The 72089-nt window shown below is 40.9% G+C and overlaps 1 protein-coding gene across 1 annotated transcript; it reads left to right on the top strand.

Moving 5' to 3' along the window:
* Positions 1-24433: 24433 nt before the first annotated feature.
* On the top strand, positions 24434-58367 carry TBX20 (T-box 20). Its single transcript, XM_027675665.1, has 8 exons — positions 24434-24560; positions 26683-26917; positions 28224-28388; positions 33517-33625; positions 39116-39274; positions 42702-42778; positions 53558-53667; positions 58007-58367. Exons 1-8 carry the CDS (start codon positions 24434-24436, stop codon positions 58345-58347), a joined length of 1323 nt encoding a protein of 440 aa, XP_027531466.1. The 3' UTR covers positions 58348-58367.
* Positions 58368-72089: the final 13722 nt, after the last annotated feature.

Below are 72089 nucleotides of genomic sequence, written 5' to 3'. Positions count from 1 at the left end.
AATGCTAATTTTTAGGAAATTTTCTGTGTAAAGATTCATATCCAAAGTGTCTATTCACTGCTTTTACAATATTTTGAAAGGATCTAAGTATAAGAATCCACTTGAACACCATGACATGTTGGTTTTCTTTGAGCATTAGTTAAGGGGATGGTTATTCGTTTTGGTTTTTTGCAAACTGTTGTTTTGCTGCAACTGGAACAAATTCATTATCTGCGTTGGATTGGTGAATAATGAAACGTTTGCATTTCTTGGATATTGGGAAGAAGCTTTTTTTACAAGACAGAGCACAAGGTGAAAGATACCTAAAACTGCTTAGGAAATTCTGACAGACCTACCCTATGGCCAAGAGAGGTTGGAAAGGCTAGGATACTTCCAGCTTGTTAGAGAGAGTGTGTGTCCTGTTAGTCTAGTGCAAGAAAAAACTAGATTGAGTTCTGTGTGTCCTCAACTCCTAATGAGGGTCTGCTTATCTCTAGCTAAAGATAATCCCATCTTCTCCTGATTTAGCATGAGAGACTGGGTGATGGGAACTCATAATCTTCTACTTCTCAACCCTCCTGTCCTAGAGTTCAAGGACCCCCAGTTCTAAGTTCTCTGACACTTTTCCAGCACATCACTCCCATTCTTCAAGCTCCTTCCCCATTCCCAAACTGTTCCAACCCAGAGTTTTCTGTTCCTTCCCTTACAACCTTCCATCACCATCTATCCCAAAGTCCCCCCAGTCCTCCCAGCTCCCTTTCCTCACCTTATCCATGTCATATTGTGGCAACCTTTGAATAAAACTGTCAGTAGCACTGTGAGCTCTCCCTCTCTCTCCCACAGTGATTATGTTTGATGACTGGGTTTTCAAGTATTCACTCCCAGCTGTCTACAATGAGAGCTGTTATATGTTGAAATATTCCTATAAACCTAGTCCAAATAGGACCCTATTGTAATGAACAAAAGAAAATGGTGTGAATTTCCACTTAATAGACAAGAGATTGTGAGTTCGGGTGTGCATGCTTATGAACATCTGGTAAAATGTGATTTGGTGATGAAAGCTTCCTTCAAATGATCAAGTCCTGACAATATCACATGTTGTTTAGTTTAAACTTTTATTTCACCAAGTGCTACACTTTTGCTTTCAGTGACCTGGTACATCAGTCAGAGGGCATGCCACACACACTGCGGTTTCCACTCTGAACAGGGAGACTGAAGTTCAAAATTGCAGGTTGGAGACTCTACCACCCCGATACTCTGTCCCCATTGTTGCAGCTAAGCTTGTTATTGTGGAATAATTATTGTTATGTCGACAAACCAAGCACTGGGCTGATGACCTCTGCAATATCAAGAGCGCTGTTTTCATGAGACTCATTTCAATAGACATTTGCAAGTGACCTTGCACTGCAGCAAAGATACCCTGCTGTTCTTTTGTGGTTTAGGTGGCCTACATGGCACATGCATGATGCTGAAATAGATTCTTTCCACAACAATTACCAGGCAACCTTGACTATTGGTTGTGTTCCGATGTAAACCTAACGATGGGACTTAAGCTGTTCTTAAAGCTGTGTTATAATTGTACTTTATGTCCCTTTGCCTTATTTTTTGTATATGTGAAACAGAGAGAATGAGGACTGGAGGCAGAAGCGGGAGAGGAGGGAGGGAAATACCTTGTCATCATATGCCATTTTTTTTGTTACAACTGTTATCTGGAACTCTGGTACATGGGGAGTTTTCACTGCAGGTGTAGGAACTCTAGGACAGGAGGATAGCAGCATCTGCCTCTGTCTTTTTCATCTGTGTTTCTGATGCCTTGGTGCAACAGGAGCTTTTACAGCAGTGCAACTGTGGCTGTGCTCAAGTTAGCTGTATTATCAATACATGCTGTTGGAACATTATCCAAACACATGGTAACAGGATGCAAGTAACCAGTTCTTTCACAGATGGGTAGAAGATTACCACTGACTCTTCTGACTGCATCAGAAAGCTCAGAAAAACCATTATTTTGTATTTAAAAAGAAAAATTGAAGGGCCAAGACAGGATTTGGAATAAGCGCTTTGATCTGAATGCAAACTTGATGTAGGACAGTGCCTTCCAGCATTCTCCAAGTCCTCTCTTTTGTTAGAAAGCAATTCATGAGGACTTGCATGGACAGATGTCATGGCTGAACAGGGAAGCCCACTGCTTTGGTTTTGAAAGACTTTATGGTAATGAGTACACCAGGTATGACACTTTGTGACCTCTCTTTTACATGTTTGGTTTTTTGGTGCTTTTTAAAGAGTTTTCTCAAATATATTGTTAATACACCTATTGATAAAATTCTGCAGGAAAGTTTCTTGCAAGTCTGTGCTGATTTGAATGTGGAGGAAGGTGTTGATGAGATAGTCTTCCCCTATTTAGACAAAGTCTAGACTACAGAAGGTTGAAAACCCATCATTTGAATGAAAATAGGGCCTACTGCAGATGCAGGCAGAGACAAGGAAGCGGTTTTGGTGCTAATGTGCTAAAATAGAAAACCTGTGCTTTCAAAATATGAAAGCAAAGATGTTTTGTTATTTCTGGTGTCATGAGTGAAAGATGCCTGAGGTGAATTTTTGCTTGTGCTATTCCTTTTATTCCAGACCAGACAATCATCCACAGTAGAGCTAGAGACGGCAGCAGGAGAAAGATTGCATGGTCTGTTATATGGCAGCTCTTAATATATATGCTTGCAGCAAATTTGAAAGAGTCAGCTTTTACCTTCAATCCCCAAAAGTTGAAAGACTGAGGTGACATTTTTCTCTTGAGGTGTCACAAGAAAGCAGGACTGGAGCAGTCTTATCCACACTAGTGGGCTATTAAAACAGCAATGCAAAATTCCTTAGAACTCTTCTAGAGAATTATTAAGAAAGGTCTGGTGTGGGGGGTTGTTGTTTTCTGGGTTTTTTTAGTATGCATTAGCTTCTACCTCTGTAATAGATTTTAAATCGTATTGGATCTATGACAGTACTTTGCTTCTCTAGGGTCTCCTTTTGCTGATTTCTCCCACAGGTTTGTGGAGTGCTGTCTTTCACATTCTTGGACACTTTCACTGAAAATGGAAGCATATCCTAAGCAGAAAATATTTTAAATGTTAAATCTTGAAAGAAAATTTGAAAGTCATATTACAAGTGCTGTGTAAAGCCCTAAACCCCTTGTAATTTAGTAGTGCCTTTTATGAGAAAGCTGATATTTAGCATGCTGTACTGGTTACTACATGTTCCTAGCATATCTCAAAGACATTTCAAAGGGTGGAATTTCACAGATCTTCAATAATTTCATAGTTCCTGTCCAGCCAGTTGAACTTCTGCAGAATTAATTTATTTGAAGGTTGAAACATTCTATCTGTATCCCTCCCACTTTCTTACGATTCCAAGCACTAAGATGGAAAGGAATATATCTGTGCTGTGTCTAGAAATAAGATTTCTGGTTGTCCAAATTCCACTGAGCAGCAAATTAAGAACTGGAAGATCACAGAATCATAGAATCATAGAATCAGCTGGGTTGGAAGGGACCTCCGAGATCATCAAGTCCAACCCTTGATCCACTACCGCTGCAGTTACTAGACCATGGCACTAAGTGCCACATCCAGTCTCTTTTTAAAAATCTCCAGGGACGGAGAATCCACTACTTCCCTGGGCAGCCCATTCCAGTGTCTGACCACCCTCTCTGTAAAGAGATGTGTGCATATGTACCTATGTAGAATATATTTAATTGAAGGATATTGGACAAAAGGAGCAGAGCAGTTGATAATCACTACTTTTCCCAGTGGAGTTCAAACAGAGATTTCCAGTAGAGATCATTGCTTGGGGTTTCTTTTCTTCTTGCTGTTGACATCACAGTCAGGTCTTGTTCACTCTTTACCTCCAACTCACATTGGATAGTTGAAGTCCTCTTGAGAGCATCGTGTCTGAAATTAGACAAGAGAGTCTTCACTTGGCTGAAACGTCTCCTGTTTCCCTTGGATATCTATACACAGTATGTGGGAAAATCTGTTAAAGTTGCACAATGCCCACTTTTTCAAGTCAGGTTCCAAGGATGATGATATATACGCAAGTGATTTCCAAGCTGTCTTCCCCCGAAATTAGAAAGCTATGTCTTTGTACTCCTGAACTTACCAGAAAGAACGGGGGAAAGCCCAAACCAAAAAAATAGAAATATTTCTTCTCTCTTTTGCAGAGTTGTCATGCTTCGATTGTAAATTAGAATTTTAGGACTTTAGAGGAGAATGGAGCATTTGGCTGCCCCATTTCATGCTAAACTAGAAATAGCATAGCAGAGCATTTATTTTACAAGGAACAAAACAGAGACTACTGCCCAGAAAACTGCTAGTTTTCTCCTCCCTTTACAGCCAAGCCCTTGGGCCCCTTTCATCTCAGACCCTGCTATAATTGTAACACCTGCTCTGGAGTTACACTGAGAACTGAGTCGATAAAGGTAGTGGTTTGCAGACCTGAGCACACTGGAGTGCCCTAACTTTTTGGAAGGCCCTGCTTTACCTGGCCCAAATCCAATACACCACTTAGACATCTGCTTAACTTTAAGCATGTGAGTATCCCCTTTGAAGTCCTATGTATATTGTTTTGCCGGACTGAGGTCAATGAGCTCAGTACCTTGCAGAATTGAGCTCCTGAATGTCAGATTTGATTAAATGCTCCCCTCTCTTCCCCCCTCCTCCTCTTCTACCATGAAAGCCTGATCAGAACTAAAACAGCCTCAGAAAAAAAAAAAAAGAAAAAAAGAAAAAAAAGGCAGCTGTTGGGACGTGAGCCTGGCTCAGCTGTGGTAGTTTGGTTTTAAACTGTTGCAGATCAAACCAGAAGAAAAGCAGAGAAAAAAATCCAATTGGAGATCTCGTTAAAAATTAAACCATCTACATTTTCCTAAGGATGCTGAAGAATCTCAGCTAGAAGTGACCTGTGTATCAATCGTGCTGCCTTTTCCTCCTCAAACTATTTGTGCTCTCGCTTCAGGCGTACGACTGCCTGTTTTATCTAACCGCTCCCTGTTAATTGTACTCTGCTTCTGATTTTTTACTGTGGCTCCAAAACGCGCTCTCCGCAAGCAGAAAGAACCGTGTGCGTGCTCTCTCTCTCTCTTGCTCTTGCTCTCCCAGTCTGTTCCTTGTCAATTCGCATCAGTTTAAGGTCAGGAAAGCTAACGGGGAACAAGGCACTGCAGCATTTGAACTCAACCTTGCCTTTCCAAGGAACAAACTGACAATTAGTACAGGGATCAGCATCAAAAAAGAGCAACACAGCGTGAAGCCTGTCTAATTAGTCATATGAACGGAGGGCTTCCCCTCCACTTCCTCAGGAACACATGCCTGTCAGATCTGATACAAAGAGATTTCTCTCCCTAACATAATACTGAAATAAGGTTGAGAACAGGTAGCCCTGGCTGAATTGCTTGTTTAAGCAACAGGAGGCTTAGCTGCAGCATCGACTTGCACACCCGTATCCACAGTTGCAGTGTGCTTATGACCATGTGTTTTGCAAGAGATTGCAGGATGTTTCCTTCCTTGCAAAATACAGGGAGAAAAGAAAAAAGACAAAGCATTAGTCTTGTGCTAATCTTCTCGATTTAATAGCACTTCTTATTTAGAGGGAAAAATGAGCAAGGGGAAAAATTAGAGATGAAAGCTGAATGACAGTCTCCTAATCTCAGAGAATTGTGCTTGGTTGAGAGACTTCATGTGTCTGACTTCTCTTTTTTTTTTCTTTATGAATCAAACATGCCTTGATCTCCTACAATCTGAAAGTCAAAATAAGTAGCAATATAACTTAAAACTTTGAGTACTGCTAATTTTGCTATAGTAGCTGGATAGCTGCTAACAGCTTGAACTGAAATTAAGATCCTGTTGCATTCACTCTGTGATGAAGACAACCAAAGCTCATGCAGCTTGTCTATACAGAGACATGCAAAAGAAGAACAAGCCAAGTGAACTAAAAGCACATATTTTATAATTAGTTATACACCATTTAAATTCCTGAGTCAAACTCCTAATTCAGAGTTTAAAAGTCCTTCATCTTTTTCTGTGATTCTGTTGAATTTACTTTGTAAGTGAAGCAAATGAGATGAAATAAAAGCTGCTTTTACCATGTCCTGAAATTTTCTGATGTGGGCTGCGGAATATATGTGGCATGCTAGCAGTTCTGAATTTTCATTTTGTTCTTGAACATAAGGTATGTTTTATACTGCCATACCTTATTTCTGGAAGGAAAAAGGCATAAACTACTTGGACATAAAGAACTTTTGCATAGGGGTAAAGAAACATCTGCATAGGGGCTACATGCATACAGCAAGTAAAAAAGAAACACACCCCTACCACTGCCACAGTTTATCAGTGCATCTGCTGGGTTTTTGTGATGGTGACATGTTGCAACAAGTCCCTCAGCACTGGTTTCTGTACAGACCATAACCTAGACTGGGCTTTTTTCTTTTTTTTTTTCTGTAGCCAAAGTGCTTTATGCCTTGGTTTCACTGACACATCTGTCCTGTCAGACAGAAACTCTGTTCCTTCTGTAGGGGTTGCCAAACAGCCATCAGCAAAGCTTTGCTCCTGCAAGGTACCTCAGGCTGCTTGTTTCTGAGAGGATACTGATGCATTTCCAGATGTGGATTCCGGACATGGCAGGAGAACACCAGTACCAGTCCAAGCATCTGCATTCAGGTTGCTTCTTCATTTATATACCAAAAAGGACCATAGATGTTTTCTATTTAATATAGCACTGGGCTGAGTCTTGGAAGACACACATATGCTTCCTACCATGACATTTACCTTCTGGTACTTCAGGTGACAGAACTGAAATAATTTGTGCAGTTCTTCCTTTCCTATCTATCATGATCATACGCTTATTCGTGAAAAACTTGAGCTGTCCCACTGAAAAGTGCAATGGAAGGCTATTTCACTGTTACTTATTATTATTAATGCAGAAGTGTGGTCTTGGCTAAGCATGGGCTTGTGAGGAGCACCACTGTCCCTGAGCAGAAATGACTCAGTTGTTTGTTTCCTCATGGATCAGAGAGAGGTGAGTGGGGGGGAAAGAACGATTCCTCTGATTCATTGAGTGATACAGAAGCAATGCCACATGCCTGCCAGTGACGCTGCACCTCTCTAGTATTCGGATGAGTACTCTCTGCTTTGTTCATGCAGATGCTCCATGCATTGACTAACTGATTTCAGATACTTATTGCTTTTAGCAGCTTATATTTAAATAGACACTTGGTGGCACACTTTCTCTGAAGAGTGCTGTGGAAATACATAGCTGTTTTGTTATCTTCCCTTGCTCTTGGCATGGCATGTTTGTACAAGCTGCCAGCTTTGTCCTCTGGCTTTTGCAGTTTACCTGGAGAGGATGAGCAGATGCTTTTATGAAACAAGCGAACAAAATGCTTTCCCACAGATCTCTCTTCAGTTTCCCAGAAAGAGAAGAATATTGACAGCTACAGTTTTCTGCAAGTTTTGATGACCATCTGCGTGATCCCAGCTCAGCTGAATTTCACTGTGTTCTGCAGGTACTGGATACACAAAGTCCTTCTCTCATAGACTTCCTGGACATTCCTTCCTACTCCTGCATTGCTGCTTTCTACAAGGCACAATACTATTCAGTAATCACATATACTCAACAAAATACCATCAGCTTTTGCATTAGTGAGTCCTGGTGATACATATTTCTGTTATATTCACACAAAAGGAAGACTATCACTGTTTTAAAATAATAAAAAGTATTGTACAAAGAGTAAGAAGATAAGTGCCTTATGATTTTTCCACATACAAATATCCATAGCTCATGAACAGTACTTACACCACAGCCTTTGTTATATGAATACTTGCCTAATACTATTGTTCAACCATAAAGATTACTTTAGCTTCCAGCAGAGTTCAGTGGTGTGAGCTGGCTAATACCAGTATCATCTGTGTGAATATGCATTAATGAGTCATTAAAAGAAGAATTGTGTGTACATTGCCCTGAAATTTTACAATTTTACATTTTACAATTTACTGTTGCCTTCTGGTGCTGGTTCAAAATGTTTGTTGAAATGTGGAAAAAGTATGGGCAGTACCCAGTGTCTGTTGAACTTACATCTCTCATCATCTTTTCTGTGTGCTTCTTCTGGCAGCTGGGACTTCAGCAATGGACTGCACAGGATTGGGCATGGGGCTGGCTAATGAACCAGCAGTAAAGAACACTGCCGAAATCTATTGCCATTAGAGCACAAATGTAGAGAAATGGCCATGGTGTCAAGTCTTTCATATATTTAGCCATGAACAAGAACTGAGGGGGAGGGGGAAAGAACAGCAGGACAGTAGTATGTTACATGTCAAAGGTGCCTGTCATATTGTGATGAACTGGTAACTGGTTCCCTGGTGTTTTATCTGCAGTTCCCCCAGCCCTGAAAGTAGTACGTTAATTAACAGGATAGTTGTCCAAAGCTGCCTTTACTTACTCAGTGTATTATAGCATTTGCTGCTCTGCAAAGCTCTGAGGACTTCTGTGAGGAGGAAAAGAAACAGCAGATTCAGTTCCCAAATGTTCTAAAGCTCCATTTAAAACCAGAGAGTGAGTACAGCCTTCCCATCATTCACAGGGGAATGTTTCAGATGATATAATAGAGTCTTTTTCATCCTTTACAGCTCTGGTTCAGGTCTGTTAGCCATTTCAGCAGTGTCTCTCTGAGGGAACGCTAGCAATATTGCTGCTGCTGACTCACAAAAGGCTCCACTTCCTTGACACATCACAGTGATGGCAAAGAAAGCCTTTCTCCATGTGAGCCATGCTGCAGCTCAGCCTGGTTCTCGTTATGTTCCTCTCCATAACACTATACTTCTGCATAGATGCAGTACCCACCCAGCTGGGGTCACGTCTGCTGCTAACAATCTGCTGACATATTAGATAATTTATATGGGTTTCTTCACTGCTGCCAAGGGCAAAATATTCCCACATACACTGGTTTTTGGGTGGGGTTTTTTGGGGGGTTTTTTGTGGTTTTTTTTTTTTACCAGATGCAGGTCAAGCTGCAAAAGCAGGGAAAGTTCCTGAAGTATTGTGTGTGAAGCTTAATAGTCTGGTCTGCTCTGCTGCCTGGTCTGCTCCCCAGAAGTGTAGGATAGAAAACAATGGGGAAGTAGCACTTGGCCTGTCTGACAGGTCTTTTGCTGTTTGCTTCTTCCTGAACTCACCTGACATGGATGCTGCACAGTTTGCTTTCAGTATCTCTTTTAATAGAGAGAGGTCTAATCTAATGATTCACCTGCAGGATCTTCATCTTCAACACCAAAAACATGGGCAGTTTGCAAGACATAGTAATGTCTCTCATGGAGTTTTTGACCCCGAAGTACTGTCTTTGTTTATATAATACAAAACAGATATGCTTCCTTGTTGTGACATTACCATGAGGGAACTGTGCTTGTTGCCTGTTTCTTAAAACCAGCTTCCTTAAGGGAACAAGGCTGAAAGGCTGAAACAATTCTGTCTGTCTATCCCACTCCTTCTCCAACAAAACTTCTGAACTACTTGGGTAATTTCAATTTAATTTGAGAATAAGGACAGGATGTCCATGATATTTAATGTATACTTGTTTAGTGACTATAGACAGACTAATATAGGAGGCAGGAATTCTATTTATACTTCCATTTATGGAAGAACTATAGCATGGGTTAGTTCTCTTTCTTATTAGATAATTATTGACATAGCAAACTTTATCACAAGATATAAATTCATGGGTGACCAGCCCTCATAGATTCTACTACTTTATCAAAATATTTCTTTATGTTCCCTTCAATATATGCAGGTGAGAAATTGTACCTAAATTGGCACATATTGCCTGCTCCACTGCATCATAGAGGAACAGCCTGGTCCTCTGCAATCCCAGTATGGGGTAGATGTACTAGTAGACTTGTTCCTTGAGCACAGGCAGTGGGTCTGGCTTCCCAATACACAGAGTTTTGTGAGCTTCCTTGCTTTGATTACACAGGTTTCATTTGTTATAAGCTACTGTTAAAAAAAAAATCATAAATTCCAATTATACCAGAGGTGGCAAAATTCACTTTGGTGTGTTGCGTGTGCTACTATCTCATGTAATAGTTTAAACCTCTTCCAGTCTCTGGCATGTGGATGACTAAACAACCTTGTTGGGAGCTTCACTGTAAGCCTTCAAAAAGGACCTCACCTAGACATGTCTAAAGCTATTTGGTATCAGCATGGCACATTAATATGTCTGCTGAACAGATAGTAAATCTGGTTTCTGTCTTTCTTCTTAAGAAGAGAACCCAGCTTTTGTAAAATCTGGGTTCCATATGCAGAGCCAGCTATGAAGTCTTTCCTTTCACAGGAAAAGCCTGCACCAGTGTCCTCAAATTTTCATCAGCTCTGTTATGTCTCTCATGTCCCTTCCTTCCCCCCAGGAGATTCAAAGTACCAGTGCTTTGGTCAGGCCTGCCTCTTCTTTACTAGAGACAGATGATGATAAGTAGGTTTCGTGTCCCCTCTACCTGTTAATAAATAGAGGATAAAATCCATGTGCACATTGAAGATAAAGAGCCTAGCAAGGAACCACACCTTCTGGTGTCAGTTGTATGAGTCAACAAAGAATATGTGACCAGATTATGAACAGACTATTAGTATAATTCACTCTTAGTTTGGCTGCAAAAGCATTTGTTGCAATCCTTCCCCCCTGATTTATGGCTCTAAGGGAAGGTTATTTTAAGATACCAAGAGCTAAGTTCAGGAGTATGGTTTAACTGATGAAATGACTCTGTCTTTGCTAGATCATGCATGGCATGTTTCCTGTGGATAGCTCAGCTAAGTCTACCAGTAACTCATCTAAACAGGAAAAACACTGTGAAATGATCACTGTTTATTAACTCCTCTGGATCTGGGACTGAATGTGATGATGTTTCAGCTTTACCTCAATGCTTATGCGCTCTGAGAGAGAGCTGGTATTTCACAGCAGAAATTTCTTTTCTTTAAAATAAAATAAATCTAAAAGTAAAATGAGAACCAAAGTGAGTTACAGATGTCAAGGACTGTAGGCTGCCAGTGATGACATGAGATAGCATTCAGATGACTTAGGCAGTGTGTGAATAAACTGAAAATTCTTTTATTGAAAAAAAAGACAAGAAAGAGAAAAGGTGGTTTTCAAAAGGGCTCTTCCTCTCTTTCTCTGAATGTACAATCTCCCTTCTCTACCTCTGTAACCCACGCAGCTCTCACTTACATGCTTCAAATACATTCAAAAGTTGTTTCTTTATGCTTTTTGATTTTCTGTGAAAGCCCTCTTGTCCCTGTAACAGTTGGTTCTCCAGACTTTAGCATTATGCAGCTTTAAGAATGCAAGCTTGTGTAAACAGAAGAAAAACTGGGTAAGTGACATGGGTACATTAGAAATCCCACTCTCTGTTTAGTGGCTGCATCTCCACCCCCTCTATCGTTACCATCTACACCACTGTTGGTGGCACAAGTGCATGCTGCTCCTGTAATTCCACCATCACCACCATAGAAAACATAACAGACACAAATTTTCAGGCTAAAGAGCACAATCTAGTAATAGACAAGAAATACCAAGGTTAATATGTTATTCAAAAATATATATACTAATTTTTTAGTGGACAAGACCAGCAAAGTGATGGCAACCATTGTTTTGCACTTGTGACTAGTCTGTACCCACTCACTCCTCCAGAGCTCAGGTCACACATTAGAGAGGGATCAGTCACTGTAGATTAGCAGATGTCATCCATTTTAGTGACAGCAAAACTAAGTAATACTCCTTTTTCTGCAGTAGTCAGTAGTTTCTCTAAAGACATTTCCAAATTCAATTGCTGTTGGGTTAATTCCTCTTCTCTTATATCATACTGCAGACTGGACAGCTGCCTCAGCTGGTGTCTGAATCTTCAATAGAGAAGAGGTCAGCAAAACTATTTTTCAACATTTAGCAGAAATCTACTGAAACTGTCAATTTTAGAAAGCTGATGGCAAGTTGTTTGACAGATGCCAAGTGGTAAGAGCCCAAATATACTATTGGGAATGTTTATTTGTGGGCATAATCTCCCCTGTCAAACTGAAGAAAAGAATACCATGAAGGTTGCAAATATTAAGTGACAGATTTCATACAGTCTTTCCTTTGTCGAAAACATGAGTGCATGTTAAACACAGAAGTGCTCTTCTCAGTCCCTAGGAACACATCAGTGCAAAAGGCATGCAACCCTTTGAAATTGAACTGAGAAAATAAAGGGTTCAAGTAGTGGTTATTTTGCTAACAAAAAATTAAAAACTTCTCTGAAATCTGACCCAATTGAATATGATAGTGTCATCAGCTGTTTGTGGGTAGTAACGTCAACTTTAAGAACAGAATCTTCTTCTTTGTGAAAGTTCAGACAGAGTCTACAAATCAAACTGCCTTTCTAAATGCCCTATTTTATAAGCTGCACTAACTCCATCATTCTGTATGGTGATTTTCATCAGCAGACTCCAAAAGCCTTTTCTGCAGCACGTTGGTATCATTGTGCTCGGTTTTGGGCAAAGCAAAGCAGGAATGAAGAGCAGTTGCAATTTTGGGCTGTAGTCTATGACCAGTAAATTCTGATCTTGTGTTCTAGTTATCACATTGTACTGATCAAGAGAAAACATGGCATTGCCAAGGAAGGGTGGAGGAATTGCCTGAGGTGCAAAGCTGTCATTACAGCTGTGAAAGGTTAGCTGTGTTTAAGCCACTCTTTCTTCCTAGCAAGTATTTCCACTCCGGGGCCTTAGCACTAAATTTTCTCTCTCTCTAACCTTTGGTCTTAGTTTTCTTTCCAATGTCAAGTGTCAGATATGTCTGTTTATTTTGCCAGAATTAACCTTGGTTTTCCCTTTTTGATATAAAACACCTGTTTTAAAGTACTGACTATATTCTGTTCAATCTTTCCCCATCGCACCTCTGCCACAGCCTACTGTAGACTGTTATCTTTCTTTTATGGTGCCAGTCCTGGTTTTGCTACCCACTTAGTAAATCCATATAATTTATTTAAGTAGACTAAAGAGAATCTTCTTTTCAATTCTCATTTATTCTGGGAATTTTTAGGCTATCCATGCTAATCACACTTAATAGTTTTAGTATTTTGTACACTATATAAAGGTCAATATCACTTCACACATGATCACTTACATCCAAGTGTTTCAAACCTGAGAGACAAGGTTTGTCTTGGCACTGGCACTCATAGCAGTCCTGGTGCTAGAAAGAAAAAATTATTAAAACACTATTTCTTGTACAGTACTTCGGCAGCTGTCTTTGCAATTGAAAGATGCATGACAAGGTTCTGTACTCCACACTTGTTCAAGAGTTACTGTAACAGAGAGAGGAACATAGACTTAAGTATATGAAAAGGATCCATGCCATGGACTTTTAAAGAGAACCCACTCATTTCAACTCGTGCAAGACCTTGATCAAATCCTTAATTTGCCAAAAAGTGACAATGTAAAATATGGTTTTTAACTTGAAGTATATTATTTTAACCTGGTTCAAATAATAATTTTCATTATTGGAAAAATGTTTCAGTTAATGAAAGAGATTTTTTATTTGACAAAGATTTTTATTTTTACTTTGAATTCCACATATAGGTAGAATTAAAGCCTCTGACTTCAGGCTGACTTTTATCAATTCCTTCATCAAAGAAAGATCTCTTAAAGAGAAAAAGACAAAATGTTTAACCCTAAATTTAAGAGACTATTATGGAAGTAAAGTGAGTTTGCTATAAGCCCAGACCTCAGCAGTGGCTAGGGGTGAAGGCAAGCAAGCTAATCAACTACTAGTGTACACAGGGCTGCCCTGGCTAATAATCATCATCTGCATTGTGGTGGGATTCAGCTATATTAGATAACTATGGACATACAAAAAGGCCAAATCCTGCTCTGAAGCTCTTGCAGTATCGTAGGCAGGAGAGGGAAGTGGTGAATGGAGGAGTAGTATAGGAGCTGTCTTCCTCAGCTGATGGTAAGAGAAATCTCTTCTGCCTGGCAGTCACTAGTGGGGTTCCCCAAAGCTCAGTATTGGGAACAGTCCTGTTTAATATCTTTGTTGATGATCTGGATGAGGGGATCAAGCACGACTTCAGTAAGTTCATGCATGACACTTAGGCAGGAGTGTTGATCTGCTGGAGGGTAGGAAGGTTCTGAAGAGAAATATGGACAGACTTGACCAATGGGTGAGGCCAATGAGGTGAGGCTCAATAAAGCAAAGAGCAAAGTGCTGGGTCCTGCCCTTGGTTCACAACAGCCCCAAGCAGTGCTGCTGGAGACAGAGTGGCTGGAAAGCATACCAGTGGAAAAGGACATGGGGTGCTGCTCAGCAGACCGCTGAATATGAGCCAGCAGTGTGCCCAGTTATCATGGCTTGCATCAAAAACAGTGTGACAATCAGGACCAGAGAAGTGATTGTCCCTCTACTTAGCACTGGTGAGGCCACACCTCAAGCATGGTGTTTAGTTCTGGGCCCCTCACCACAAGAAAGACATTGAGATGCTGGAACCTGTCCAGAGAAGGACAATAAAACTGGTGAAGAGCCTAGAGAGTTAAGTCATATGAGGAGAAGAGGAGGCTCGGGGACACCTTATCGCTCTCTACAACTACCTGAAAAGAGGTTGTAGCAAGGTGGGGATCAATTTCTTCTCCCAGGCAACTAGTGACAGGACAAGAGGACAGTCTCAAGCTGTACCAGGGGAGGTTCAGGTTGAACACCAGGAAGAATTTCTTCATGGGAAGGGTTGTCAAACTTTGGAATGGACTGCCTGGGGAGGTAGTGGAGTCACCATCCCTGAAAGTGTTCAAGAAGATTGGATGTCGCTCTTAGTTTAGTTGACAAGGTGGTGATCAGGCAAATGTTGGACTCAATGATCTTGGAGGAATTTTCCAACCTAAATGATTCCACGATTCTTTAAAAAGCTCCCCATTTACCATCCTAATGCTGGGCCAAAAGAGCAAACTGGAATTCAAATGTAGTTCAGTCCTCATATAACAAAGTATCATCTAAATAAAAGCCCAGGAAAGGCAATTTCTCTGCTATGGAAAAAAAATAAGATGCATGATAGGCAGTAAGTGTTGTCTCTTTTTTGGTGGAAAGGAGCTGTTCTCACACCTTTTTACTTCCCATTGTCTTTATCCCTAAGATATCCAATGTACATGAATTATACCCATTTATAAACCTTATTTGTGATTGTATTTCTTGTCTATTTACTCAACACAAACAGCAAGGTATTATTCTGCTGGTGGAGTTTCATTTGTGTTTCAGAGTAATAGCAGTCACAATTCTGTCAAATTTTGAAAACCTTTCCTGTATCTCAAAAAACTGAGCCCAACTTTTTATCCTGCAAGAATGCTTGAGGCTAACATGTTATCTACTCTCATTTAGCTATATTTTAAACTAGAAAATGTGAGCATACAAGATGATAAATGTTCTTCATTAGCAAATACTACACATTCATTAATATTAAATATAAATCGTTATAATCTTATGTCTGTCACAGGGCAATGTTAGTTTCTATGTCACCTAGAAGCCTCATTGGTTTGTATTTTCATTACCACAATCATTATTGCTAAAGGCTTTGATATCAACCATGAATACCGTACTATGGTCAACAACAAGTTAAGCCGTAAAACCAGCCCTGGTAAAATTGAACAGAATTATTGGTTCAAGCTCTCCGTGCAAAATTAACTGTTAACTTTAAAGGAGCCAGAATTTCACCTCTGATTGCCTGAAAGCTGATGGCAACCTACTTAGCTTGTAGCCGTGTTTTATGGTGCAAATTCCAGGTTGATTGGTTCCCTCACTTTGATATAAGTAATGGAAGCAAGCTGGCTTCTCCTGCAAACCCATGTGGGCAGAGCAGGAAGTGCTTACCTCATAAGGTTGTCTTCATGCTGCTGAAATGAAAACTTTTTCAGTGTCAGCCTTCCAGCAAAGTGTATGCTGGGAATCACACAAACTTGTGAACAGTTTTCCCCCAATGTTATTTATGACCACATTATTTCAAATAAGCTTAGTTTCCTTCTGTGAGCTTAGTTGTTGCCAGATAAATCAGTGGTATGTTATGGGTACTGAAAGATGTTTTTCAAGCCCTAATCCTAAATGCTTTCAAAATTGCAGGCTTTAAAAAAAAAAATCCTTTTTATGTCAGAACACTCCCAATCCTGTTCCCTATACTGTTAAAATAAGCAAAAGCAAGGCCTTTCACCATGCCATGGTGTGGGAATGCCTGCCTCTCCCTCTATCCTTACAGTGTGGAAATAAGCCAGGAATATCTGGCAGGCCCCATTTGTAGAGCCTGATGGGCCCAGCAGCATGGCCCTATCTGCACACCTGGTTTCTGTGATCATGGCTATAAGGTTTCAGGCAGCAGAAGGCTGCTAGAGCAGTACTTTGGTGACAGCAGTGATGCTCCCAGACCATATCACACACTCTGTTACAAGTTGCTCTACATGATCTGGGAGACTTGTAAATCACAACACTTCTTCTCACTTTCCAAGCTCACTAGGTGAAAAATGAAATCTTCTTTGTTCTATGTTCACCTTATTCCTCCTGGTTTTCTAACTTTTTATTTTCTCTCTTTTTTTTTTTTTACATCTACTAGGAGAGATGGACACAAAAGGTAGATACATCACTGAGAAAAAAATAGAAAAGCACCACTACTGATGTACTTGGAAAATGGCTGATAGCCTTTTTTTGATGCTTTCTACCACTGACCCTCAAAACAAAACTTGTTGCCTTCACTCGTTGTCTTTGGGCGTATTCTACTGTGTATGTTCACAGAGGGAAAATATGCAGAGGTCAGCAGTTTCAAAGGCAGTCTCTAATTTTAGGTTCTTAGCTTTGGATATTTTGGGACAAAACTTTGGACACAACAAAAGAAGTGTCAAGGAACTATAAATCTAGATGAAGTAAGTAACACCCAAGACATCTTGAACCAGAGACCCAAAACCAGGCTCCTGTATTTAAAAGAAAAAAAAGTTTTAACATTTGCCAGCAAATGATTTTCTTAGTTCTTGAGGTTTCTATCTTTCCCAGCACTTCCCGCTATTCCTATTTTCATATCGCCTTTACAGGCAACTCTGAAATTCTCCTGCCAATCTGAGGCCTGCAAAAGTTGAGGGAAAAATTTGCCCTTTCTCATAATGTGCGTGTGATCATCTTGAGTGCTGTTAAAGTCTGATAATTTTTTTAACCAAAATACGTTCCTTGAGACTTTTTTTATTAACTGAAATTGTTCTAAATACTTTTAGTTGGCAATATTTTAAAAAGAAAATTTTCAAAAAATTTTTAAACAGCAAACAAATTACCTATTTAAATTTCAGTTGCTCAATAAAGCTCAGAAGTGCTGATTTATTATTTTTAGAGAAAATTAAATATGAAATATGGAAAAAGTCAAGGACACCTGAAAGAAAATGAAAATAAAACAGGTTCACTTAAAATATCTGTCACAGATACAAGAAAAAAAAAGAAGAAATTTATATTGTTTCAGGAACTTGAGTACATTTTCCAGGTAGTCTCACTGCACAATCATGTCACACAGTGACCAGACATTTGCTTCAACCAATAAACAATGGGAGGGACAGCTCTCCTGGAAACTGCAAGCCCAAAATTTCAGGTGGATCACTGTACCTGATCAAAGGAGAGAGAGCCATAATGATCTTGCAGTCTGTCAGGAACTGCATTTTGACTTCCATCATCAAGTTGAAAGTCAAAAACCTCAGTCCTATCTCTAGGACAGATAAATAGACAGACATACATATGTCTGTCAGGACATCTTAACTCCAGTGAGACTTTAAAAGTCATAAACTAGAAGAGATTTTTCAGATGTTCTCACAAACTGCTTCCATATCACTGACATAATTTTTTACATCTTTAAAATGAACACTGAAATACAGAAGTCTTGTTTTCCACTAAAATTTTGGTCCAAAGCAGTGGTTTCATCTTACAGTAAATCTTGCATTGTGCCAGATTGTGGGTTGCTTGTATTGTTTCATGGAAGGCAACTAAGAAAAGCACCACCAGGCAAGTTTAAATGTATAGTACTGCAGATGTATGTGTATAGACATGTGTGCACACACACATTTTTTCATGTTGAATAATATTCCCTAGTCTTCTAAGTAAGAAAGTCACATTTTATGATTTATAAAATTTTGCAGTGTTCTGAAATAGTGTGTGAGTAAATAAATTAAAAATTCTTTGTACGTGAAGAAATCAGTTAAACAGATCCTTTGGCAAGCCATTTAAATTTCGTTCCCTCCAATGAAGTAACTGGACAGAAAATTCTGTATTCTTTTTTAAGATCTGTGAAGGAGCTTTTCTGAACCTATCCATCCTTCCAACGCGCCAGGCTTTCTGCTTGGTTCTGCCAGTTAATGTATATCTCCTCTAACTCTGCAAAACATGTGGAAGGGCTCTTAAGGATTTTGCTTTGAAATTGAGCATAAAATGGTTGAACAAAAACAGGGCATTAAAGACGTGGTTTTTTGTAACACTTCTAACTATTGATTTAAACCCCAAAATCCAAAGAGGGTTCTTGGTCACTGCAAGCCTGGGGTGCATTGCATATGTCTTGGCTGTCATGGGTGCTAGAGGGATGACTCATTTTGCTTTAGTTTTCAATTAAATGACGTTGGGAAAGCTGAGTAAGACAAACTTGTGTGTTAATTATGTATATAAATACCTTAAAAAAAAAGGCTCATGATTTTTGGTACGAAAGATATGAAAGGCGGCAGAGGTTCCCTCACTGAATGGATCAGGAAGGCCCTGCTGCCTCTGCCTACCCCATCTCGCCATGGGGAGCCTTGCTTTTCACCCCGCTCCGGTCCAAGGCAGACTCCTCTGGGTCAGGACGTGATGCTGGCCGGCCACTGTGAGCATCGTCTTCCCTGGGGTGCAAGAGCGTGTCCCCCCCCCGGGAGGGAAGGAAGCTCCCATCCCCCATTGTCCCCCGGGGCAGGCGGCTGCAAATCCCCTCTTTCCATGACAAAGATTTTGCGATGTTGAAATTAAATGATCACGTCCAAAGTCATGCGCTGCTTGGTGATGCTTCAAATTTTAGCTGCAGAGCGTTAGGAGTACCTATTGAAAATTTCATCAGCTTTTAGTGACGACATTAAACCGAAAAAAAAATAACCTGTGGAGTACCCAAACTCAGATATTTATTTTTAATCAAAAGTGTCATCGCTTTCATTAGGCATAAACTTTAGGTTTATATGGAAAAAACTGTATTTTCTGCACATGAAGCGGCCTTAAAGTCTGATGGTATCCAGCTGACGTGCCCATGTGTCCATGTGAACTAGATGATCTTTGAGGTCCTTTTCAACCCAAACCACGCTGGAATAGATGCATGTACGCTTATGAATGCACCTATACTGGCGCCTTGGTAGCGTGTGCTCGTAAGCTTGCACGAGAAACAGATTTGCTACGTGACTCTGGCTCAGAAGGGATGTGTTTAATAATCCTCCTGACTGCGAGACCTCCTGCGTGTGCATATGTCCGTGTGTCGGTGTGTCGGTGTTGAGCTATGCCCGGCTGTTCGCGCCCTCCGCGGACAAAGACGTCTCCCGTTCTCGAGCGCGGCAGCCTGCAAAGTGTGAATAATTTTCAGCGAGGAGTTACACTAAGTGGGAAAGCTTTTAGCACATTATCCGCTGGCAATTGGACTATAATCTAATTGTCAGCCCTCGGGTCCTAATAGAGCCTTTCTCTTTCCACCATTGGATTTGCATCTGAGAGATGCCTAATGGGTTTAAATGCCTCGCATTTTGCTCCAATAAGCCACCTTTTCGCTGTAGGTGACATTGAGACGTTTTTGTTGTGAAATCGGATCTCAGGTACCTGGGCTTCTGCCTTGCTGGCGTGGCTTTTTTCGTGAAGGGGAGAATGTGAAGCGGTGGCAAGGGGGGCGATGTCCCCGCCGCAGCAAGAGCGCTGGGAAAGGGGGCTGGTCCGAAATCGGGGAGCGCAAAGAGAGGAGGAATCCGACGGAGAGAGCAATATAATTATGTCCAGAAGAGGAGAAGAAAGCTCCTGAAAGCAGGGCTCGTAACCGCAACCGGGAGGTTGCAGAGGAGCTAGAGCTGCAGCCGGGGAGCGCTGTAGCCGTCGCTCTGTGAAGCTGCGGTGCGCTCGCAGGGCACGAACGGGAGCGCTTGAGACCGAGCGAATAAACACCATTCTTTACACAGGACAAGCTGTTTTCGTCTACAAGGGGTAAAAATAAGAAAAAACCAAAAGATTTTAATCCCTCGTCTCCCGAGGCAGAAGTGCCTTCAAGCCCAAAGCAGTGCCGTAGGTTACCTTGCAGAGATGCTGCGGGAGAGAGTGTCAGACACAGACTCCCGTCGACACCGGGTCAGCATCGGTCGGGGCGGGACGGCGGCAGTGAGGGTCTCGGCAGCGGTCACCCCGCACCTTTAGGCTCCTAATTAAATGGAAGGGTGGCCCTCGCCCTCTGCACAGACGACGGATCCGAACGGGAGACGGGGAAATAACAAAGGAGAAGGGATGAGATGCAAATACCAGGTTATCCCAAGAGGTAGCCGAGAGAGAGCGGGTGTGTCAGGTCGGCTCGGTGCCGGGCGCCGTTTAGGGGCACAGCCCCACAGGTGCCACAGCGGGGCTGCCTACAGGTTTGTCTCTGTGGCGTGAAGCGTGTGGTGTGGAGGCTTTTGCGAGAGAAACAAAAATAATAATAATAAAAAAGAGGCAATGGCCCCCCCATCACTGCGAGAAAGACTTGCTTAAAATCTGAACACGGCTCCCTGCCCGATCTGTGCCCCTCTCCACACACCTCCCCCGCCGCCGGGCCTGAGCGGCCGCGCAGAAACGCACAGGGTCGGAGCTCTTGTCAGAAGGCGCACCTGAAATCATCCCTCTGGCTCGGCAGGTTTCCCAGCGGGTTCCTGTGGGTTTCTGTCTCTCGTGTCTCATTCCCGTCGTGATTTTGTCTAGGTGAGGAAAGGACCGGGAGGAAGAGGTGCTCATGATTTTCAAGGGAACGCGTTTTCTCCTTGGCTTTCAGGGATCAGAGGGATGTTTTGGAGGGGGGCTGCAAGCTCCCTGTGTGAAACCTGACGGCGAAACTGAGACCTAATCCTGATTAAAACTGGGAATCGAACGAGCGCGACGAGGTGTGCACCAATTACCCGCACGCTTTCTTTGCCGGTGCACAAGAGAGTAAGGAGTTTTTTAGGCAAAGGAAGATGGGAAAAGAGGTACTTGGAAAGGATAATGAAGCCTAATGAAATGGCTCTGCCACAGCAGGCTGACACTAGCGACAAACACATGGATTTGCTAGACTGAAAACAAACTGTGGTGTAGATTGCGTGTTCTTTATGTACGGATAAACAATAACGAAGGGTTTAATTGAAACGGGTTCAAACGAGGCAACCGCCTTGTTGGGGTGCAACAGGGTTGGTAACTCTGCTCTCGGGAGGGAGTCGGTATAGCGGTGACAGCCGGTCTGTGCCCGGCTGTGGCAGGGACTGGCTGCTCCGGTTCTCGTCCCCCGGGAAGAGCGCGCGGACGTTATTGAATACATCCACTTGGTTGGGAAAGCAGAGAGGGACCAAGAGCACTGGAGTAGTGATGGGTTTCTCAGCTGCCCCCTCGTCTCTGGAAGCCCCCACTGTTCCCGGAGAGGGCCATGGGCAGGGACGGCAAAGCAGCTCAGGGGAGCAGGACTCTCACCCCCTTCCCACTCGAGTACCCTGATCCCCGTGTCTCTCCAGTTCAGACCCGGTGGGGGAGGGAGCCGTAGCGAGGATTAGGCGGCCAGAGCTGAGCCCCATTCTCTGCCCACGGGGAAGGAGGGGGTGCTCTGGACGTCTAGACAAGGCTCATTTCCTTATCGGAGGCGGGGCGGGGGAAAAACTAAAAAAATATAGATTCTAGTGGGATAGAGCGAAAAATTGCATGGCTTACCCAAGCAAAAGAAAAGCCATCGCGTGTGGACGGACCCGTTTAAAATAAAATAAAATAAAACAAAACGAAGCTCCTAGTTTCTTTCATCCCCGAGTTTTTGATCTCCGAGGTACGAGAAGGGACCCTCAAGCCCCCACGTCCGGTCTCTCTCCCGGGGGGCAAGCCCCTGCCCGAAGGCAACCGCCAGCCCCGTCCCAGGTCCACGGCCGTGCTGCGGCCTCGGTTTCCCCCTCTCGCCACTCTGCTCCCCTCCCCGCCCGACCCTCCCTACCCCGCTCACCGCGCAGCGCTTCCCCGCGCCGCGGCCGAGTCCTTCTCTCGCAGATAAAGGTAGGGACTAGCCGCTCCACAGGGTTGGAAATCCCGCGACGAGACAGAACAGAAAAGAGTTCCGGGCTGCCGCAGCTGCGGGGGCTGAGCCGGTACTTTCCATGTGGACCGAAATATTCTCCGCCACTCGCCACCCCCTCCCCTTAGCCCCGATGGGCCGGGGGCAGCCTCTGCTAGGGAGAGGTATGTTGCGACCTGGCTGCTGGGGGACGGAAATAAGCTTTTTTTTTTTTTTTTTTTTTTTTTAATTATCCTTATTTGTGGGGAGCATAAAGTAGGTAGGAAACCAAAGGCATCCCTGCCACCACCAGAGAAACGATGAAGACAATGATTTCCCCGGCTATTTGTACCAGGCCGGACCCTGCTTTTCAGGTAGGTCCAAGAGAGCGCAGGGCCGGAACCCCCGGGATCTCTGTCCCACCGCCCCTCACACGCCAGGAGCGGGGCTGTCCCGCAAGGACACCGAGCCCGTAATTGGAGGGATGTCCCTTGGGATAAAGCGGTAAAGCATTTGGGGGACTTTTTGTTCGTTTGTTTTCTTCGGATTGATGTCGACAGAACCGTTAGTCTCGGTTTCGCTGTGTCAAGAGGCGATGCTTCGCGATCTGACCCTCCCGGCTCTCCGGCCCCGGTGCCGGCCGGGCTCTCCCTTTTCTCCCCTCTTCCCCCGCTTATACCTGAGGCAAGACCGGGCCCCCAGACCACTGTGGGCCACGCCGAAATCCTCTGCCAAACGGTTCAGGCGCTTCTAAATCTTCACATCCCTTTTGTGGTAGATATCCTATCTATTAGCAAATTCAGGTAATAAAAGGGCAAACTGCAGTTGGTTCTCTCTGACCTCAAAGCAATAAAGCACTATTTCGTCTTCCCTACTTCACTGGCTCTGAAGTGTGACCCGAGTAATTATTTCTCCACATTGATTAATTAAATACAGCAGGAATAGGAGTGGCACAGACTATACCTTACCAGGTATGTCATGGCTCTTGGCACAAGCCTGCATGCTAAAAACGCTTGGATTCGGTCCTAGGCTTAAAAGGTGGAACTTCAGTGACGAAGCTGCATGTCCTCTTATGAGTCGTTTTAGCGAGCAAACATTTTCAGCCATATTTTCATTTAAAGGAATTTAATTAAATGCCTCGGTTTTTGTTTTGCTTGTTTGTTTTTTAATTTATTTATGGGAGTATGCTTACATGATACGTGTATAAGAGTACTGGTGAGCAATTTGCTTAAATCACTGCCTTGAAATAATCTGCTCGTTGGCACTATCAGCCCGACCCGACTTTCTCTCAGTTTTTTGTGCTTGATCGATACCATCTAGTTTGGTGAAGCCGATGAAACGGACTTGAAGAAAACTGTGCGATCAGCGGCCCACGCACTGGTTTAGCTGGGAAGAGAACGCAGCAAGGGTCTCACCTGGAGTCGGTGGGGGAGAGTACGTCTGACTGGGATGACAGTATTTGGGATCTTTTGCAGGAAAACCAAGTGCACGATCAGCCTTAAGGAACATTCTGTCCCAGCAGAAGGCACACAACGACGAAAACGGCTGCTTTCAAAGTTGTGGTCTTTTAATATTTGAATTCAAAATAGAAAATTGGCACTCACACACACGCACCAGAAAAATCCACAATTTCTTTCCATCCTTTCAACGGCTTCTCCGCTGATTTTTGCCTCAGCAAAGCGAATAGCCTAGGGACCTTCTCGGGAGCATCCCCGGTCGTGCGGCCTGCCCCCCCCGTTCCCGCCCCCAGGGCTCCGAGGAGCAGAGAGAGCACCCCGAACTGCAGCCGGGGCCCCGGAGGGGAGCGGGGCTGGGCTGCCCGAAGGGGGAGCGGCAGCGGGAAATCGTCCCGAGGGCCGGCCGCCCCCTGCCCACCCCACAGGCTGGCAGAGCCGTCCCCTCCCATCCCGCCCGTCCCTCCTCCTCCCGCTGCCCGCCTCCGTCGCCTCCGCCCCCTCCCCCGCGGCCGGGCCGGGCCGGGGCCCTTGACGTGTCCCGGCGCCGATTGGCCGCTGGCCGATAGGATCTCCGCGGCCCCGCGTTAAGGCGGGGGAGCGCTCGGCGCCGGGAGCAGAGCGCTTCCCGGTATCCCGGCTCCACCACTCTCGGTCGGTATTCACGCCCGCCCCGTCTGGGCAGTACCGCACCGAGCCGCGCCGCTTCTCCGCAGAGTGGCCATGGAGTACACGCCGCCCCCGAAGCCGCAGCTCTCCTCCCGGGCCAACGCCTTCTCCATCGCCGCCCTCATGTCGACCGGCAGCTCCAAGGACAAGGAGTCCCCCGAGAGCACTATCAAGCCTCTTGGTGAGTGGGGACGAGAGTGTCCACCGGGTGTCCGTGGGGTGCGAAACTCCCCTCCTTCCGTCTGTCCCTGGCGGAGCCCACTGGCCTCCCTGACTCACCCTTCTCCGCGCTCCGGCAACCGGGGCCGGGCAACGGCGTGTCCCCCCAGCCTGAAGGCTTCCCCTACAGAGGGGAAAGCCACACCACCTAAATCAGTTGAGTGTCTTCATCACCCACGGTCGTTTTCAGGCGAGGCTGTTTATGGCATAAACAGTTTCCTAAATTCCTCCAGCTTCAGCTATTCCATTTATATATCCAGCTTCGCCATTTGTAGAATAATCTCACACCCTAAGGTAGTTTTATTTCTCTTTGCTGATATGAAATTAATCTCTTAAATATTTATTGCAAATCCTCTCTGTTTTTGAAGTCAAATGAGAAGATTCTCCATTATCGTGCCTATGCTTACAAGGGGTATAAAACTTGTGTGTAGACCTGGAAATCCCTTTGCTCCACAGCTCCACGATGTAGGCTCATACAGACTCTTTTACTCTTCATAGACCGAAGGATTTTTGTAGTATTGCTTGCGATTTTTGGGTAAGCGATTTCGCTTCTATTCGGTTGCCTCGATTCAGAATCCTAAAAGTTTTTAAAAAACATTAACGTCTTTCCCTTATCTCTCACCCTCCTCCCCACCGAGTTTCTGAGGTTTATCGTCCTTACATGTATCCAGGAGTTCGCAGAAAACTACAAAAAATGTGTTAAGCTCTCAGGGCGCCAATGAACAGGATTACATTCAACCTTAAAAGAATTTAGAAAAGGCATCTCCCTCAGCGTCTGCTCCATCTAATCAACTGTCTCAAAAGATTTCACATAGTCCAGGGATTCATTGTGAACTTTATTTTTTAGTCTAGGCGCTAGCGTAGGCCGGGAATGTTGTAGTATTCCCATTCGGCATGTTTACAAGGGCTTGTGTTAAACGTAGTGTTAGTGCTACTGGGGATTTGTTTGTTTTTTCCTTTTTTCCTGAAAACGCTTGTTTAATTTAACTTTTCAAAAATTTTTAACTCCGTCCCACACGCCATTCAGCTTTTGATCGAAGGGAAACGGCTGCCTGTAACTCGACTTTTATTAAGTGGAGATTCGGGTAAAACCTTTCCCTGCAGGGGTAGGGCGCGTTCGTGCACCACCCGTTCCTTGGCGCCGGGCGGCGGATCCGCCGCCGCATCCCGTGCCGCAGCATGGGGCCGAGGCAGAGCCCGCGCAGCCCTGGTCCCTCCCGGCCTCGTCTACAGGGGAAACTCCCAGCGGAGCTGCTGAAGCCCCCAGAAACTTCCCGGAACTTGCGGGGGTGGGCGGCAGCGCCGGCGGGACCAGCCGCGGCGGGAGGGCAGCGCCAGCAGCAGCTACTGCACCCACGTAGGTTGCGCGGCCGCACGCAGCTCCCCCGGAGCCTATTTCTCCAAAGGACCTTGTTCAGCGTCAGCAAACCGGCAGGGAGGCAAGGCAGACCTGGTTTTCCGGGAGGGTGACCCTGCGCTCGCCGTTGAATTAGTATTAAGGGTTCGCTTCCCCCGCGGAGAAAGTGCGGAGCCCGCGCTCCTGCGTTGCGCGCTCTGCCAGCGGCGCAAAACAGGAGCAGCCTCAGCGCTGCCCCAGCGTGGCCCCGGTCCTCAGCAGACCCTCGGCGCCCAAAGCTCCCGTTTTAATGAGAATTAGTGACCTTTCCATGGAACGCCTGGGTTAGCAGGGGGGCAGCGCGCAGGGCCTGCTCTGCCCCCTCCGCGCCCCGCGGAACGGGTCACAGCCGGGCGGCGACGTGGCCGGGGTCGCGCTGCCCCCCGCCGCCCCCCGGCATCTCTCCCGGTGAGCCTCTGGAGAGTGGCACTGCTCCGTGCTCTTCCCGGAGCTCATCTCAAAAAATCACCACCGCTGCTCTCAAAATGATGAGCTGACGCCTAAAGAACAAGCGCGGGTCTGCGAGTGTGCTGGGGCAGAACGGAGGCAGATAAACGACAAATGCCTTTTTATATATAGATAGATATATATACATACATATTTAAATAGCTTGTCTCGGCGGTCGCCCCGTCCTGGCTGAATGCCCCTAGACTCTCTCTCTCCTTCCCCCCCCCCCCAAACTCTGCAGAACAATTCGTTGAGAAATCCTCTTGCGCCCAGCCTTTGAGCGATTTATCCAGCCTGGACCCTCACGGGGATTTTAGCAGCAGCCCTTCGTCCCTGTGCACCGAGCCCCTCATACCCACCACTCCCATCATCCCCAGCGAGGAGATGGCCAAAATCTCCTGCAGCCTGGAGACCAAAGAGCTCTGGGACAAGTTTCACGAACTGGGTACCGAGATGATCATCACCAAATCCGGGAGGTAAGGCTGAGCAGCCCCGGGTTTTTCCTCCGGGCAGCTTTCAAAAAGTGGCTTTGGTCAGGGGGGAATAAGGCAAAGCAACAGAAACCCCGCGGGTTTTGTATCGGGAGAGCAGCAAGGCTGGGCTAAGGGGAGAGGAGGAGGAGGGTGAAGCCCCTTATTTGCCGCAGCTCCTCGGCGGGCCCGGCCCGGCGCTGCGCGGTGCGGTGCACGGAACCCCGCTGGGGCAGAGGGAGAGGCGGTCCGGGGCGGCAGCGGGGCGGATGGAATCCATCTGAGGGGTCCCAGTGGATGGGTAGAAATGTTGTTTCCCTTATAATTCGGTCTGTAACAAAAATACCGCAGTGATTTTTGCGGGGCTGGGTTGCTACAGACCAAAGGAAACGCGGGGACGTGGGGAAGTAATTCGGTCAGAGCATAGCTTGGTTTGTTCTTTTCACTCGGTTACAAAAACGCGCATAAGAATCCCACGCCTTCTCGTAATCTCAAACTATGCCGTTTCGTCAGTAAAGCTTTTGGATTTGAGTCAGTCAAACGGAGTCCGGAGAAGCCAGATGTTTTTTCGGGTCTTGTAATCGCCCAAGTTACTTTTTATTAATGTAGTTCCCTGACGATATTTTTTTTCCTAACTGGTGAGATTTATCGGCATATTTTTTTTTAAATAATATTTAAAAAAAAAAAGTAGGTAAAACCCCTGCAATCTGAAGTTCAACATTTCAAATTGTTCAAAGGTATTTAACTTTATTTCTGGTCTACAACATAACTTTACACTTTTAAATTTTGTTTTGTCAAAACTTAAGTACCGAAAAGTAAGTTTAGTTTTGAAAATTCCTCTCAAAAATATCGTGAGCAGGCTTAGAAGAACACTCATCCAAAATATGTGAGAATAATAACGGAAATAATTTCTGCAATATTTCCCTAACAGTAGTATGGATGCCATAAAAATTAAAAAAAAAAACCAAAACCAACTTTCTAAAGATTTATGTACCTTAGGTACAACTATTTTCTGAAATCATTGTGTACTTTTAACTAACAGGCAAACAGTATATTTCTCCTTTACTTTTTAATTTTTACCATTTTTTTTTCCTTTTTGCTTTCCAAATATCATTGGGATTTCAAGCTGCTTTTTCTCTGCCTATTGGAGAGACACAAGGTTTAACTTCCACCATGCTTAAGCAGAATCAACAGATGCTTTTAGTTTTTACAGGTGGTTTAAATATAATTCTTACTTGTATGAGCTTTTCAGAAACTCTCTTATTTCTGTTCTCTATCCGCATATTTATTTTCTGATTTGCCTTTATTTCAGGAGAATGTTTCCAACGATCAGGGTTTCCTTCTCGGGAGTGGATCCTGAGGCCAAGTATATTGTGTTGATGGATATAGTTCCTGTGGACAATAAAAGATATAGATATGCCTACCACAGGTCTTCCTGGTTAGTGGCTGGAAAAGCTGACCCTCCTCTCCCTGCAAGGTTTGTAGATTTTACTGCTGATCTTTTATTTTTCTTTACTTTTCTTTTTTATTTCCTTCAAGAAATACTTCCTATTGATTTTTCCATGCTGTTTGCAAACAGTGCTCTGAGATCTTGAGTCCATGCTCAACAGTTGGTTGCAAAACTGATTAATTTTCTGTGATGCAGAATCTGGCCTCAAACCTGTGCTTGAGGTTTGATTTATACTGAGTGTTCCAAGGCATGCAGAATTTGTTTAAGGGTTCTTTTATACAAATGTTGTTTGGTTTTTATTTTTTTAAATTAAGTTTATCTTGGTTGAGATAAGAAAGCTTGAAAAAAAATTATTTGTCCCTTGGCTCGGCCCCTCCCCCCCAGTATTTGACCCCATAATTTAAAGCGATTCAGGTACCACTAGCCAAGCCAAAGTGGAAATACTACACTACAGTTCAGTGCTGTTTATGCTTGAAATTATATTATTTCTCTAACATATCCAGCATTTGCTAACCAAGAATTCTATTCTTGCTTTTAGTCATCTCATAGACAGCAGGCAAAATACCGATCAGTTCTACAGCACAGATACCTTTTTTTTTTTTTGCTTAAGAAATCATGACATATTCTGAGACATCAGGAAAAAAAATCAAATAATTTCTCTAAAATTAATTCCTTTTTCTATAGAGAAAGAAATGCTGTAGAAATTAAATTTCTAAAATCATTCAATTAATGTAATTAATGTATGATTCCTTTCATCACTGGGCAACTGAGGCTGCAGCACTAGGCTGTATGATGGGAAGGCACTTCAGCGGAGACCCACACTTCATCATATTCAGCCCAACACTTCAGTACGTACTTAAGTCCCCAAGTCCAGTAAGACTGCAGCACATGTCGAACGGCTTTGCTGAGTCAGAGCCGGAGATATGAAAATAATGGGGATGCCTCTCTGACTTCAAAGAAACTTTTTGTGGAAGGCTCTGCACAGGGATACGGCTCTGCTCCAGGTGGCTTAGCCTGGGGTTAAGAACTCACCTATTACAGAGGTAGAAATTAGAAGTGAAACACAAGAAATGGAAACAAATTTTTTGGTGTGTGAGCATAGGCACAAAATACTGCACAATTTCCTTATATAAATAGTTGAACTGAAATCTTGGTGACTAGTGATCTCTGGAAGGCTGCTCAGGGAAGTAAACAAACAAAAAGCACAACCGAAGAAGCTGTGATTAAAGACAGCAACCTAGGAGTTATGTTGGCTTTGTTTTCATGGCCAAAAACTCCTTTTTGCAATGTGGTTAACGTCTGAGGGCTTCATTTGACGTATTGTAATGGGCACTGATCGAAACCTTCTCCAAAGGAGTGAGCATCAAAAGAAGAAATAACAGAAGGACAGAAATAGTTTTAAGGCAGGGTTCTCCCCTTCTTTTTTTCTGTGTTCACGCCCCTTTTGGGATACCTTTAAATAGATGCTAATTTGCACTTTATCTGGCACAGTCTAGTTCAAAAAGGAAATACAAGAACATAAGAGGCTGATCCTTGTAATAATTAGCAACTGCCCTATTGAGTGTTTTAAAGTTGGGGTCAAACCTTCTTGAAGTTTAATAGTTATTATCATTGTACTGTGGTAGCTCTTTAGGGTCCTCAATGGATCAGTACCCCGATGTGCAAATGTGTATCTGTGCTGTTCCATTTTCAGGATACTTTGCCTCTATGTATAAATGTACACCTTTCCTCTTTCATTTTCAGGATGCTTAGCCAAAAAGACTATTGATCATATCACAGGCTTAGATCACTTTTTCTTTGTATGAACAGTACTTAAATATACATTTATGCACTTTGTCCTTTCTATGTGTCTCTACGGTGAGAAAAAGGATGTCAAGAGGTTCAGTGTGCCAATGTTTGCATTACTAGTGCTTCTTCTACAGTGTTAATGCATCTTCTGAGGTGGGAGTCCTCAGTCTTGAACAGATTAAAATCCTCACATCTTGAAACGAGTTTGGTCCTGCTCCAGTAACAGGAACCCTTAATGAACTTATGATTTCTTGTCCTCCAAACACGCAGTTTCAGCTGTCTGTACTTGAGGAGTGTCAGTGAGGGGCGTATGTGTGCTTAGTGTCTGGACTGGTAACCAGGTGCTTACTCCCCACACACATCACTGCCTACATCTGCACAGGCACAGGGGAATTATTCAGGAGTTGCATTGTGCATGGGTGCAAGAATTTGCAGGATTGAACCCCTTAGATGGTTTGCTCTTTCCATTATAAAAATAATTTTCAACACTAAGAGAGTTTTGTATTGTTTTTTGGGGTTTTGTGTTTTTTTGGTTGTTTTTTTTTTTTTTTCAAATTAACAAGTACTCTGTGATTCTGTTTGAAAGATTAGCCCTTCAGGGAACTTTCTATTAAAACCAGTTTTATCCTTGTCTTCCTGCTGTCAATGTTGAAGACAAGTTTATGTTGCAACCAACACTTAAATAAAAATACTTTTCAGAGACACTTTTGGAAATCTTCTAAAGTGCTATCTGGGGATAGAGTTACTATGTGATATTTTATGTTTGTCTTCCACATTGCTAAGACTGTGTGAAACATCAGTTTAGCATGTACTTTTGTTTGATCTTCCTTTTTCACCTCCTTTCTTTACTCAAAAGTTTGTCACATTTTTTTACCTGTATTTGTCTACAGTAATTTATGAAGTTATAGTGTTTACACACAGAGAACTCTAGGTAGGAAGCCTTTAAAAGGTATTATATTTTTCAAATTATTTGAGACCCTATAATAAATAAAAGTAGCATACATGGAGCTTGTGAGACCAGACCAACTGGTAAACTAAATAGAGGGAGTGTGGTATTAGATCACAAAATATACAAGAAAGAAGCAGTACCTAAACCTTGCACATATCATGAAACATCATATACTGTGGAGCAGATTCATACCCAAATATGGCTCCAAAATCCTTTGTGAGTCAAAGCAAGCAGCCCCTCACATCTGGCTGGCCTTAGGCAGCTGAGCCCACACGAGCTTCTGGGGGAGCCTCGTGTGCTGCACTGGAATGTGCATATTTATCTCTTTAACCTGTTTGCTCATGGTCTTGCCAACAACTTCGGCTTCAGAAAGCAATATGTCAACCCTCTTCTCTGAGGTGTACAAGCCTGGCTGTAGGAGAAGTGTGTGAAATAGGTGTAGCTCAGCAAGTGGAGCCCTGTGTTGCACTGGAATTGATGATGTGTAGCAAATGGATAAATTAAAATTAGGTCTGTTATTACACTTCTATAACTGATATTCTGGTGCCATCCTTCAGTGATTTCCCTGTTAGCACTCTGCCAGCATACAGGCACTTGGTAGTTTTAAAGCAGTGACAAGCATTAACCATTGATGATTCAAAACAATTGTGCTCAGCTTTTCGACACATGAAAGTCTTTACTCATTCCCCAGCACATATTTGAAATACTTTGCCTTTTTGGTCCCAATTAGCCAAATCTTGCTGAGCCTGACATTCTGTGATCACAATAAACATTATTAGTTATCCAGACATTCAAAATTAGGATCAGGCTCCAAAGAGAAATGTCACAAGGCTGGCTGAAACATTGGAGGACATTTTTGTGACTGTTTTGCCTTCTCTAATTCAGGACTCTAAAGACTGAGATTTTCACAGCTTTTTCAGAGGAAGGCAAAGTTAATTTTCATGAAAGCTAACATTCTTTTGACATAACAGGGTTCCAGGTCTTAGGTTTTCTGATACATCATCATTTTTTATGAGCCTTGCAGTGCAATCAGCAGAGTCAATAACAATGAGGACATCTACATGCTAGGAATATTTTATTGCAACAGGCCTAGCATCCCGTTCATGAACATAGCTAGAGCAGCCAAGCTGTGCTTCAGATCAATGTAAGGAAAACATCCTGCACATCTGAAGTGAGCTGTGCCTGTAAAACTTTGGTTTCATTGTGACTTGGGGATTCTGCCAGCAAAAATGGAGAGTGCAGAATTAAATCTCCATCGTCTTAGAGCAAGAGAGCTGTGCTCCCTAGTGTCTTTAGTATGGTCATTCCTTGATTAGGGATCAGTGTAGTCTATTGGGGAGTTACACCCAATCATTTAGTGGTTTTTCCATTCTAAAATTGTAGCCCAACAACGAGAACAAATGTTTATCTTTCTAACCTCACATCTCAGTGTGTCCCACCCACCTAATGGAAGAAATCCATTCATGTGGCCAAAGATATCACCCAAAATGAGAGTCAGGCCTCGGGGAGTGATAACTAATGCAGACAGAAGCAGAACAGGGCTGGTTTGCACTAGCTGAAGGTCTAGTCCAGCTCTTAATTCACTATCACAAAAGAACATTTGAGTTAATAATTTTCAGCAATATATTATTCCTATAAAATCACTGTTTTTAAATAGCCTGGCACTTGTAATTAGTCTAGTCATAATGTATATATCATTGTATCTACATGTCTTCTTGTTTCCTTTTCTTCTGCTTAATTTCCCAAGTGGTGGATTGTTAATTACAGAGCTGCAATTAATTATTCATGTCAGACCACTGTGCTGGACTGCAGCCTTCAACTTCTTATAAACAGATGTCACCACAGCGAACGTGTGATCGAGTGCAGGTTAAAATCATTATCACAGCTTAATGTTACAAATAAAGAAAAATGCATTTTTATCTACATTCCCCCGTTATCTCTGTAATGACACCATGTTTTTTCTCTTGGTTCTGTAGTCATTGTTATTTTAAGTGCTTGTTAGTACAGCTGTGGGGAAAGACATGATCAATTTTTCTTTTGGGAAGAGACACAATAGCAAATGTTAGTTAATGTCTCCATTTTAGATAACTGGATAAAATAATAGGTATGGTTAGGGAGCAGTCTAACACTCAGACACAGGATTCTTCATTAGGTTCTAGTGAATTAAATAAGTCATCTGCTTTACTGTCTTTCATTATTAGCTGTTTTTGAGGCATTAATTAATTTGGGGGAGATGGTGTCTTGTTCTAGAAGCAATTTGTATTACCCTAAGCTGTCGGGAAATCTGTGTCTGTGAAACTACTGCATATCCCAAAAGCAAGATGATACATGCTTTTTAATTGCATATGGAGGTGATGCCCAAGCACAAACCAAGAGGTGGGATTTTTTATGAGCAGACCTTCTCCCTGTGTTTTTTAGGTTATATGTGCACCCTGACTCCCCATTCACAGGAGAGCAACTGCTGAAGCAGATGGTGTCCTTTGAAAAAGTGAAACTCACCAACAACGAGCTGGATCAGCACGGCCACGTGAGTAGCCCTCATGGTGTGAATGGGTAAAGGAACATCCATGGGGGAATTGCTCACTTGTGCCACAGGGCTAAGCTTGCAGGAGAGAGACTGAAATGGGGAAAGGTTGTTATGGCTCCCACATTACACCACTCCTGGCCAGCCCTTAGCACTACAGTGGAGGAAGATGTTGTGTGAAGCTTGAATGTGTTTGGTTTAATACATTTAAGGGCTCCTTTGGGTTCTTCTGTTGTTGAGGAATAGGCAACTTAAAAATCAGGGGTTTTTTTTATATTTTATAAGGTAGAGCCCGGGTCAACGGTTCGAATCATGCTCCTTCTCTCATCAGAGGCAGAACATCCATCAGAGACAAGTTCAGGGTGGATATAAGCATCACAGTAAGGGATAGAAGGAAGGCAGATGAGCCATTTGTCATGCTTCTGCTTGCATTTTGTGACTTGGCAGTATGCTCTGCCACATGCAATGGCCAGCAAACTCATGTGCTTTTACATGTGTGATTTGAAGCTCCCTCTCACTTCAGGCAAGAGCTCCTTTACTTTCAGACTCATCGCAGCCTGGGCATAGAGTCAGAAGAAAATACTGACGTGACACCAAAACAGGGCCTATAGAATTATAAGAATAAATGTGCCTCAGTTGCCTTTGAGATAACTGTAGGTTAACTGCAAGTCAAAGTGCCCAAGTCTGGACTTGGGCCTCTAGAGGAGCAGGTACAGATCTGATTGGTGCCAGTTTATTGTCACAAGCCCCAAGGCTGGAAGCTGGTAAATAGGATGCAGAGCTGCTGGCCATGGTTTCCTGCTATCCTCCATTAGAGGGAACAACTCCTTTAGTTACCTGACTGTCTACTGGTAGGTGGTAAGAAAATGTATTGTCTCTCCTGTCCTCTCCCCTAAAGTGACTGTGAAGTGCAGGATTGACTTGGTAGGGCATCCAAATTGCAAAGAAAGAACTAAAAGTGTTCCTTCTGGGCTTGGTGGTTCTCTCAGGGAAGGCAGAAGGAGCAGGGGGATGGATTTGAAAGAGTTGTTGGCTGAGAATAGGGCAGTTCAGAAGAGAGAGATTAAAGGCAGTGTTAGTAAATGAGGTGTTGTGAAGAGAGGAGTGATTTTGAATTCTAAAGCATTTGTAGCGGTAACTAATTTGTATAGCTGAATAATTAGGGTATACAATGTATCAGAAACCCCTTTCCTATTGTGGCATTTATTGCCCGGACTGTGTGAAACAGTGGCCATTTGTCTGACCTGTGTTCTGTGAAAATGTTTCTCATCCAAAAGAGAATTTTTACTAATTTCAGGACCTGAGAATTGAATCACAGCCACAATCATTTAAAATACATCCCAGAAATAACAAGAACAAAAGTATTTTAAAAACCCCAAGCAAACAAAAGAAAGCCCAGAAAGCCTTGTGTTGTTCTTTTGTAAAGATCCATTTGTGGGTACATTGTTCTTGAATCCAGTTCCCACCGTTGTTCCTTTCATGACTGGTGGAGAATGTATTTTTTTTCCTCTCTTTTATTTCATAATCCGTAGAAGGGCAAAGCTGAAGATTTGTGGGCTCTATCACCGAGTGATGATAGAGCAGTATACGTGCGCACTTAAAAAGAAGCATTTTTCATCATAACAGGGGCCATGTGTGCCTCTAATAAAGGGCTTGCAGCAGTATATTGCAAGCTAGTTAGGAGCAGTGCAGTTCCCAGAAGCCCAGATGAGTATAAAGAAGAAGTAGGTTGGAGAAGCTGTCGGGAACAGAGATATGACAGAGCAAGAAGATGTAATTGTCTCAAATACAGGCAGTGGGAGAAAATGATCCGTAGTGTTTGAGATAAAACCTTCCCATTAATTTCCAAAGAAGCAGTAGAGGTTGATCCCATTCTTTACACAAAGGCAACGTGGATGGAAAGTTTTGCGTGTTCAGTTAAGAATAAGCCCTGAAGGCTTGATCCTGTGTTGAGATTTGCCTGACAGGTATTATGCCTTCATGGAGCACTCCCTTTTTAATATTTTGTGAGTTTTTATGTTCCAAATTAGGGTATCAGGTTTTATATGAAGCCTTATTGAAGCTATGTAAATACCACCATTGGATGATCAGTAGAATAAAGAAAGAAACTAATTCTCTGGAGCCTTCAAGGAGGGCTTACTGTGCTATGGCCCATGGCATTTCTGAACTCCTGTGTACTAAGAGAAGAGGAGAATTGAAGCACCATCCAAATTCTCTCCCTTCAGTTTGAAAGAGCCAGTCTTTACTGGTGAGAAGTTTTTAATTATGTTTGATAAAGTGTGTTGGTTCCTGAGCAAGTTTGGATGACCTAAAAGATGCCTTTGGATACAAGTTATAGGTAGAGAAGCTGGATCCAACCTGATTCCATCTTGTTCTAGTTGCTTTCTTTCTTCAACCTCTAGAAGACAGTTTTGGGAGTTCAGGTAATTGTGGTGTTTTTTTTTAAGGTGGTCATTTCCTAAAAATGATTCTGGAGAGAAGAGAGGCCTTTGTTTGTTCTAGCATTTGTTTGTTTTCTCCTATTCCGAGACTTCTGGAGCTGGCAAGCATTTCTGCATGTGTACCTTCAGCAGCATGTATAACCCCATAGCTATGCACATATTCTCCCCAAGCATCAGGCAGAAGTCTTATCTCTGTGTGCATGACATACAGCTTGCTCTGTGGAAATGCTTTCAGATATCCTTACCAGAGGAAGGAAATGGCTCCTATCTCTGGATTTTTATAGCCGAGTGAGTAATTCCCATTTTTCTGGCTGTGAAACATTTATGAATGTGACTTTTTTCTCCAGATTTCTGGTGATGTTTTTCACACAGAGTGCTTTCTTTAGGACTTCTGGTTGCACTTTGTTGGGGTGGCATAGTTTCTGGTTTCTGGTGAGGTGAACCATGAGTGTATACATTATTGTAATTGCTTTTCTGGTATTTACAATAACAAAATTTAAACATATGAACGTTTGCAAAAGCAAACAGAAAGGTGTGAACATGGCCAACAAATAATTGTGAAAGCAGGGATTTTGGAATAGCCACAAGGAGTTATGCCCAGGATTTTTTAGAGTCAACCACACAGAAGTTAGGAACTTCCCTGTTTTCAGAAAGAAAACTTTGCCCGGTAATGCTATTCTTTGGTAAATATGGAAGCAGCATTCACAGCACAGTTCCTGGATTCAAAACCACCTTCAAAGTTTGCAGCTGGCATCCAGATTGCCTCTAGTGACTGGTTTGTAGCCAGTGGGAGCCAGATGCCTACAAACCTGCCTGACCTTACAGCAATCAGGATCCTGTAAGGAGGGATCCTGGTCATCTGCCCAGCTGCAGGCTGTCAGCACAAAGGTAGATGGGGTGGCTGGGGGCCTGTGGCTGGGGGGCTGCTGTGAGTATATGTGCACCTGATGTTTCTTTTGGGGCATGCCAGTGTAAATATCACAGAGCTGGCATCAGGGATTTTCTGTTATCTACACCATGTGGGCAGGGCACTGCTTGGACTTTGAGACCACTCTTGGAGGCTACTCTGTGAGGTACACCCCGTGTATCTAAATCGTTTGGGCTGTTTTGATGGTCCTAACATAAGAAGTTGCATGGATATGAAGGGGTATCTTTGTGCTCACTTTATTATCACTGAGTATTACAACATTAGCAGCTTGTGTTGGGGGGTAGGTGGAGCACTACATGTACAGACCCTCACATAAAGGAAATAGTGACCTTAACCTTGACCATTGATCTTTTGTGACCTCCTGGCTGTATTTGATACTTGTTTTGTACCTGAATGACCAGACTTACCTCTGGTGGGAACGAGCAAGGTAGAGCATCGTGGCAGGGGATGTTATATTTGTGCACTTTAATGTTTGGAAAACTTTCATAAAGGATTATGTGGTCTTGTTTTAGAAATGTAGTTTCTTTATCACAATTTGCATTCACAGAGGAGTAAAGGCAAGGGCATATGTGGGAGCTACTCTGTCACAGCTTTTTCCTCCTTCCACTCGGCTGCTGCTCAGATGGAATGCCTTGGTGTCGATATCATAGCCATTAAAGGCAATAGAAAGTACCAAGTTTGTGGGCCAGCCCTTCAGTAAGCTCATCACCATGCATATACCCTCCTTTAAAATGTCTTTTCCATCTGCCTAGAGCACTCCAAGTGATTAAGATGGTAAGACAAAATTTTACGTAGAGACGGAAAAGTGATAAGGGTATTAAAGGCAAGGTCCATGGCCATTGCGTGTGTGCCTGTATAAAATAGTGAAGTGCTTTGAGAAAGGACTGAGTTGGTAAAAGCAGACATGCAACATTTTAAGGGAAATGGTTCCCTGTCACTGTAATGACTTTCTTGGTGCTGTGTGCCTTCCCCCAAAGTCCCAGTATGAGTCTTGTTAATATTTGGCCCCAAAGGAGCAGTAAATAAGAGGCTGGTGGAAATTGTAGCCAAGCTCTCCACTCCAATCCAATGTGCAACCTTTCTCATTGACTGAGTTAACATGAAATACTGCACCATTTCTGCTGTGTTTCAGTTGAAGTTAACGCTTCCTGAGGAATGCACATTAGCTATTCCAGATGTACGGAGCTGACTGTAATGTCGTTATGGCCCCTGCAAAATAGAACCACCCACACCAATGCCAATTTCGTCTTGTGACTGTGATTATATCCAAAACAAGGGCTAGTGTGAGCTGAGCTCTTTATTTAATTCTTATATTGTAATACTGTGGTTAGAGGCAGCCAAACAGGCCTCCAGCCAGTGGTAACTGAAGCAAGTGACACTCTCGGTTTGACTCCAGTGAATGTTGAAATTGGTTAGTTGGTACCTTTGGTAGGTTTAGAATTGTTTTGGGAGCTTGTAAACAATTATTAATGAGGACAGAATAGCAAAACCTTGTCATTTTGGGGTTCTGCACTAGTTTCCCTCCTTGCTGTCATTTTTGGTAGTCTGCGGTAAAGAGCATCTATGAAGTAATTTGTTTTAAAGGTTTGCCACAGTGAAAGGATCCATGGAGTTTTATTTTTGGTCAGCCGGTTTGGGCTGCTGCTGGTGGTGGGTTTTTGGATGGGCCTTATTTTTTCTGTCGTTTTTTTCAGAGGGATTTGTGACTGTTTTCATTCTGCACCTGCACATTTTTGCAAGGGGGGACTCTTGGTCATTAGCTTTCAGGAGTTACATATTTACACCTGCAAAACGGGGCACACTCTGGGAGTAACTAATTCTGTGTGTAAAAAACATCTCATCTGTAGGAACAGGTATTTATGCTTCAAAAAATGCATGCTCACCAGTGGCGTAGGAGTGAGAGGAGACTAGCTCCTGGGATGCCTGCTTTTTCACCTTCATTTCCTGGAACTACCCAAAGGAGCAGGAGAGTTTTGTTATGAAAACCAGCCCCTGGCTAGTTAGATTTCAGATGTCTTCCCTGCAGTGTTAATTAGATGGGGTTTTTTCCCCTATAGTTTTATAGCCGTCGAGGGTCCTGTCAACCTTCCTCTCAGGACAGTGCTGTGTCACTCTTTCTTGCAGATCATTTTGAACTCCATGCACAAGTACCAGCCAAGGGTACACATCATTAAGAAAAAGGATCACACAGCTTCTTTGCTAAATCTGAAGTCAGAAGAGTTCAGGACGTTTATCTTTCCAGAGACAGTTTTTACTGCTGTTACCGCCTACCAGAATCAGTTGGTGAGTACAGTTGCTAATTTTTACAGTTTAACTAAATCCCACCCTGCCAAAAACTCCTTTTTGCCCCATCGAAACTAGGAAAGTTTCTGACATAACCTACCTTTCCATGATAATCTTTTTCACATTCAGGAGTAATTCTTAAATATATGGGTAGTACTACTGACTTCAAAGAGCCATAAGGATTATTTACGAGAGTAAAGATGACAAGTAAGAGGCTTTCTTTCGTCTTCCCTTCTGTCTACACAAAGCTGTTTGCATATTAACATTTAGTCATTTTCTAATTATAGCTCATTAAAGAACTATTCTTATTTGCAGTGATCTTTCATGCCACAAGCTATGAGCTGAGAGAGATTCTGGTTTGCACATGATGATTTCATGGGCTTAAAAAGTTGACTAATTAAACAGTAAGGCTTAAACGTAAGGAAAATCACTCAGAGATATGCTTTTCAGAGGCTGCCCAGATTACATCCAGATGTTTGAATTTCAATTTGCATGCTAGTGAATAATATATACAAAATGGAGGAGATCATAACAATGGATTGTTAATGAGTAATTTTAGGAAGTGTATAAACAATAAGAGACCAGAGGCTCTGCTTGACAGTGGATTGGGCTTTAATGTTTAAGTCAGTAGAAATAAGTTGTTGCCTTCAGTGTGACTCAGAGCATGCATTAAGGGCTTAATGACTATGGCACTTTGAAAATAAACCTATTTCCCTCTTTTGTTCCCACAAGTTAAGAAAAATATAAGTACTCTCCAAGCACATGGGCAGGCAGCATCACAGAGTCAATGTACCTGATGGATTATTTAAAGAAGTCGGCATTTCTTAATATGAAGCAAAAGTAACTGGTTTTGAAATGCTATGAATAAAAGGAAACTACTGCATAGAAGGCCAATGAAGCTCTGAATATAATGGTAGTAATATTAAGTCAGTCCTATTACAGACACCACATCCTGCTTTAAGGCTTCAATGTATTGATTTTAAACTCAGGTTTGTATCTGAATGCTGCAGAAAACACATTCAGCACCTGGCAATCTCAAGAATATGATGTTTGGACTGGCAGTTAGATTTTTTTCATGTAACTTTCTGTAGAAACCAGCAAAATAGTAACAGGCACAAAAACAGCTAAACCTGGAATTTATTTCTGTAGGATGGATTTTTGTCTACAGATGATATTTACACCAGAGATGTTTCTAAACTAACCTTCCCAAAGCACATACATTGAGTCCTGGAAAATTTCTCAATGGAACATCTCCGGAACCCCTAGAGGCTGATGTTGTCATTTTATTTATGACTAATGAAAATGGAGCCTTTTTTCATTTTTGCCATTTCTTTCAGAACTGTTTTAAGGAGGGATTGATTACATTTCTGGAGGTTATTAGATAAAAGCTAAATACATTACACTTTCAACAAACTATCTCATAATTTAAGATTTAAAGGGCATGCATTTATTTAAACAGTCAAACCACTGCCACAGAGTTGAATTGTAGGTCAGATTTCATTTTAAAATGCTTTCTAGCAGATGTTCTCTGATTGTTTGTGAGACAGTCTCTCAGGAAGAATATGGCCATAAATGATTGTGAGTCTCATCTGGCTTTGGTGGATACAAAAAGTTTCTCTTGTGATGTCATACCAAAACTTTAATATTAGGAAAATGGAAGTTTGATTGGTGAAAATATGCTCAAGAGATGAATAGACATCCTTATTGTTCTGTAGTGCAGTTGGCTTGGTGTGTTGGTGATCTAAGTCAATGGGACTAGTTAGAGCTTGTCTTTTTTCAACGTAGTTTTCATAATGCTGCCATAAAAACATTCACTGTACGTGAGGGACTAACTTTCCACTCTATGCAACATCACCGTGAGTCAAGGGCTTATGGATATCCTGGAATTAAAATGAGACTATAACTAACTTTCAGAGCTGTTTCAAGGTCCTTGTGATAAGGCTGCAGGGTTGTTTCCACCAGTTGTACCTGTGTGATGAGACAGCCTCAGACCCCTGACCAGTACTGAGGTCCCATGGTGTTTGACCAGCCCACTGAAGACCATTAATTAAAAACTCAGGTTTTATCTTTGTCAGCACGTCCCTTCCTCTCTGTGTTTCCCTCCTGGAAGACCTCTTTCTCAGAATTAAAAGTTGGGTTCAGTTGTCCTCTTTGTCTTACTTTTTTTATTTTGGAGGAGAAGCCACACTGTTTTGAAATACCTTTGTTTGATGAGAGCACTTTATTGTTTGAGGATTTGGAAAAGATCCTTTCTTTTTTTTTTTCTTTCCTGAGTCTTGAGGCCCAGGTATTAAAAATGATGTTATGGCCTCCTCAACATAGTTTTTTTGGAGGAAATTTAGGCTGAGAAAGCCTCTTAATATGAACTGTTGAGAGCTGTTTATTTTCATGGGCTTACGCTGGAGTTGATGGCATTCACTGCCTTGCAGGATGGTCCTGTGTTGTACCTCATCAAGCTATAACTCCCACTTACAATTTTATTTTTAACTCTTGGAAGGAGAGCGGCTGGAAAATCCAGACATCTCAGGTTTTATTCACCAAATCTAAATTGGTTGGACATATAGAAAATTTGGCAAGGACAATAGTGTATTTTTTTCCTGCTTCCCAAAAATACACATTGAAAGCCACTACCATGTGCCTGAGAAGTTTCACTGCAAAGTTAGGGGGATACTTTGCAGCAGAGGGATTCCTAGTCAATGTGTTGCTCTGTTGGAATAGGAAGGCTGACTGGATGACTGGACAGGTTTGTAGAGGTTTGCAGCTGCTTTTGAATAAGAGATTTTTGATTGCAAGACCTCTCATTTTTCAGTACTCTGATAGTTTCAGTGGGGTTACTCCTTTAATCCAGGTTCAGTCACTTTAAATATGAGTTCTCCCCAAACTTCTCCTTCCCTTCCTCAGCCTCTTCTCATACAAAACCAGTTAAACTGCCCAAATGTGATGGCTGGTAGGCCTGGCTGATAACATTCCCATCCCAGAAAAAAAAAAAAGAAAAAAAAGAAAAAAGGGGTGCTGATCTGAAGCCACGTCTTCAGGTCTGCAGATGGCAACTCCTAGTCTGGGCTCTTAGCAGTTCATGTGCAGCTCCACCAATAAGGCTTAGCTGTTAGGAGTGTGATTTGCATTGCTTGAGGAAAAGACAACCTGATTGATTCTGGTAAAGTATTTGGAAGCTGTAATGCTGTACGTGGGTGAGTTCCTCCTGCTCTGGGCAACATGAAGGCTGAGCCTGGTGTATCTTTGGGTCTTTCCATTGCCATATGTGTAATACACCCTGGTTTGCCTCAGCTGTGCGGTGTCTTGAGAGTAGCACACACACAAGGAACATGGATAAAATTAGCAGTGAATTCAAGAGGATGGATTGGTTGACACTTTGTACGCTGCAAACACTATATTCATGTAATGTTGCTCCTTTCTGTGTTTCCAGATAACTAAGCTGAAAATTGACAGCAACCCTTTCGCTAAAGGATTCCGTGACTCTTCCAGACTCACTGATATTGAGAGGTAATGGGGACTTTCTGTTTACTTTGCATGCAGATAAGATAAAGAGAAGAGACAGTTTGTAGGAAAAGCATCCTTTCAACTCCTCAGAAGCTATGCATTTTAATGTTATCTTATTGCATATAGTAAGACTCCACCACCTCCTTTAAAAATACTTATAAACTTTATAAAGAAAGAGCTGTTTTGAGTTTTGACATCTGTTCCAGTTGGGGCCAATATATTTGTCTTCCTAAGGGGGCTTCTTGAAGGGGGGAGAGGGTCAGTTTTACAGCTTCAAAATGAAAAGCTTTTTTCTTATCATGCCATTTAATCCTATTGAGGGCTGTGAATTGGGTCAATGGGAAACAAGGGCAGTGGTCCTGTGAAAAACATCTTTACACTCCCCAGTGCTCAACACAGTGAAAAGAAGAGAGAAGAGCTCCCAAAATACACTTCAGCAGTCCCAGACTCTGAATTAGCAATTATTGCCATCAGGATGAATGCAATAACTCCCACTCTGACAACAAAGATGCCATTTTTGTTTCGCAAAAATTGATTGCAGGCTGCACTGGGGGAAAGCTTTATCTGGAAACTGTTGAGTTTTGTGTCTGTACAGCTCATTACAAGCAACTGCTGCCATGGGGACAGAAGCATTAACCCACAGCTGAGTAGTAAATAAACTTCAATCTCTTGGCAGCTTTTCAGCACATCACATTTTTATGATATCGTGTCAAATAATTTGGCAAATGAAGCAAATTAAGCTGCCTGTGTCCTTTAGGCTGGAAGAGAACTCGATGGAGATGGATATAACACATCCAAATTTTCCTATGAGCACACAATCATGAAAGAAAGTTTGGAGAGGCCAAAACCCTCCAGGCTGCTATGTGGGGATATCCAGATGTATATGTGAATCATCTTTCACAGGTGCATACAGGAGACAAAGTGCTCACTGGAGTCATATTCGTAGAGCTAGACAAAGTCTTTACAGCATTTCAAAAGTACATCTATCTAAGCAGGTCCATGGATGGGAAATAGTGATATACTTTATACCTTACTGGTGACTGGATCATTAGTGATCCATTGAGTAAATGGGTAAAAGAACAGTAATTTGGGGAAAGAAAGCTTGCAGCTGCAGTGCACACTTGCAAAGTTGTTGAAACTTGTTTCCTAAGTGAAAGCCTTCACCGAAAAAAAAAGGCAGATTTAATAAAAATAGCATAGCCTGCTGTATTGACAGAATGCTGAGGTAAACAACATCCAAAGCTCAGGTTTGTATCCAACAAATAGTCAAGAAAGGACCTGTTGGAAGAGATTTCCTTGTTTTACAGACAGGAGACATCTAACGATACAGCATTGCAAGGGCGGAAAGAGTCTGAACAGATAAGCTGGGAGAAAAACTTAGTTACCTCTGTGCGGATGAAGGGACTATCATGGTGCTGGATACGAAGGGAATTTTTCCAGAGGACATCTTATTATAACAGCACATGGCATGGAGTCAGCAATGCTGAGCATAAGCTGCAGTGCTCTTTTGTTTATTGATAAGTGTAAGAATAGAGCCTGAGACAGGCAGCCGAGCCCAGGCACGAATGTTACCATGAAAGATAAGGCAGACAAATGTGAAGCCTACAATAAATACAAGAAACAGAATGTGAAAAGTATTGAAATTACATTAAAACTCTGGGTTTGAGAGTCCAAGTTTGGTTAAGGTCTTATTTTGACTTAAGTTGAAAATCTGAGCCCTGATTAGCAAACAATAGTATTTTAAAATACAAAACCTGCTGCACAACACATATTATCATGAGATAATAAAAGTGTAACATGCAAGAGGGCTGGTAAGAGGTTGTTTGAGAATTTCCTAAGTTATGCAAAATGGTCCAGAAATACTAAGGGGTTTATTCTGTTCTGGAATTAAAATATTCAGGCAGATGAGAATGTAATTCTCTAAGTGCCCACTAGTTCTATAGATTTCATCTTAACACCAGCAGAATTGCTTAAAGAAATCTGAAATAAAGCAAAAGGAATAGCAAAGTGAGATATGACAAGAGGAAAAATTTCTTACTTGATGTCCATTGCGACGTGCATTACAAGTAGGTGAGTGTTGAATAGTAAAACATAACTCTTGCTCAGCCCAGTTGGAAATCTAGTTATTTCTGTAAGATAACTGCTGGAGAAAAATACTTATTTGCCAGGGAAAAGACTATGAAGGCCAAATGCACGCTTGTGCAGCTCTTGAAAATGGAATAGTTATCTAGAAGCTGTGAAAATACTTTCCATGCACTCCTCCCTAAGCAGGCCTGCATACAGCACGTGCATGAGTAATCTACAGTGTGGTGCAGCGATCCTGATGGCCTCCCGTAAAGCATCCTGTGATGTTAGGGCCAAGAGAGCACTCATTTATCGTGAGTTCCAGCTTTTCCAAATGACCTAAGTAGTGTGAAAGCGTACAGAGCTTTGTATTTCATTTCCAGGTATTTAAGCCTGCTTTTTCCTAAACAGCCTTTGGGGAGGGAAACAAATCAGATCAATTGATCTTTAGAGACCTAAAGAAATTAAATTAGTCTGGAGTCAGTTACTGCACTAAACCATCCAGTAATTGGATTGCTCCTTGTAACTGATTGAAAACAGCCTCTATCTGTAACAATATAGGGAGCTTTTCTTTATAGTAGATCTGAGAGAAAAACACATCTTTTTATGACATGATGACAGAAATTGCACTTTTTTAACCTAATTGAATATGATTTTATAAATATGTGACTTTAATGATTTCAGGCTTTCCGTTCTAGATTTACGATCCCTCTGTAGGAAATTAAAGCTGCAAATGCCTTTAGGATTAAATCTACTGGCATTGTATGTGTTGGAGTTAAATAATGTGTGTAAAGGTAGTGAAATTAGCAAAACAGTAGAGGAAGTAGGTAACAGCAAAGCTGTTGAAATGCTTGCATTTTCTTTCGTTCCTGTCTAAATACAATGGAATGGTTTTCTTGTACTCATGGCTATATATGCAAAGCTTTTAACCATTGAAAAAAATCTTTGCTGAGTTTGGTATATACAAGTTTTTAGCAGGATGCAAGATTCCTTCCACGATCAACTCTTTCCCTAATTACTTGTGGTAATCTATTTACGGCAATGGGCAGACTTTATCTGGGGCTACTGTGATTTAGATAAGTTTCTGATTCACCTTTTGATCTTTTTATGTGGTATTTACATTTCCTCTACTATAAAAAAGCTCCCACAGTGGTCATGATTGAAAAAACCAAACATTTAGCAGCAATTGCCAGAATGTGAAGCTTAACATGCTGTGGTGTTGACTATGGGATGCCAAATGCAGTGATGGGGATGAATGTGATATTTTTTAATGGTAACCTTTGTGAAAAAAGACTAATACAGGTTTTCTAATGAGAAATTCACTCTGGAGATAAGATTTCAGGGAGTACCTTTGTGCTTTTGCTGAAGAAAAATCTACCAAAGATACAAGGAATGCAGAGGCAGAACCCAACAGATGGATTTTTTTTATCTTGAGTATGAATTTGTCTTTTAAATTGTTCTGAAGAATTAGCCTGTTAAAATTAAAGAGGCAAATAAAACCATCGTTGTTACATACCATTCAAAAAATTCAGTGAAAAAGGTGATAATTTCAAGAGCATGAGTCAACAGAAAACTACTGAATCATAAAATAATGATCCAACAAGAACTGACAGATCATAATCATGACCTGAACATGCTTGTTTATTTGACATTTCTTGTTTATTTGCTTGTATGTGATAGGCAAGTTCAGGGTGTGGACTTGTAACTATTAAAGACAATTAAGTGAGTATACCCATCTGCACAAGTCCAGTAATGCTTCTGGGAGGTAGAGACATACTTCAAGAGGCAATATGGAAAAGTATTGGTTGCACACCTAAGCAATTTTTAGGCAGAGAAGGGAAGGATGGGGGTAGGCAGGGTGTGAAGTAAGAGAGCTGCATCCCAACTGGATTTGCATGGTAATAAGTTCAGAATTTTCCCCTGAGGAGCTTCATGTATGAGATATGGAAACACATTGTACTGGTTTACAAGGCTGTAAGCAAAATGGATGCTAATGCCTGGATGTAGGCACTGCCCATCTAAAGTATGAGTCAAAGCCATAAGCTTGATGATGTGCTGTGTACAACAAACTCTCTTTCATCCCTTCCCTGCTCTCCTCACAGACCTGACTTCCTCCCCATTTCCACTGCTTACTGCTCATCTAGAAGAACTTTCCTGACTCTTGAAAGCCCCCTACCAGCAGCCACAAATACACATATATACACTCTGCAATCTACTCCCATGTCCATGGTTAATTAGAGCTTTGTCATAGTTCTCCAACGACTCAAACTCCCAGATTATTTTTTACCCCCAGCTAGTTCTCAGTCTGTGAATGTCAGCAACCAGCCACAAGATATCATCTCTGATGTTTAGGTTTGGAGAAGAAGTGAAGTCCAGAATTTAGGGAGAAATACCAGAGACTCTGGTACCTAAATGCCTCATATCTAGTGCCATTCCAGATATTGCTGATGCTTTTCCAGCCTTCAGCTGCTGCTCCAAATGGGTGGGGGGATTTTCTGTATTTTCCAGATCATTCCTTCCAGACCACTGCAGATGGCTTGATGTCTTAGCACATCTTCAAAGCACTATCTGCCTTTGTTTAGACACCTGATTTATTCACTTCAAATCTGATTCCTCTGACTCTGCTTGTTGTTAGCCAGGCAACTGTTCCTTTTCATCCAGCACAAAGCCCTCTATGCCAGTTTAAACCTGTTTAGTTCCAACTTTTTAAGCATGCATACCCTGGCTCATTTTCCACTTAGATGTTCTGTTATCTAATTTTTTACTTATGCAAAATGGTATAAAAATGTTTTGTTTTTCTAGTAGTTTCTACTCACCTCATGCAGATGTAGTGTGTGCATGACAGTAGGGGATGATGTGAAATTAGATCTACGGTTTCCACCCCAGAGTGGGTTTTCCAGGGATTTCTCCCAGTCACTGTTTCAGTACTGTTCTCTCCTCACCTCTCATCTTCTGCCTACAGAAGTAAATGGTTGCAGTCACTGGGTGAAGTGGAGCTCTATGGGGCTGGCTATGTAAGATAGTTTTCTCATTTTTATTTGCAGTTAAGAGAAATGGAGTATATTGATAACTTCATAAATGTCATTACTTTTCCCATGTCATGGATTCAGCCAGGCTACGTCACATCCATATATAGCTCTCCCAGAATTGCTAGATTTTTACTGAAAGGGTGACAGTAAAAATCACTGTGGAGGTACACTTGTTCTTCTACAATCATCAAAACTTAGATTTTTCATAATTTAAGTCTCATTTCCCTTCTTTCTTAAAATTGTACGTATTCTTGGAGTAGTGCATCCATCCAACACTTGCCCAATAGTTTTGACTTCATGTGAAAGTGTTTTTTGGCTGTATATTAGCTTTTGGGCCAAATCAGACTTCAGCTCATGTAAGCCAATGTAGCCTGTAGGCCTTGTTTCATCCCTGGTTGGTTGGAGTTGTTTTAGGCTAAGCAGTAGAACAGAGCTATAATGTTTTGGTCAAGGATTTGGTCCATATCATGCCAGAGCTGAATTAGGTTCCTATGGTCAGCCTCTAATATTCATCTATCAGTGTAAGAGCAAGTATATGTAGCCAATTAATATGTCTGTATGTTTGTGCATGTGTAAAATAGCAAATAAAAGCCACAGGAACATAAAGGCTAGCAGGGGTTCTGATTACATATGTTGTTCACTCATAGCTGCTGTTACGGAAATGTATTTGTTCCTCCTGTTGTGTTGTTTTAGGTTTTTTGGGGTGATGTGTGGTCTTTTTGTTTAGTTAGTTTTTTTGTAGTTGTTGGTTTTCTAGGCTTTTTTGGGGGGGGGGGGTTTTTTTTTTTTTTTTTTTTTTTTTTACAGACTTGTTTTTAGCACTTGTGCCTTGGACAAATTAGTCATCTTTTCCCTTAAAAAAGAAGTTCTACTACAGTTTGACTTCCGACAAGTTTATTTTTGTGCTTTCTCAGTCCATTTATTCCATCTGTCTTCACCTCACCTCACTTCTGACGTCTTCTGTTATCTGGGCATTCTTCCAAACATACTAACTGGCAGCTACAAAAAAAGGAAACCTTTGAAATGCAGAACTAAAGAAGTCATTCAGGCTGCAAACTGATAATTCATACACTTTATATCCTGTTCTGTATTTTTCTTTTTGTTGGACTGAAAGGCCAAGCAAAACATGGTTGTCAGTTTTATTATTTTACTATTTTCCTGCTATTATTTTTTATTGAGATTGCCTTTCCTTATAAAGAAAAAACTAAAAAACAAAACAAAAGAAAAAAGCAACCCCATGACACTAGGAACAGGGAGCAGACTCTGAGGATATCCTTACCTTTCTACATACCTAGCACTTGGATAGAAAGAGGGGGGAAAAAGAGAGAATGCTAAGAAGCTGCTCAGTTTTGCTCTGAAATTTGTACCTCTGGTAGCCATTCCTGAAGCAGTAACTTATGCAAAGGACATAAGTTCAGAGTGCCTAGCTCTGCCACCTGCTCTTTCTCACTGCAATTTGGCTTTAGCACGTTGTATTCAAAGGAGCTTGAACCTGGCTCCCAGTTCAAATCCATGGCAAGATCTTGGGTTTGGTCTGTAAAATGTTAGTGAGTCATTTGTCAGCTACATAAGGATTTTCCTATCTATTTTTGGTCCCCTGAGGCTACTCTGTATGTACAGGGCACTATTAACTAAACAAGGCTAAACACTCAGCTTGTAGCTGTACAATATAAAGCATCCCTAACTGGAAGTTAAGTTTTGGAATCATTTGCCAGCAGGGACAAGAGTGAAATGTTTAATCAAGAGGTCAACCTGCAGAATAGCAAGATGCTCCCTGTGCACCCTAAACCCTTGCTAATTGATGAATTCGCTCAGCCTTTCACATCCTTTGGTTTCAGGTTCAGAATTGCTGGTTTATTTCTTGCACAAAGGAGAGAAGTGCTTCATTCGTAGTAAGGTTTATTGACATGATTGTGCTCAAGGTGTGCTCCTTTTGGAATGTAGATTATTGGGATTTGCCTGAGCTCTTTTTCCCTGTTACCTCTCCTCACATTTGTCCTGCCTCGGCATCTTCTCTGTGGGTGTGCTTGCCAATATGAGTTTAGTTTTTTTCCTTTCCATTTGGTGCAAGATTCTTTTTCTTTTTCTCAAACAGCTTCAGTCCCTAACTTTCTCTTCTCCAGCCTGTTACCTGCTACTATTATCCAGTTGTAAACATTGCAAAACTTAATCATAGTAAAAAAATTTGTGCCTATGTGTGCGCTTTTTCTCCTCCTCTGGGTATTTCCAAGATATGAGTTGAAGTGAAGACTGGGAGACTGAAAATTATTGGTAGACAACACAAAAGAATTTTACAAAAAGAAAACATCTTTCCTTTAGCCGGTTGGCAGCTTGTGATCTCTCAGAACAAAGTTTATTGCTAATTTATTGATAATAGAAGAAACTGTGGAGTTCTAAGGCACATTAAAAGGTAAAAATTGTTAGGTCCCAGTCCAGTATTAGATAACAATTGTCTGATCATGAACAAAGAAACAGAAGGACAGAAGCTGGGTATTGAGTGACTGGAAGTCACTTTGTTCTTCAAACAGTTTAGTGTGAAACAGCATTTAAAAATACTCAAAAAAAGCTTTAAAAAACCTCCACCATACTCTTCACTTACTATTTTTTGAAATTGAGCATAGAATCATAACATGGCAAATATTGATTTATCATTCAGTAATTCTAAAAATTATTTCCATAAATCCTTTGAACCACATTGAGATATCTGAAGTTGTTGTACATAGAACTATAAAGCCAGAGTCAATAATGTCTCTCCCTCTTAGTAGTACTGTTCTTGTAATATTTTGGGACTTGAAAAAGTGTGTTGTACTAATCCAGTCTACAGAGCAGCATATTTGGGTTAACCTAAAGAGTTCACTCTTCCATAAAAAGAATTTTCAGGAAGATTTTGAGATTTAAGTCCTTTTGGCCCCTGTGGAAACAAAAGTATAAGAAGAAAGCTGTGTTCCAAACTGCCAGCTTTGTTTCTGCATTTTGAACTAGATTTCACAGACACCTAAATCTTGTTAAAGTTTTTCTTCCTCCTACTTATCTGCATTGGAGTAAGTCCTAAGACACCTCTGTCTTTAAAGGGTAAACAGGTTATCTTCCTCTTTCCAACTTACAGAGTAAACTCCAAATGTTTCCATTGATTAGATGAGTTGCAACCCGTCTCCTCTAACTACTCTCTGGGTGGTGTTTTCTGAGCATGGAATATTTCACCATGGTTCAGAGGCCACCACCCCTTTCCTTTGAAACACAAAAGGAAGGAAAGAAACCTAAGTGCAGACTTCTGCTCTTGTTTTTCCAAGTGGAAGAAATAGTGCTTGGAGGAATAACTTAGAGATATACTTCATGAGTGGAGAAAATTCACCACTTCTTGTTTTTTCTGTTTCCTTTTGCACACTTAGTTGTGCTCAGTCTTTTGCATTTTGTAGGTCTGTTTGGGGGTTTATGTGCAACATATGTTGTATATGGAAAGAACAGGGTCCACCTAAAGGCTGTGGGGGCCAGGTGCCTAAATTCTGGTGTGAATCCCAATGCTTTGCACTCATGATGTCAATCACAGTCTCAACCTCTAACCTGAAAAATCAGTAGGTGTTTTGTGATTATAGCATAAATAACGAGCATGGTTAGGCAAGATAAGCATATACAGTTTTGAATATTAACTCTCAGCCGCACAAAAGGAACGGTTTTGTGAAATTAGTTGCCTTCCCTCGTCCAAGCTTCCACATTAGACTGTTCCCTCTGCCATAAAAACCTTTGCCTCTTGTGCCAATGAATGAGATTAATCTTCTAAAAACTTTAGCATACTACCTGCATCACTACAACATAAAAAATAAATAAATAAACCTACCACATAATTCCCTGTTTTCAAACTTTGTAGATTCAGAGTTCACTAAGAAGTCATCTCTCTTTTTTCTTAAAAAGAAGACAACCATGTAGAATAATAGAGTTCTCTGTCTAGCATACAAATCCATCTGGAAAGAATTTAGTCTGCAATAATTGTGGGCATTTGATTCAGCATTAAATCCCTGTAGGTAATTCAAATGTAAATTTATTAGGGTGAGTTTATCCCCAAGCCACCATAGGATCCAATGTTTGGAGATGAAATTGGCCCACTACACTAAAGTTAGAGCCTGCGTTGTTTCTGTTGCATCAGGATATTATTACATGCTGTAATGTCTGTTGGTATAAGCAGACATTTACTACTAATAAAATCAATAGAGACAATACAGACAATCACCTGAATTGCATTTATTTTTCAGACTTTTAAAAACTAGTCATTCTTTGGTTATGAATAGGTTTATATACTGGTATCTAAATCACTCAGACAACACTGGTCTAATTCATTATTCTGTTATGCTGTACTCATATGAGATAGTCTTTTTGGTTAAGTAAAATTCTTTGCGTTTCACATTCTGCTTCAGAAAAAAAGCCTTATGTTTCAAGAGGCATTCAGCACATAATGTAAACAATGCCATCTGTCTTTTTCTTTGTAAAATCTTCTTCGCGATAGCCCCAATATGCCTACTGTTTTCAATCACTTAAAAGGCAGTAATCCAATTATATCATCCTCTATGTAGGAACTGCCATTGCTTTCAGTCCACTTCCAATCCTGACACAAGTAAATCACTTTGATAAGATCCTCTTTTTATTTATTTTTTTTCTGAAGAGACTAGCATAAGTAAGTAATGATGCCAGTGATAGACCAAGGACAAAATGACCATAATGGACTTTCTGTAGGAAAGGAAAACATGTGCCATTGTGATTTATCGTGTTACTTGATAAATATTTTTCCTTGGAATTTCTGCAACAGGCACACTCTCCAAGCGAAGGGCATTAGCAAGTATGGATGGACAAATGGTAAAGTCAGACAAAAACCTTCATTAAACAGCAGATTTAAGCAGCTATTGCTACTTAGATTTCTTAAATAGGAACAAAAGGTCAAAGCCATTTTGGAAATGTGCCTGGGTCATATTCATCTTTGCTATAATGCCACCTACTTACATGGAAATACGCTGGGAATGTGTAAGGTTGGATCTTCCTTACAAACTACTAAGGCTTATCGTGTAGATATGCCTACCTTCTATTTAAAAATGGTTTGGGTGACTTCATTGCTTTGTGCCACAGTGAGGCAGGGGCCTGGCAGACACATCCAGCATCCCAGAATAGATGTGGCATGAGATCAGTAGTATCTGCAGACTTCCTGCTACGAACTGCCCTCGACTCTGATGATGAGAAAGCGTGGTTAGAATTGAGCTGTCTCTTGCCCCTGATTTCAGAAAAACGGGAGAGCAGCAGATGAAGTGGTCATGTGCAATTCAAAAGCTTGTTTGAAAGGAGCACTGGTGTCTCTTTGAACCCAGACCAATCACTCAGCACAAATAACCCCAGAGTTTGCATTTTCAAATTTATGAAGAGTGTTGGTCTTATGTTTACTGTCTGAGACCACATCCAGGGAACACAGTAGCAAGTTCACTCTACTTTGCTGAATAAGCAGGTAAGAGGTGATCAGTCATACTAAAAAACTACAGGCCAAATTCAGCATTTTCAATGTCACGCTATGAGGTAAGTCTCTTGTTAAGTAATTTGGAGAGTCTGTGTGAGAGAACTGTGATCTGGACAGGAAAAAGGTACTGTATTTAACCAAATGAATTGGGATGCTGTTTAGGATGATGTTCATACAGGAGGTTGTTTCCTTTTACAGAGAAAGTGTGGAGAGCCTTATCCAAAAGCATTCCTATGCCCGATCCCCCATTCGAACCTATGGAGGAGAAGATGATCTCGGAGATGAGAGCCAGGCAACACAAAGCAGAGGTAGGAAAATGTGCTCAATAGGTAAACTGTGGTGACCCAGTTATGCTTGAGAAAAGCAGGGCCACAGTCAATACTGTGGTACTCTAAAGCATTTCTCTGATGTGTCTCTCTGCCATGAAGTCCTATAATGAAGAAGAATATTTATTACTTTATGGTTCTTTGGGACATCTGATGTGCCCATGGCACTGGTGTAAGTGGTACAGTTCAGGAGGCAGCTCTAGGGTTGCCCATATAGTCTTTGCCATCAGAAGAGAACAGCTCTGCTTCCTCTTCAAGATGTCTGAAAACCAGGCAACTTCACTACCATGATGCTGAGAACAAGCTAACACTGCCCACCTCTTAGCAGGACTTACTAGCTGGGCCCTGCACCATTTGTAAAGTACCCTATAGATGTGCCACTTGCTGTCCCTCCAGCGTTCTGTGAACAGAGGACTTAGTTCTGACTATCTTCAACCAGCCTGTAGTTAACCTGCTTTGCCTCCACAGGAAGAAAAGTCTGTAGCTCCCTGGAAAATTGATGTTTAATTGTTGTCTCTTAGTCTCTAAAAGGTGCTTTTCCTGCTGAGGCAATTAGCTCTCAAATGCTTTATCAGTTTGTCTGCTTTAGCAGTAGCAAAAGTAGTAGCAAGACAGATTTGTTCTTTGTGGGGATACTTACTGGACAAATTGCATCTGCCACAATTTGCCACTGGAAATAGATCTCAAATCCATCCTGTGGGATTGCTGACTAGCATAAACTTGTGTTGTATTATACTTTGCATGTTGACTTTGTGACCTGCCTGATATGCCACAGCCACTTGAGGTAAAGCAGTTCTATCTGTCTTCCGACTGGCAGTGCCCTTGTCTTGTCCTCTAACTTCATACAGTGTTGCTAAGATAAGAGCTTTATTTCTGGTCATAAGCTCTTTGGACTTGTGCAGGAAAAACACTTATTTTTAACTATGACTGGCTTTTCAATAAAATACGATTAGGTGGGCTTGTTCTTACACGTCTGTTCTAAGAGCAGGTCCTTAGATTATGGAGTTTCTGGATCAACTCCTCACCTGGTATGATAACATCCTTTCACATACTTCTGGGGGATTACCTCGCTTCACGTCATCTTAGATCCTAGGCCAGCTATTGTTGAAGACTGTTAAATTTTCCCTTGCCAGAAGGGCTCAGAGCAAGGCACCATCTTTTCAAAAACTAAATTTCTCCCTGGTATGTTGTCCTCCTTTGGGAGTGACAAAATGAACAAAGTAAACCTCAGTATGACAGCTGGCCATTAAATCCTTTCTCTTCCGAAAAGAATCCCTAAGAAGGTGTCATAGAAGGAAATAATACCTTATTACAATTAATTTTATGTATAATAAAAGGGTACAGTTCTGCATTTGCTCACAATATGGCAAGTGAGTAAGTGAGGAAGATTATGAATTATGGCAATGAACTTTATTCTAATCTGTGAGCCATATGCTAGCATGGGACGTGATTGTTCTGGGCAACCAGAGGCATGCACAGAGGGTAAAACATACTGCTCTTGCAGATGAGCAACTGGTACTGCCTTTGGTCTCTCTTTAGGTCTGGTATCTTTAAATAAGGGAAAGTCCACCAAGATACAAGGAGAGAAATACTGTTCTTACTGAAAATCCATAGATATTTTCATTTCTTCCAATGCATTTTAAAACAATCTTGCATGCAAAACTGATGGATGTTCTTGCATACATATGAGAGTTGACAGCCAAATACATGCGTGTTGCTGGGTGGCATGTGTTATAAACTCTCTGAGGCCTCAATTGCCTCAGAATTATTAGAGCACATTTCCTTGGTGCTGGCAAATACGGTATGTGACATTTTTTGGAGTACTAAGCTGCAATTAGAGACGATTGCAGTTGGAGGAGTAAAGTATGCCTGAGGAGGTTCCTTGTGAGATTCACAGAATAGTTTGGGTTGGAAGGGACCTTTAAAGGTCATCTAGTACAACCCCCCTGCAATGAGCAGGGACATCTTCAACCAGATCATGTTGCTCAGAGCCCCACCCATCTTGATCTTGCATATTTCCTGGGATGGGGCATCCAGCCCCTCTCTTGGCCACCTTTGCCAGTGTTTCACCACCCTCGTAGTAAAAAAATTTTGTCCTTATACCTAGTCTAAATCTAACCACTTTTAGTTTAAAGCCATTACTCCTTGTCACAAAGGTCATGCTAAAAAATTTGTCCCCAGCTTTCTTATAGGCCCTCTGTGGACTGAAAGGCTGCAGTTAGGTCTCCCAAAAGCCTTCTCTTCTCAAGGCTGAACAACCTCAAATCTCTAAGCCTTTCCTTACAGGAGAGGTGCTCCAGCCCTCTGATCATCTCACTATCGTTAATGAGAAAGAATCACATACTTTATTCTGCATAGAACAAAGAAATAAATAACAGTGATAGACTTTCTAATTACTTCAGCACCCTCCTAGAGCATTCTCTGCTCAGATGATTTCAGCCATCTAAAGAGGGAAGCTGCTAGCCTACAGTAGCACATTCATCTCAAGGCATGTATTTCCAAAGGAATTAACAGATAGGAAAGGTACAAATCCAATTAAAAATCTTTAATGCACATCTGCATTCACACAGAGGATTCATAGTAGCCACCTGGAACAGACCCAAATGTAAGCCTTCTAGGCAAATCCAGATTTGCATTCTGCTTTTCCTGTAGTGCAATAATGCTCAGATACCCTCTGATTTATCAAGGGTTTTGCTGTGGTCTGTGAGTAAAGTATTATCCTTAGAGTTTGTCTCTAGATCCTAACTTCCCAGTGGTTAGGATTTGGTTCAGTGGTAGGGCCAGGATTTAGTTCAAGTTTGTTTCCACTGCTGAATTCACACAATTTACTTTTCCTGTTACTGGACTGTTTTACTTGTTTCATGAAGCAGGGAAAAAATTAATTGTAACTATGTGTCTTTCTGATTTGAGATTACATCCCTTAAGAGATTGATGATTTTTTAAAAATAACAATTTGCATTTTTTCTTTCTATTGTTTTTTTAGCTTATAGTTTTGGTTTGAGTATGTGTCTGTAATTGGTTAGTATACTTAATTCAAGTAAGTTTACCTTGACAGATAAATGTCTTCATATTTTTTTCATTTCACAGTTTGGATGAACCTGTCTTTTAGAATCAGATTCATGAAACTACTTTTTTGTCTCTGAATGTTTTGCAATACTGGCTTGAAACTGTATTTTGTCAAACACTCTTGCTAATAAATTTATTTTCTAAATTAAGAAAATTGGTCAAGAAAGAAAACACAGAAGGGACATGAGTTGAATTATTGTTTGAAGAGGAATAAAGAGAGTTTATTTATGGCATTTTATTGTATTCCCTATTTCTAGAAATCGGACATATGATGATGACTAGATGCATAGAGGAATACAGAAGTCAAGGGCAATACAGTAACCAGATTATTTGAAAATGACCATGTGTAATTATCCAAACAAATTATTGTTTCCCCCAACATTTTACTGTCAACATGAAACAAGTAATTAGTTCTAATTTTAAGAAACCATTTTTATTTTTCTTTATGATCCTTCAATCTTCAGAAAAAAATTATTTTAAAGAGTAGGAAGATTTGTGAAAATAATTTTTGGAACTTTTCAGATTAAACAAACCCAAAACAAAATGGCAAACAAAACACTTCCATTTGATCAAAAGCAGATAATTACCTTCCAAACAAGTTTGGCATCTTAATCATTTAGCATTAGTGTTGTTTCTTAAAGCACTGTACACAGCTGGAAATACAACAAAAGTTTTGACATTTACATTTCTAGAATTTTTTGTTCTATATTGCAGAAATAGTTAGGCTGACTGGAAAGATGTAGTGTTGACAAATTTTACTGGAGTAAAAAAAAAAGAAAAGGAAAAACTTGTAGTGCAAATTACATTTTTCTGCATTTTTGCCACACTGAAATTTTAGGAAAAAAAATAAATAGTTCTTATGAGGATCTGGTGTAAAAAACTACAAGCATGTCTTCAAAACAAAGATGTAAGGCAGTGAGATTCCATGACAGAGTAGATACTTCAGTGTTTAGTGGCAGCATTACAAGGTGCTTCAGTGTTTAATACCAAAAATATGTGATGTGCAAAGCTGATTTTACTATTCAAGCCACTGCAAACAGCTTCTTAAAATGGAAATTCATCTAAGATGTAGTGATAAAGGACAGAAACCAGCAAATAATAATATAAAGAGAGAAGTATTTGGGAAGTATTTCCAGTGAAAACTGGTCATTGAAATCAGCCTTGCTGTGAAAGACTGATTTTCTCCCTTTTTGCTGTTTTACCAGTTCTGTGTGTTGCAGTGCCAATGTTAGGCATTCTTTCTCTCTACTTGCAGGGTCAGCCTTTACAACATCTGATAACCTGTCCCTCAGCTCCTGGGTTTCCTCTTCAACCACTTTTCCAGGATTTCAGCATCCACAGTCTTTGAGTGCCCTGGGTACCAGCACTGCATCCATAGCTACACCCATTCCTCATCCGATCCAAGGATCTCTGCCTCCGTACAGCCGCCTGGGAATGCCTCTTACACCCTCTGCTATAGCCAGCTCCATGCAAGGTAGTGGTCCCACTTTCCCATCCTTCCACATGCCTAGGTACCACCATTATTTTCAGCAGGGTCCTTATGCAGCTATCCAAGGACTGCGTCACTCTTCCGCAGTGATGACACCGTTTGTATGAGTGATGTAAGACAAGAGAAACACAACATTTTAAATGTGCAAGTTTGGTATGAAAAATACAAGGGACCTTTCTGAAAGGCCTGTGGCAGGCGTGCTGAACTTGTAACAAACCAGCTAAGAAAATGCATTATGGATATAGATTCCTCTTTTGAGGGATCACAAGAAGAGCATGCAGCTTGGAGCTGCTCACAGATCTATGTGTAACACAGCCAAAATGGATCCCAAAATCCCCAGGATTTTTGGTCACGTGCAGCTTGTTCCAAAAGTGCATTATACCTAGCAGAAAAAGATTATGTTTATCCAGCAGTGTACAAATTAATTGTCTATAGGTCTTTTTTCATATGCTAGAGGGATTATGAAAAAGGCAATACTCTCACTCATCTTCATCTCTTCTTGTGGCTGATAAGCATCTAAACAGAAAAATGTATTGCTATAACTTTGAGCATGTTTTAGGCTATTTCAGCATACATTTAGTGAAAACACAACAACATGGAGAAGACCACTGTCCTTTTTAAGACTGGCTTATATTCATGAAAACCAGTATTTCTTAGTTGCTACTATAATCACAAAGAGAAAATTATTGGCAAGTGTTTCCTTCTTTCTTTGTTTCTTTCACAAAACACTTATCAGTTAAAAAAAAAAAAGAACTGTGTTACTGGACTGTAGTAGTAAAAATGTATTCTCTCCTTCAGTCTAAAAAGAATTTTGTCCTGTATCCTAGGAGAGCAATTTAACTGTCTGTTAAGGTATAATGAAGGAAAATTTTGATTTGGAAAAATCTGTTACTTAAACTTAGAAACCCAAGATATCAAATTTTAAAACAGTGCTTGTTTGCTGCTGTGCTTCCAACTGAAGACCTGTTTCTAGCTGCACACCTGTACCAAGTTAACAAAATTTCAAACTAGATCAGTCTGTAGACTCTCCGGATCAAACTATATCTAGTGGACTAGTATGAGTGGAGTATCTTTCTACTTGTACTAATTTTCTTGGGTTTGGTCATGGCTGTTACTATACAAGCTCTTTGGCCAGGAACACGAGGGTTGTACTGCCCACTAGAATGTCCCACTAGAATGGTGGAGTTTCGGTAGGAAAATACCAGTGCAGAACTTCACATGAAATTCTTTCAAAATTCATATCTGACATTTTTCAGCTAGTAATTCGGGTTCTCATTCAAAGTACTGTCCACTTTTTCTAGTATGTTTAGTCTGATGCAACAGAGGAACTGCAGAGGTATAAGAAAATAATTACCTGTCTGCAGAGAGCTAATAAGAATCCTTTGCATGGCTGAAAAGAGTAGCAGTGCGATGTTGGTTTTCTGTGTGGCAGAAGCTGGGATTTCACTGTAAATAATAAGTCAACACAGAGTTTCTGTGAAGAGTTGCATCCAATTTAGAGATGATAACACATTACTGACAAAAAAGACCTAGCAATCCAATCTCATATATTACAAATATGTGTAGAGCTGGAACACAAAATAGAAAACAGACTTGTCCACTTTGGACTGGTCTGTGTTGGTATCATATAGAAAAAAGCAGAGTACAGTACACTGAGCCACCTACCTCCCACCTCTGTGAAGTGCAAGGCACTTTACATGCCTTTATTTGTCCCATTGCCTTGTTTTACTTGCCCCATCACAGAGAGCAATAACAACCTTCCAGGCTTTTCCCAGCTTCTACTGTAGGACAGTACTTGCATCCACAGATAAGGGCCATCTTTATATACCTTCTAGTAGTTGAATTTAAAGTCTTCTCAAATTGGCCACTTCAATCACCTTTTCAATCAAGTTATCTGCTGTATTATCCTAATTCTCCTTTAATCACTGTTAGACCTGCTGATAAAAAAATGACCTGGGGAAATTTGCAACTCGCAACTCCTGTGCTCTGTATGTGAATGAAAATGAAAATTTATTTACAATTTTTGGGTTCAGAGCTGCTACAAGGAGTTCCATAAATGAATATAATAGGCTAAGCTCTGCAATATTTAAATAGCTTAAAATCAGACATTGAATTTGTCTTGAGGTATCCAAATATTAGATTTTGAAAAAGTGCATGTTGCAAGCTTGTATCTACTTATGACCAATTTTGATATAAACCCCCTATTTTTCAGGAAATTAGATGATACTGGCCCCACAACAATGTAACTCTTCGAGTGCATATGATTCTACAGACATGAGAATTACAGGGGAAATTTGGAAGAAAGTTTTATTCCCTCTCTTCAGTTGCTTGACTTCTGTTAGAGTTGTATGAAGACCCCAGGATGCCATGCACTAAGGCCTGTGGGGAAATTAGATTTCTTTTATCTGGTTCCTTCTGCAGCTTCATTAACTTATCTAGAGTTGCAGAGGATAGTTCAGAACTCAAGCCAGTAGTTTTACTGCTGATACTTCCATCAAAAAAGGGTCAAGTGAGTAGGCAGCAGAAACAAGTTTAAACAGATTGACTGATTTAGGCATGGTTAAGATGTGACATAAAGGCTGCTCATATATTGACCTATCCTTCTTTCATGAAGCAAATTTGGAGACATAAACTGTACAGTCTCTTCAGCCCTGTCCCAGTCCCTGCTCTGAAAACACCAATATTTGGCATGCAGAAATGTCCCTGATACTGTTTCAGAGAAAATTCTCCAGGCTGTTTCTGGAGAATGAGACTAGATTTTGACAACTTTATTCACAAAAATATTAAATGAAAGACAAGTGATTTTCACTAGCAATGAAGTGTGATTCATATCTGAAAAAATATGGCAGTAGGCTGTCTCTATATAAAACATGATAAAAACAATTCCTCATCCAAATTCTCAGTGATGAATTTCATATTATAGATGATGCAGAACTATCTGTCAAAATCCACAGCTTGATTTTTCCAGTCAGATCAAGTCTCTCTCAGTGTGCTCATCCCTCCTCTCTGGCATATGCTGCTCTCTGATGGTTTAATTCCTTTGCATCAGAAACCTACTGGGTTCCCCACTAAAGCAGAATCACAAGGAGATCCCAAGCAAGTAAATGAAGGTAGCTTGTGACAGGCTTCCCCAGGAATGAGATCAATAGGTATGTCCAGTCCTCACTTCCTCTTCTTTGACTTCACAATCCTACCTACAAAACCTGTTGCATAGATTTGATGTTTAAGGGATTAAGTTCACAGAGACCACAGGACATCCAATGAAGAGGTTTTGCCACCTAGCAATGTTTCTGCTCCCCATCCCTCTCACCTTTCTATAGGCAGGGGACAGCATGGGAGTGATTCCAGGAATAAGATTCCTGTCCAACTGAAGTCAAATGGAAATTTATTGACTGCAAGGGGGGCAGGATTTCATTCCATATTGTCATCTAAAAATAAAGTCCAACAGTAAGAACAGTGACTTTAGTGACAGCAACAATATAGGAACTTTACAGAAAAGACTAAACCCCAAGTGCAAATCAGCTTTAGCACTGAACTCACAATTGGAAGAAAATGAATGTAAAGTCACAATTAGTTGGTTAAAGAGTGAAATCACTCTTTAAAATTAAAAAAAATTTAATTATCTCTACCACTTTGACAATAACCCAGTAATTTGTTTGAGGAGTTGCTGTACAGCTGCCAAAATTATATCACTTTCAGGACAGAACATCTGTTGTTGGTAGATGTGCTAGGAACACCAAATATAACCTAGAGTTTATTTTCCAAATACAACTCACATTTTATATCCCATGAGAAGTGCTCTTCAGCTTTATGAGCTTTCTTGGCTCAGCAAAATGGAGCTGGTTTATATTGTTGGGGGTTTTTTAGGTTTGTTTGTCTATTCTTTAAGAAGGGTGGAGAGAACATGCCTGAATATGCTTTTAGAAGAGAATAATAAGATTATCCTCAGAAGTGTTGCAAGTATTTTTGTGGGTTTTTTTGAATTACCATATTATCCATAGATAGTCAACACCCTCCAGTTTTTAATCCAACAAAAGCATCCTGTGCACTAACAAAACTGACTTGGATGTATTTATCTGATTTTTTTTTCTACTACTTTTGGAGCCCCAAGGATCTAAATATATAAAAAAAATAATTTTAATCTGGCTCTTTGGTTTGCAACATTGCTTTATATGGCCTGAGGCACTGTCAAAGACAGAAAATCAGTGCCACTGGGTTTCAGTCATGCTCTTCTAGGTATAAACTGAAAAAGAAACATATACCAAGTAGATAAAGGTAGAGTTTCTAATGGGAATGCTTCTTCATGAGTTCAAAGATGGTAACTTGTATGATAGCTAACATACTTGGTAATAAAATCTTCAAAATGCAATTGCAAATTTTCTCCTAGAAGGCTTTATTCATGAAGGCTGTGACACTGCATGAACATGTACTCATAGGAAAATGTTGTCATTTCCAACATCCAGCAAACACTAACCAGTACTTGAAAATGAACCTTTTTTATAAAAAGCATTTGGACTGGCAACTTGATTATGCAATACGTTCTCTTTATGTGTGTGTACTATACAGAAATAGAAATATCAATGAGAATTATTGTAAAAACTTGGGGAGATTTCTAAAACTGTAGGTTAATATAAATATAAGTTGTGGTAATTTACTCCTCGATAAGGGGTGAAAGCAACTGTGAGATCAGTGTAACACTTACAGTCTCTTATCTTGAGGGAGTTGTGGCCACAGTGCTTATACTCATCATTTGCAGGGGGATGACATTCACTCACTGCAAGATTAATTTTGATTTTAGTGATATTTTATTCTCACTATTCCTTACAGAGCATTTTCTGCTTTAGGAGATGTGGTTTCTTTACTAACCACATATTTGCTGGCCAGAGGATTTATGTATTACTCTGTAATCAACTGTCCTTGCATATAGTTTCTAGATTATCAAATGACAACTTCTTTTTCTTTATTTTATCTTTTTAAAAGAAAACTAAATGGTGATTTAAGTAAACTCTGGAGTAACTTTTTATGATAGTTTAAGGACAAAAAATACAGTTTGCTGTATTTTACCTTTAGCACATTTAACAATCTTTTCTTTTTTTTTTTTTTTTTAAATTGTACCTTCAGAAACATGAAGAAAGATTTGGTTTAAAAATAAGAAAGGTAAAAAACTGGATGTAACCTCTTTAGCAGAATGTACCACAGTTCTTCTGTTTGCTGTGTTGACTTCATTGTTTATAATGCATTGCGTGAGCACATTCACCATGTACTGAACAGTGTGTTTGTGTGTATGGGGTGGGGGTAGGGGGAAATCTTTTTATGGAAAAAGAAGTTGTGAACATGAAATATGAAGCAACATCTAATGAAAACTTTCTTTTTAAGTGCAATATATTTATTTCTGCTAGAAATATAATATCAACATTATGTAATATTTGAAGCATTAAATGTTATTTGTAAACAGCTTAAAATTATATATATATCACAAAAACTGTACAGAAGTGCAAATGTGTGGATATTCAATTTCTTTCATTAAAATATTGGGTGTTTTGATATATCATTCTTATTTAGACAAATCTTTTTGCTTCTGTTGTTTTTCCTCTAACCAAGTCACTCAGTGCAGTGGAACCAGCAACAGATTTTTCTGAGAGTGCACAAAATTTGTTAGGGCTGCTCATCTGCAAAAGGTGTTCTTTGGGTCCACATGGAGCAATAGTTTTACTGTAGTTAAATACAATTGTAGTTTGCATATAGTTACATAAATTATTTTTTCAAAATGCTTTGCAAATATATTCATAAAAATAACTGGATTTGCCAGCAGAACCCAAATAAGTGGCTGAAACATGGTGTTCTCAAGGTTCCCAAGATAAACTAAGTCTAAGAAGAAAGTGGAATTAGGTCTGTTAAGTTAGGAGAAGTGAAGATTGTGGGAGGCTACAACAAAGTTTTCAAATGTATTAAGAATGTAAAGAAGGGGGGAATAAATTCCTCCTGCTGCAGGCTTTTATTTAATAGGAATTTATTTCAATTATACTAGCATATAATAAAGCAAGAGAGAGTTACGTGAGACATCTAAGGTATTTAAAGAGGAAGGATAGTGAAGCACAGCACTGGATAACCTAGAGAAGATAAGGAGCAATACCTATCACTGAAAGTCTTCTAGAACAGGTTGAACATGTATTAGCCAAGAATGATGTGATTAAAGGTAATCTTGCCTTGGGACAACCAGATGATCTCTTGACATGCTTCCAAGCTATCCATGAGAGTCATGCCTTAAAGAAGCTTCTGACAAAATTCTCATGTTTTTCCAAAAGTTTTTGTTACACACCTGTAGGTCAGCTTGTCCTCAAATTGTGATCAGCTGCTGGGCCTTTTGCAAGGACATCACAAGAGTCCCTGGTTTGCAAAAATCTCAATGTGATAGAAAAGCTGCAAGGTCCTAAGGAACAGCAGTAGCAGTAGTGCTGTCTTGGTTTGGTTTTTGTCTGTGAATGTAAGCAAGTAGAGAACAGCCTCAGGTAATTCAAATCTCCTTTTAACTATGCTGAGTTGAAACCACGCATTAATGTACTTGTTAACATTTGGAATATATGAAAATTAGGATAGATTGCTGAGTTGGTTACTCTCTATGGTGCCTTTTGTCTCTGTATTATATTTTCATGGCATCTTGGTAGCAAAACGCATGTATCCTCTCATGGATATTCAGTGCTGTGAAAGTCTTTTGCTTAACCTCAGGCTAAGGGGGCTTTCTTGATTACATGTAAGACTAAGCGCGTGCACTGGCACTTTCCTGAATCAGAACTATTGGCTGCGTGCTGGTGCAAGATATGCCAATGGTCCCATGAAATCAGTAGGCTTGCTTGCTTAAATCAGGGCTTAAGTATTGCAGTGGCTCTGCAACTGTAAAACTCCTTGTGCTTTGCAGAATTAAGACCTTTGGAAACAAGTTCTCTGAGCAACAAACACCTGTATAATTAGAGCCTTTATTTGCTATTGTCCAAAGAGAAACCAGGGATTAAATAAGAAAGATTCTGAACTGCCTCCCAGCAGGGTTACTCTGAAGGGACAGTCATGATGACTGTAGGCTGCCTTGTGTTTCACATTTAGAAAACAGATTTATATCCAAATTATCTATCTTGGAGATAAGCAGCGCAGAAAACAAATTATTTGGAAAATGCTATTTTCTAAACTTCCTGTGCAAGAGTATGATAAATACACTGATTTAACGGTATGATAGAAATACAGAGCAATAGACAATATTTTGAATCAAGATAATTTCAAATACACATAAAATATTTAGATTATACACCAACAGTTAAATATATGAAGTAACAATAATCAGTAATGATAATTCTAAAAATTAAACTGTCAGTGGTCTAACGTCTAAGATCTTTAATAAAGTTAGTCTTTGATATCAGGATTGGTCAGTAAGGCTTTAGGGACCTTTGTGGGAACTACAGAAGCTGGCCCTTTTTCTCCACAGTAATAACCAGAGGGCCTAGGAGAAACCTATAGGGATGCCTACTAGGAAAGTTGGACTCATGTTTCTTTGAAGAGAAGGATAATCATTTCTCCAAATGCAAACAGTATTAGATAAATCACCACTGTAGCATTTTTAGCTCTGTTAATATAAAATATAGTTTGAAAGGCAGACACAGAAAAATCTGGTATTTTAAACACTTTTTAGGATGGAAAATAGGTTTCATATAGGGACTGTATTGACTAACTAATTTGTTGAATTAAAATCAAGCAACCATGCTCTAGAATTTTTGTCTATTAGTTGACTTTGAATTGCTTTATTCTCATCGTGAAGCCTGACAGGAATATATGCAGTAATTTTGAGTGGCTTCAGGTTTCTGTGTTCTAGAGAATCTCCTGGGTTTGAGCTGTGTTTTCACAAACTTCATGAGTACCTGCTTCAAAGGTCTATGCTTGCCTCTGTTTGAAGAAGGCTGGTTAGCAAAGACGGTGATGAGCTGAATGACTGTCCTCCAGATATGCAAGGGGCACTCAGCTAGCTCTTTGTTTGCTTAAATTGCTGACGACTGTAGGGAAATAGCTCAAACAGCAAGATGAATTAAAAAAGGGAAAATGCTTGAAACTAAATCTGTAATGGATGATATTTAGAGCAAATAACCCCCCAAAAGGTAGAGGTGATACAGTTCCTCAAACAGCTGCAGCTTTTCTGTGCTTAGATGCTTAACTTTGGTCAGTTGTTCTGAGACATTAAAAGAAGGAACAAAGTATGTGGCAAAAAAATCTGTCTCTTTCACCTGTGTCAGAAGTCTGTTATCTGCTCTTTCAGAGGCAATGCATTCATATGTCTTTGTCACCTCAAACTAGGAATATTTTTGAGCTTTTTACCTGGGTCTCTGTCCTAAGGCATCTTAAAATGAAGTAAAAGCAATAATATGGATTTGGAGAAGTTAGAAGTTCATGATATCTTTATTTTTAGTCTGCACTGTCTTCCAGTCAGCTTCCAGGGACAATGCATAGCATAATTTTAGCTGTAAAATAATAAATAATTCAGGTATCTGATGTCAGAAACCACTCTCTCTTTGAGTTCTCACAGAGATAGAGGAAGCTGTGATTCCTAAACTGTAGTCTATGCTTAATAGGGGCTGCTGAAATTGGACTGCTTTCAATTAGGGGTCTTTCTGTTGAAAATCCCATATGATTTCATGAGACAACAAGTCTATGGTCTTCACTGGTGTTCTCTGGTGTAAAAGTACGGGGGAAGTGGGAGGGAGAGCAGCTTTTTTCTCTTTATCTTACTCCTTGTCTTAAAGCCATGGTTGATACATAGTCACAAACCAATTATTATTTCTTCCTGTGCTCTCTCATGGATCAATCCCAAGGCAGCCAAAAGAGGAATTAATTTTTATCTTGATGCAACTTGTTGGTCATAAAATCTGCATTGATAATATCTGAACATGTACTGAGGGCTTTGGAATGGCAGGCTTCAATTACCTTCCCACTGAATGTCATAGCTTCTAGACTTGAGACACCAGTCATACTACTCATCTTCAATGATATTACAAATAAGTTAGTAGTACTCAGGGGATTTATCAGCCTGACTTTATTTAATCACTCCATTTTCAGTTAACACAGTCACTCCAAACAGTGCATTTCCAGAGGATGATTAGATTGTTTCAGACAGTTAAAGACTTTGGCCTTCTTTGCTCCCTCCCTCATTTTACAATGCACAAGGAGCCTTGTGCATTTTCGTAGGAACATAAAAAAGTCTAACACTTCTGCCCCCATAATTTCCTTTACAGGACTTTAAACACTTTCCAGTTGTTCTTAAACGAATTAGTATGTATTGTATAGCCTATCCAGCACTTAAGACAACTTGGCATGGTTTCCAGTAGTTCCGGATGGACAAGTACTTGTGTTTTCAGTCACAGAAAATGTTTTCCTTCCTACATACCTGATGAGGGAAAAGACTAACTAGGAATATTATAGGCTGAGATTTCAAAGCTCTTATGGAAGTAGATGCACAGCTCCCACAAATTTTAGCAAGAACCATGCTTCTAAGTCCTGTTTGGAAAGGCTTCGCTATAGTGTTTGCTATTTTAAAAGGTTTATGGTTTTTTCACAGGCCAGCCTAAACATTTTAACATTCCTTCCTGAATTATTTTAAAGCTTCTTTTGCTCCATGCCATAATATTATGCCTTTGTTCTCCTGTTCTTTCAACTTTGGCCAAACTGTTAGAGAATACATGGATACTTCCTTTTCATTTGCTACCTAAATAATAAGAGCACTCATGTAAGTTGCAGAGATTAATTTATTTTGTTTGTTTGTTTATGAGGTTTTGGACATGTTGGTTTTTGTGGATCCTCTTCTTAGGAGCTTAGTTGTTTTGTGTTTTGCAGAAGAATAGCCTGTATACTTTTCTCAAAACCAGAATTGCTACCATGACAATATAGACAAAACTGAATTTTGCTGTCCAGAATTTGAGGGATGGGCTCGAGCTGTCTTGACAAAAAAGAAGCTGGGAGAAGTCAGAACGTAAAAAGACATGCTCTTACCACAGCCAGGAAGTGATGCCTCCCATCCTGCTCCTGACCAGCTGCTGCCATTCTGCATGTAAGGTTTCCCCAAGAGCAAAAGCAAAATGTTTTCCTCTTCAGGGTTTTGGTATAGGCAGCAAAGCAGGCAGCAGGTTTGGGTTTGGTTTGTCCCCACTTTGTCCAGGAACATAGAAACACACAGACTACCTGATGCTGAGAACATGCCTTGTCAGCTTGTACCTAGAGCCACTCAAGGCTGTAGATTCCTGGAGTGATCTAAGAGCCTAGAACCTAAGATCTGCAATGTACAGGTCTCTCTCTCACACACAAAAACTTATGGCTTAAAATATTTTTAATGCCTCTATTATTCTGGAAATGTGAGTCTGCAGTGCAGCTGTGATGAGATGGACACTTTCACCAGAATGAACACACTGGAAAATCTAGAAAGACTTAAATAGCAACTGTCCGGATGCTACAGTAGAAATAAATTGGAAGCTGATCATAAGATCTAAGTGGGTATTTAGAGTTAGTGTAAATAGAAATACCAAATTAAGCAAATAACATGTAATTTTGAGATGAATTGCTCTATGTGCCAAGCATAAAACTTTGTACTGACTATGCCCTGCATGATAACACAAGAATAGGGCAGACATTTTAAAACCTAAAATCACATGAGAAATTGCAAACCACAAAAAAGAATACTAGAAGTCACACGTGCAATATGACCATAAACAGAACTGCAGCATGGTTAAAGACAACTCTAGCTTAGAAAGAAGGTTTCCACTGACATATAACCTGAAGGCAAACCAGATCATACATCCAAATTTCAGCTATACTACATCCTGACTGAAGAAAATTTTAAAAATCACCTGTGTAAGCATGCCTAAATACAGGAAATATGAATGCTTATTCTAATTTTTGTGTTAGAATACACTGCTATTTCCCTGTGTACTGCTTTGGTTCTGGAGTATGTCCATATAAAATAAGTTGCATGGCTGTGGCTAAACCAGTTATCTAAACACATAAAGACAACAAATGGGACAACAATAATGGATTTCTGCTTTATCTGGGATTCATGACAAGTGTTGAACATGCATCCAGATGGGGAAATTATTTAGAGAAGACAAAAAAAAAACCCAGAAAAGGAAACATGGAACTGTGTATCATCTTCATTTAACTAATGAAAACCATAAGAATTAATAAGTGCACCAATCTGTTGGAATAAAATTGAGAAAAGAAACAGAGGTCTGCAAAATTTCCCCCACCATTGAATATGACATAAATAATTTTAAAATGAACAATGACTTCATTTTTGTTTTGCTCCACACTTCACTGATGTTGAATTAACCAATGCTTTAAAATAGATTTCTCCATGTGAAGTCACTTTTAAAATTAGCGTTTGAATGAAGCATTTTAAGCCAGTGAGGAAATCATAGGTTTAAAAAGAAAAAAGCAAGCCTTTACAAAAATGTTACGTGATGGTCTGCACTTTTGCTAGTAAAGAAAGCACTGATTCTTAAACATGACAAGGTTTGGGCATAACCTGACTCTACAGGTACTGTGTATCTCTGTGATGGAAAGGACCGTAGCAGCGAACTTGTTCATGAAACACAAGTATGGTTTCAGCTGTTTTTACTGGATTTCCTTATTTATATATACGAGACATTACAAACTAGTTGTTCTTCTTGTTCCACCCAGACCCACACGGATCAGATATCCAGGTGTAGAGCTATAAAGTACAAGACTAATTTTAAATTTGAATATGGTATGGCTGCTTTCCTCATAATCTAATTTTAAGACTAAATCATTCCTGTTCAGCATTAGGGAAACCTTTTTCCTTCCAAGCAACCCTCTGATTTTTCTTTTGTAATTTTGTTGTAAATTTTGTGTTGTTTTGCTGTTTTTATTAAAAGATGGCCATGAGAAACAAAATTTCTTGAGAACCTCAGCTTCCATTAAAAAGAAAAAAGGTGGCAGGGAAATAGGTGGAATAAATCTGCTTCAAAATTCAGGATAATAATACTTAAAACACCTTATAATTCTTGTTCGGACACTGTTTTTTTCTTTTTTTTTTTTGAATATTTGGGACTGGAAACAGAATAACTTTTGCTGTTGTTGCTATGTCAGCAAATAAATTTTTTTCTAATATAATTTATTCCAGTTACATAACCAAAATAAACGATGATGGCAAAGTGACTTTTCACTGTCATTCTTTACACAGCCCTAATTAGGACTCTAAAAAAACGGGCTTGTGCATGTTTTTTGGTTGGCTGATGGACTGGAAAAATAGGCAAAATGAATTCAGAATTAAATGAAAATGCAAAACTCAAATTTGGAGGAGTATAAAGGGCTGATTTAAAAGAACAAGAAGACCCATGCATTTTGGGTAAATGCATACATTGTATTCACTGAAAATATTGACTGTGTCCTTAGGTTAGTTATCACTCTTCGTTAACTTACTTATTTACATCAGTTTCAAATGAAATATTAAAATACTTTATCACCTATCAAATAACTTTTTTTAACTTCTGATATACTTCCCTCTTTTCATTTCCAGCTGAAAATCATTTGGTCTGAATTAGAAACTCATTTCCGCTTCCAGGAACCAGGTCTTTTGTTTGACAAATTCACTTATCACTGAACTTCTTGGCCATGTGGGGTCTTAAGACATTACCTCATTTGAATATCTAATCTTTACTTTATTATACACTACCACTCCATCAAATATTTAATTGTTAGATGCCAAAAAAAAAAAAATCCGATGAAAAACTCCACCTTACATAAAATTATGGTCCTGACTACTGTAAAGGCTGAGACAATATGTAGCTTCACACCTTCTTCTGTGGCTTGGGGTATTGTGACAGATTTAGACCATCTTGCATGTGCAAGAGCAGTACTTTGAGGGCCGCAGCTTCTTCCCTGCTACCCCAGGTACCACATGATCTTGAATTGTGGAGTGCTGACTCTGCTGAAGGATGGAGGTGCCGCAACCCTGCCTTTTCCCACCAGCCTCCTTTTACAGGTAGAGACGGGGCTTCTTTTCGTGTGCTCTGTGCCATAATCCTGCTTCTTTGCTGTGCTGCAGTGGTTGACTCTTTACAGCTGCTGCTCACACTGATGTCCTTATGTACATGTATACAACTCCGGGCCCAGGTGTCCCCTTACAGCATAACCTTGCCATGAAACTTCAAAGCTCAGGGAAATGCTTCCAGCTCAGGAGCCACCACCATCGGGGAACTTCTCATGGAGTAACTCACTGCAGAGGCCACTGCAGGGTAGGATGGAGTGTGTTGCACTAAATGGAGGGCAGTCACCTTCACAATTTCTTATCAGGCATCAGTGAGTTTCTCACCTGTGGCTCAACACTCAGCCTTACCCTAAAGCTAAGCAGACACGGGACCAGTTCCCATCTTTGCCTAACTAAAAACTAATGGTCTTTGGGATACCTTCTGACCCGTCCCTCCCGTAAGTGGATACAGCTATGAGACAAACGCCACCTGGCAGGGAGGAATGCCGCTGTCCGAGGCGGGGGCCGCGGCCGGGCCTTTCCCGGGTGCTCTGTGCCCTCTGCTGGCGGCAGCGGCCGGGCCACCCGGGCCCTCCCGGCCCTGCCCGCCGGCCGCGGCCCCGGCTGAGCGGGGTCAGGGGGCTCGGCATCCGCCTCTTCGGAGAGGCGAACGGAGCTGGGAGAGTGAGCTGAGAAAGGGGAAAAGTCCGAAGGAGGAAATAGAAGGAGTTGTGTATCCAATATTCTCCATGCGCCCCAGATGCCACCTCTGGTATTCCTTAAACTCCCCTGTGTCCTGCTGGCCTCCCTCCTCTGACCTCAAGTCCCTGTAACACA

Source organism: Neopelma chrysocephalum, unplaced genomic scaffold, assembly GCF_003984885.1.
Source record: "Neopelma chrysocephalum unplaced genomic scaffold, ASM398488v2 Primary Assembly neopelma1_26, whole genome shotgun sequence".
Taxonomy (NCBI): Eukaryota; Metazoa; Chordata; class Aves; order Passeriformes; family Pipridae; genus Neopelma; species Neopelma chrysocephalum.
The sequence above is the reverse complement of the archived record's forward strand: the minus strand, read 5'-3'. Positions and strand labels throughout refer to the sequence as shown.

Bases quoted from the DNA above. Each gene is read 5' to 3' on its own strand.
- TBX20 (XM_027675665.1), top strand. From the start codon at position 24,434: ATGGAGTACACGCCGCCCCCGAAGCCGCAGCTCTCCTCCCGGGCCAAC. The intron at 33,626-39,115 runs GTGAGTAGCCCT...TCTTTCTTGCAG, and splicing joins AGCTGGATCAGCACGGCCAC to ATCATTTTGAACTCCATGCA. The intron at 53,668-58,006 runs GTAGGAAAATGT...CTCTACTTGCAG, and splicing joins CCAGGCAACACAAAGCAGAG to GGTCAGCCTTTACAACATCT.